Here is a 72,089-nt window from a genome sequence, read left to right as displayed (position 1 = left end):
ATAAAGTTGGGAAAACTTTTATTTATTTATTGTTGTTCTACTCATCTAATCTGTCAATTATAGAGCTTTTTATAAATAGTTACCCTACGAGGGCTGTTCAAAAAATACGCGGACTGTTTGAATTGAGCGGCTCCAGTTGGTTCCAGGGGAATCCGCTTGGTGTCGCTAGGTTCGCACAGATCAGCTGATTACGACGCCATTTCCCGATTGCAGATATCTTCATTTGGGTATTAGCTACGCGGTTTTAAGTGAAGTGCGATTTTTTTTCGTTTGGCGGATTTCAGAATGAATGACCTGAAGGAGCAACGACTTGCTGTGAAATTATGTGTTAAACTTGGAAAATCTGCCACTGAAACTTTTGCTATGCTTAACACGGCTTACGGTGATGTTGCTATGAAGCGTACGGCATGTTTCAAGTGGCATGAACGTTTTAAGGATGGTCGACAGTCCATTGAAGATGATAAGCGTCCTGGACGTCCTTCCACGTCAACTGACGACCCACACGTCGACAAAATCAACACCCTGGTGCGGGCAACTCGACGTCTGACTGTCAGGGAGCTTGCTGAAGAGTGTGGGATATCAGTTGGATCTTGTTACGAGATTTTGACCGAAACATTGAAGATGCACCGCGTTGCTGCGAAATTCAGCCCTCAGAACTCGTGAGTTTTTAGCCAAACACTCGATCACTGTTCTTCCCCACCCCCCTACTCACCTGATCTTGCTCCTTGCGACTTTTTCTTGTTCCCCAAACTCAAAAGACCATTGAAAGGAAGAAGATTTGAGACGATTCCCGAGATTAAGGCAAATGCGACGAAGGAGCTGGAGGACATTACAAAAGAACGTACCAGGACTGTTTCAACAAGTGGAAACACCGTGGAGGAGAGTACTTTGAAGGGGTCCCAGACCTGTAACTTCTAAATAAAGTACATTTTGTTTTATGACGTCAGTCCGCGTATTTTTTTAACAGACCTCGTATATGTAATTACCACCCATTCTTTTTTGACTAATGGACATTATATTTAAACCAGTGTTGGTGTGGGGAATGCATGGTAAATTTTAACCAGGTGCTTTTAGAAACAATGATCGAGTGAGGTAATCACTTTGGTACTGGTTGGTCATGTTATTGGTACTTCGATCTGTTCGAGTTTGGACTATCGAAATTATACTATAATGGTGCTCAAAGTTTGTTGAGCAGTAGTTAAATAAAGGTTATTTAAACAGAGTTCAATGAAAGAACTGACGCTATAAGGTAAACAATCTAAACAAAAAACATTAATTAAAAATTAAAAGATGCAAGCTCAATTAGTGGAATTTTGTATAGTTGAAGACGAAGAAAAATGGATCAACTGGAAAAAACACAAATACAAAATAAACATGTGTAAACCAAAGAGATGGTAATAATATAATTGTCTTGCTAAATTTGTGTTCTAAAATGAACCATCAAACAAAATTAAACTGAGGTAGGATTTATTTCAAATCAAAACCAAAGAACCCAAATCCTTGTAGAATATGTATTATACAAACTTAAGTTTGTAACCAAGATATTCTTTAATTAACATTTTTATAAACCTATCAGTAAAATTGACATATGATGAATCACAGTGCTAATATGGAACACGATATACAAAAGTAAGGTATATAAATTCTATATTGGCTTCGTGGTATTAATATACCTATCGTTCTTGAAATTAAAAGCCCTGCAGTATTTTCAGCCACAACTTCTGTAGTTTGTAACTCCCGTTATATGCGTTGTAATCAATTGTTACGCTAATTAGGGTATAGTTTCACAATGATCTATAATCTTGTCGTGTATATCGTCTGAGCTGGCAAAAGATGTTTTTTTAGTCGTTAGTTTTATTTTTATTTCATTCAATCTATTGAAAATATTTTCATTGAAGGACACACATATTTAACGTTTTGAAGATTTGTTTTACGTGTTATGTCCGTGTAAAACTTTTGTACATTCAATACTCAGAGAAAGATACGCCTTAACTTTCAATGTCTTTTGATTTGTATATACCCTAATCATAAAGTTCGTGAATTACCAGGTTGAGTCGACTTAACCAACTTCTAGCCAAGATTAGTTAATGGGTTAGCTATTTCCTGTTTCAATTCATCTTTATCCTGTTTCCTGCCCTCTTCAATTTCAAAACACCCAGAACACGTAGAGATACTGTCACAATGTATGTTAGAGTTAAGTCGTTGGAAACTGACCTGTCGAGTACTTGCTTTATTTGGCAAGAGCGGCGCCAGAAGGTAGACGATAAACCCATGTGGCTTAAATCTGAGCCTTCTATATTGATATACAGAAATATAGGTCAGCTTCATGCTTCAACGAAGAGTAGCTAAAAACAGAAAAATATACTAAACAGGTTTCCTTATTTCAAATTGTATTTATACCAAACAGGATTCAGGATACCCAAATCCCATCTTAATTATATGACAATCTTTCCTTCTAAGCTAACTCGAGGTTTAACTTAAACAATGCGTTTAATTATGGGCATCAGACTATCAGCAACTCTTGCCGAAATGAAGTTACCTGAATTTCTTTTTTTGTTAAATTGTTTTGTGGTTTTAGAATATGTACAAACATAATTGTTATTGTTTGTTTTGTTTTACGAATTTTAGAAAAAGCGATAAAAGATTTCTATCTTAACTTCAATTCAATGACTGGTTAATTTTTTAATATAAACTTTATTTACATTGTTTTTCGCATGATCAGAAAAAGGGTTGCGCACATCAATACAAGTCATTTACGTTATTTAGTTTTCACCCTTTCTACTTCTATAACTGGTGATTCTTATAAGGTAGTAATTTTTAAAAGTCAAACTTACAAGTTTAACTTTTGAAAATTTTTTTATATGAATGTTCTGTAAAGGAATAGGTTCACACAAATGAATATTAAGTAGTAGCATCTGGGTTATGAAAACATAGATATCTGACTGTTAACTACAACATACATGTTATGAAACACGTGCCTATTAATGATAACTGTAATATCTAGGTTAATCATTAAAATATTTAAATATCTGAGTAATGGATAGGACAGACACCTTATGACAAGCTGATATACATATGTGTGTGTGTGTGTGTGTGTGAGCCTGATTACTTCCTAAAATATGTTGAAATACATTCAGTTTTCTCGTGTTATTTATATATTACAATCCAATACAGCATACTAAGCCCGATACTTTGATTTCTTAAATGTGCCTCTTTTTCTTGAATAAGTAAAAATTTATAAAATTAACTTTTCTCTTTCTCAATTTATCTTGAAGGTTCGTTGAATTAATTCGAAAAAAAGCTTGTAATTTTGAAAACAGTTATTCAAATGTGACACTATACATACATTTTGTCAAGTATTCAACGTTATTTCCCTCCAGTAGCTCAGCGGTAAATCTGAAGAATTATAACTCTAAAAAATCGGTGGACACAGCATAAATAACCCATTATATAGCTTTATGCCTACCAAGAAACAAATCATCATTTCTATGTTCATGTTTGTCTGCAGTTTGTTTGGAGCACTATCCGGTGTACATTACAGGGCTGTAAGACAGTCATGAGTCATAATACGGAGGTCAGCGAATTTTTACAATACAACATTACTGTACAAGTAGAAAAACGCGGAAGTGGAGACGTTGTGCATCCTGAAAGATCAAATATTCAGGTAATTTATATGCAACACTCTACTGAACTTTCACCTTGTTATTTATTATTCTGCCTTGCAGAAACGTTCTTTTCAGATTCATGTGGCAAACCAAAATATTTTTGGAATTGCCGTTCTAATCTAGTAAGTCATATTCTTATTGTTCCATGCAATTACTGAATTTTATGTGCTTATATCTACATCTAACAATTATATCTGTGTTACCCAAATAGTATGTTTAAACGTTTAAATGCACACAGTCCAAGATCGCCAAATAGTTATGTATAAATAAAATACGGAAGTGGTGGTGGTGTTACACTAAAAGTTCTTAAATTTAAAGTATTTTTCCATCATTTGCGAAAGAAAATTAGTTCCACATATTTCATTACTAATGTATGTGCTATGTAAGCTGTGAAATACGCATTCCAAGCTAAATGATTGATATCATAAGCGTAGAAAACAAAATATGGCAAGGATCCAATATTCCAAAGTTGAAAATGAATCAAGCTTGTCAGAAGTACACCTCTCGGAGACATTCAGAAATTAAGAGGACATGCTCCCCCCTTTTTGTTTTTACAGTAAGATTGGCATTTCGATTCTACTTTGGGCCAGGATATAATAGAAATGAAGGAAAAGAAACACACAAAATTAATGTGAAAATAAATAAGTGGTTTAATGACCAACGTACAGGACCTTCTATTCTTTATATTTTACTTTCTTTGACTCTTTATCTTCAGCTGCTAAAGTCATTTGTAAATCTTCATCTGTTTATGATAAGTCGTTTTATTTTTGAGTTAAAAATCTCAATTGTAAAATTATCGAAATTATGAAGTAAAAGGTTGAAGTGGGTGCTGGTCCTCCTGCACTGACAGTGGGAGAGTTGGATCAAAGATACATAAATTACCATACTACTAGTCAGTTTTCCCATTCAGACTTTTCGAATTACCTCATCTTAATGAGGTACAAACATCTATAAGTTTAATTAATGGCTGTGAACTTTTGCATCATAAACCTAAAACTATTAGAGTACATACAACTCGCACCTACTTATTTGTTTTTTGTTGAATTTTGCACAAAGCTATTCGAGGAGTAACTGCGCTAGCCTTCCATAATTTTGGAATTATAGATTAGTCGGAAGGTAGATAACTAACACCACAAACTAGTGAGTTACTCTAACAGAACAGTAGAATTTGACTGTCATTATTGTAACACACTCGGAAGCACCTGTTTTTCTTGCGATAGCGGGAGGAGGGGACCAAACCATAGACCCACGGTTCGACACACTGATCACTAGGACACTCTCAACCCCTTATACATATATACTCAGGTTATACACGATTGCATTGTTTCACCCGTAAGCACAGTAATACTTTCAGTTCTGCTCAAGAACATTTTACGCATTGACTACCCAACCAGTTAGCTTGAAGACTGCCAGATAACAGTATATCTTTTCAAAGTTTAAAGTATATAGTATTTTTGTGGACGAAGTTATAAGAAACTTCATAAAATGTCTTGTTGTGTAGCTGAATATTTTTTATATTGTTTTGTAGCATTTAGCTTCAGTTATAGCTAAAAAACAATCATAGTTAATAAAATTAATGCAATTTTTTTTACTTTATACCTACAGTTGAGTAAAATAAATGTATTATTAAATATTATCTAACTGTCAGAGCAGCAGCTCTTCAAAAGTAAATTTCTTTCTTTTTGCTGCCGACAATATAAATGTGGCGCGCATTTTTGTAAGTGTGTTCAAGAAGCAGTGTAACAGGTAGATGAGCCATTATATTTACAATGGCTAGAAAAGTGGACATTTGAGCGTTTGTCGGAATGGACCAAGTGTAATGTGGTTGCAACACATGTACCATTGATGATCCTACGTGCTGACAAAGTTCTTGCTTTTTGGTGCCAAGGCTGATCAAAACTAGTCACTTCAGGTAATTTGTCACAGTTGACACAGAAAGGTGAAAATTATAGTCTTGAGTAGCGTCTCTTAACTGTGGCAATATTCAAAGCTCTGTTTCGTTACTGACAAACATATAAACGAAAAAGAATTATGTAAATCAAGGTACTTACATACATATATACAGTAACGTCTGGCTAAAGTCCCATTTTAAACCTTGTAAATTCCGTGATTTCCACTTCAATGACGTCATTAGCACTGTTTCAGACTTGTAACCTACCTAATGTATTTCTTAGCACCGTCTAAAACCGGCCAGTGTACAGAGCCAGAATTTAAAATAAAAGATTTTTATGGTGTCCACTGAGTAAAATAAACTATAGATTTGAATATTACTAACTAAATATTATTAAATAAAAACTACAAAAAATTACTTATCAATCAACAGATTTCGTCAAAAGCCAGATTGAAATCTTTCTTTTTGTAAATTGGTAAATGTGAAAGTTACACCTCATCTGGTATGGTATCTATCATCCATACATCACTTTTTTATGTTACTTTTTAATAATTGAATCTCCAGGAGACATTGGGCCCCGCATGGCCAAGTGTGTTAAGGCATGCGACTCGTAATCTGAGGGTCGCGGGTTTGCATCCCCTTCGCGCCAAACATGCTCGCCCTTTCAGCCGTGGGGGCGTTATAATGTGACGGTCAATCCCACTATTCGTTGGTAAAAGAGTAGTCCAAGAGTTGGCGGTGGGTGGTGATGACTAGCTGCCTTCTCTCTAGTCTTACACTGCTAAATTAGGGACGGCTAGCACAGATAGCTCTCGAGCTCGAGTAGCTTAGTGCGAAATTCAAAACAAACAAACCAGATGACATTATGGCATCATGGTTAAAGTAATAAGTTTTTTTGTTGTTTTTTTCAAATAACTTTTAATTAAGAATAAAATAAACATGTTTGAGTTTGAAACGAGTCTTGGATTTTGAAATTTTCATTACATGAAATGCCTACTTATAAAATGGGATTGATGTGTATTCTAGTATTGTTTCTCAACATATGTGTTATTTCTTTGTAAAGACTTTGGTTCTATTTACATGTGTTTTGGGACTCGTTTACGTGAGGTGTCATTCCATGCATACTTATCCTTGTATGGAGTTTTGTTTAGACCTTTATATGAACTTTGGTTTTGCTTACATGTGTTTTGAGATTCACCTACATGAGATGTGTTATCCCATACATACTTATCGTTGTACGGATTTTGGTGTTTTATTGTATATGCGTCTTGGAATTCGTTTACGGTTTTTGATTCTGTCAAGTATTTCTTTATATTTATTTTGGCAAGAATATGACACTGCATTTGTTCCGATACAGTGCTTTGGAAAACTTTCACAATAGCCGCGGGAAAATTTTAGTGTTCACAAATACAACTGATGCCAGTAGAAACACGCCCACCTTTGTGTAACTACTGTCGATAACAGCCCTTTTTTCTTTACTTTCTTTCACATTACGCATACGATTTAGTTGCTTCATAAGATTATACTTATGTTTTTATATGTTGAGAAAATATCAGTAGTGATACAGAAAAAAAAGTCTGAAGAAATAAATGACCAGAAAGAAAAATTATTTATATAAAAGTTCGAAAACATGTTTTAAACCATATGATAGGTTTCAAAATTATGTTTCAGTTAATGTGCACCTGCCGTTGATAAACATTTGTTTAATACTATATGACGAATTTTTGGTGAGCTCGTCTGTGAAAAATTAATTATAGTCTTTAATTAGATAAAGATATATACTTATATGGGCAGGGTCCTGTAAAATTGCAGATGCTACTGCTTTTTATCTTGTGGTTGAAAATTTTCATAAAATAAAGTAAAAATTTAATTGTGTAAGATGATTTGATTCGCTGAGCTCGTTTTAAGAGTCTGATAATACATTTATGTTCTGCTAAGTTACCACTCCCTAATAATTCATTTACTGGTGTTTAGTTAATTTCTCCATCTCATCTGTCTAATAATATGACATTTATTAGGTGTTCGGTTATGTTCCCTTTGATTAGTAATACGTTTACAGGGTGTTTGTTTAAATCCCGTTGGCTGATAATACGACATTTACGTATATGCTTGTTTAAGTCCCCACTATTTCAGTTAAAAGCTTTTCATTAACTATAATTTGTTAACGTTTCGAATTAAACGTTTTACCGTTTTTAATAACAACAAACACGAGACGCGTTGCCCTTTATGGGTTCGTCACATACTTTTGGACACAAGAAAGTTGCTTGAAAAGAACTATCACAATTTTCATGAAAACCGCACAGTTTGCATCATTTCACTCTGAAGCTTAATTAGATACAACTATTATCACACAAAATTCAGAAGGGGTCCAAATTATAAAATGGCAGTTTTTGCAAAACATTTCTAGTCAGGCCGGATTAATACATATTCGCAAATTACGTCATAGCGTAGGGACCTAGGTAAATAAGGGTTCCATTCGAGGTTAGTTTTATTTATCCTCCCTCTCCAAGCCTTTTATAAAATGACACTCCCAGTTGAAATTTGCCAAGAAAATACCGATAACTTTTTTTAAAGGTTTAAATAATTTCCGCAAGATAGCAATCTACCAACGTATATTAGAAATCTTGATGTGAAACAAGGGTTTAGGTTTCGGCATTGCTTTAAGAGATAAAAAGATGATTATAACTTACGTGACTGATAATAATTATGTTGTTAAAAACTTCCCACAGATGTCAGTAAAAGGCTCTGCGTATGGTACGTACACGTGCAAGCTAATCAGGATAGCATAATAATACTCTAGTGTTGCAAAGGTGAATAAATAGAAAAAATAAGATTGATAGATTTAAACAAACATATGGATAAACGAATAGAGAGATAAATAGATAGGTTATTTTTAATTGTATGTTACTGGTTTATCTCATTATATCTTTTTGCTGCTTGCATTAGTTGAATTATAAATGCATAGGGGTGACATGTTTTATAATTTTCAACTACAAGTCGATAACTGAAAATATTCTGTGTTTGGAAAGCAAATACAATTATAATTTCTATGGATGTATTTTGTCCACTAACATTTTTATCATATACTTTCAACTACAAACTATAGTTTGCATATAGACTTTTATAAAACTTGATCGACCATTTTTTATACTAAATTTTATTATGAGACACATTTGATTCGTCAAACAAAGATAATGGCTAAAAATACAAACTTAAATATTTCTACGTATCTTTTGAGAAAAAGTTAAAATTATTGTGTTATAATATCGATTAAGGCCCTCAGTGGTACAACAGCATATCCGCAGACACTAAAATCCAGGCTTCTACACCCCTGGTGAGCAAATCGCAGCAAGACGGTTGTGCAGCTTTGCCTTTGAACTGCAAACAAGACAGCGACTAAATTTTATTTATAAGAGCGCTATCTATTGTCAAGATAAAATAGCACGTATATACATATATATATTTAATATCTACTAGGGAAGGAACAGACAAGTTATTTAATAATGCCTGGCGAAGAATACTTTTTGCTTTACCAACATATTAATTTTAAGTTAAAAAAAACATAGATTGCTTATTTCTAAAACACATACGGATTGGAAAACTTTTAGCCTATATATATATTTTTTAAATTATCTATCTTTATTTATATCCTATTATTTTCATATAATTTTATTTTTAATTTCTTGGGGATCCGGCCAGCTTTCCTGACTTTAATTAAGCTCTAAGTAACTTAGTGAAAATCGTTCAATTTCCATGTATTATTTTAGTCAATTAATGAAAAATGCTCAGGTAACTCGTTTGATGTTTTCTAAGACTTATAGAAATCATAAGCCTCCAGATGAAAAAAAAGCAAAATACATGGATGTTATCAGATTTGGAGATGTTCCTTGCTTGTGAGGAAGGAGTGTGGTGATGTATTCTTTAAATGGTTAATGCTTTCAACTCTTCTCGTTGAACAAAGTTCTTAATGTAGACTGTTGCTATTGAAGGCGTTTTATAATTTACCAACACTCCAATACCAAAGCGTATTTCATATACTCTTAACAGTTTTTAGTTAAACGAAGTGCTACAAAGTGGGATATTTTATGGTATGCCCACCGTGAGAATCGAAACCTGAATTTTCGCGTTATAGGCTCCCAGATTCATCAGGGACATTATTGATGAAATCGTCTCTCAGTTGCTCAGGTGTGTTTGTGGACTTGCAGCACTAAAAACCGGATTTCGTATTCCGTGATGGGCACAACAGAGATAATCCATCTTATAGCTTTGTTCTCAACTACAAACAATCGACAAAATCAAATATTAAAATGTATTATTATTTAAGAAACGTGTAACTTTATCTTACTAAAGCAAATGTTTTGGCTCACAAAATTTGATCTAACTGACAGGAAATCAATTAATATTCGTAATTTCATTCATGATCTTCGTTAAAATTATTATTTGTATTAAAAATTATTTCGGCTAACCAAAGTTATACACGTTCGATTAAACTGCAAGTATTTTTGCTCCGATGAAGCGGAAACGTATGGTCATCTGAAATTCCAAATTTTAACCCACATTTTCTAGAAAAAGCCCATTTTATATTTTTAGTGCAGTTACTACTACTTCCTCAAAGAGAAATATGTTTTAGAACTTTTACATAAAAATTGCCATATATTTCAGTTTTCCTAACATTTCTGCGAAATGAAAAAAATAGTATCTTTGTACTGTTTCGTGTAATAACGTTTTATTTGTTTCGTATCAAGTATTGATTTTGCACGTTTTATGTTCTTGCAGTTCCGTACTGTATTATTGGAAATTACACAGTCTTCGAATACAAAGAACACGAGAGCTAATTTCTCACCAAAGTAAAGAACATAACTATCAACTAACCATAATAAATATTGCCAATCTAATAAATCGTTATTATTTAAAGAAATTTCTAGTTTATTCATGCGTAGTTCAAAAATGTAATGAAAGTGTTTCGTTATTTTCTAAACTATTATGCACACGCACTGAAATAAAACAAAGCTAACACGTTTATAATTCCTCTTGCGATCGTTCCTCTAAAGCAGTGGTTCTTAACCTTTTTCAGTGTTTGCACCCCTTTCAAATCAGTAATCATTTCTCGCACCCCCTGGAAACTTAAGTATAAAAAAAGCTAAAAATATAAAGCATACTCTTATGTAAAAATATAGATTTTCTTTAATTATTCATGGGCATCCTCGCACCCCTGGTTAAGAACCCCTGCTCTAAATTAAATCGGTCCAAATATGTAAATTAAACGCTGTTTCGTGTAAGCCGGGGTTATTTTACAACGAGCTAGTCATAAAACCCTTTATTAATGTTCACAACAGTAGCGTTCATCAAATGACTCGTACAAAAGTGGTGTTGCGTTTTTCCACTTGAAAATTATTTCTGAGGAGAAAACAAAAAAACCTCGAAATACGTTTTCCCACACTCTTACTTACAAGTTAATTAGTTCTGGAGAAGACAGTAGAACGTTTCTTATACAGTTCTTTAGAAGTCATGGCTAATTCATTCGTAAGAAATGGGTGGCATTTGTTAACAATAATTACACATCGCTTTCTGTTAAAACTAAACTGTCATTGCAATGCCGTATCTTATACATCTATTAGCGTTCAGTGCTTGGAAATCTTTCAAATAACTCCCAGTTGTTAACAGTTAACCAGTTGATGAATCTCAATTACTTGAATTAAAGAACCCTATTAAAAATGAAAAATATTTTAGTTGACTTTATATACTAGTAACAAACATACTTTTGGTGTAAACGTGCTTATCTCTGTTTAATGTATTCAGGATTACTGACGAAAAGTGTAATTCTTCGAAACAAGTATAACCCAATAACTCACGTTAATAAAAATTTAGACTGAACTGGACTTCCCTTGAACTTAGAAAAGAGAAGTTAAATAAATTTTAGGACACTAAGTTTATTTATTACATATTCATATTTGCTAAAAAAGCATATCTTTGTACAATATTTTATCATAAGCATACAAAAAGTACAGAGCGGTCTAAAATCACCTTTTCTCTTTTAGAATTTAATAATAAACTAAGAAAATAGAACTACGGTTTTCAACATATCGTAGTCCAACTCAATTTTTACTGGCATATTAGTAGACGTCTACGTATACAACATTAATGACTCTCAGCAAATTTTTGATTTCAATCCACGTTCGCACCATACCCACAGTTACAGTACGATAGTAGTTACGCTTGTCTTTCGCTCCCTATAGGTGTGTTACACCTTATCACTAACGTATCCCCATACTGTTTTCCTGTATTTTCGTCAGTAATTACGCTATACCACAAGTCACTGACTTGGTCTTTGTGTGACAAACATTAAGTCTTTTTTGCCCGGTTGCTGTTTTACAAGATAACATTACTACTGTGAAAAAAACAAAACATTACAATAAAAAAGTTTGAATTGGTCTAAAAGATATAGAAAACTACTTCGTAGTATTTATTCAGTTATTTAATTATAAATTTTTAAAACAGGAAAGATAATTTTGGGTCAACACGCTTATGAAACAAAAGTAATGGTCAAATCACTTAATACAGCTTGGATTTTCACTGCATTTAAAATATTTATTTCCGTTTGTTTGTTTTTCCGGTAATATATTATAGGTGCAAACAAGTTAAATGATCTAGCTTCGTAATATTACAAATAAATATAAGCATTGTCTATTAGCAATAAATAGATTTGTCTACTGTCATGTCGGGCTGAATACAATCTTCTGGTCTGTAGCCTATAGGCCTATTCAAAGAAATTCTCAACGAACTTTTCCCTAATATTTAGATCAGCTACTGTGCATGTCTACAGTTGTTAGATTTAATACCATTAGTTTTTCTTTATCTTATTCCACGCTTGATTTCCAATTTTACTTTTTCAATCTGTTTTGTCGAATTTCCATCGCATAATTATTTGATGTTCATTCATGCTTGCGTTATGGTCGACCACACGCGCTCTGAACACTGTACGGAAAATTTTCGTTATTTTCGCATCTGACCAGTTCTTAAATTTATTTTAGAATGGTACATCGTCGAAAAATGCATGCATTATATGTTCGAAGTTTCTCTTTAATTGAAATATCTGAAAACAAAACTTTCTCTGTTGTTGTTGTTATGCATTATCTTTGTCTTGTAGAAAACAATTTAGATTAATCCTGTTTTCAGTGATATTAGACTGTAAGTTATGATACTTCTTTTTCCTGTCAATTTCTTTATGAGGATGACAGATCAAGGAAAGTTAATCTGTTGCATTTCTCGTCAAACAACAAAACATTAATAGTTTCGTCTCGGGTTTACTTACCGAAAACTTGTGTACTGGAGAATGAACGCTCCCAGTAATCGAAATTTAGAATCTTACTTACTGTAAAAGCTGCAACTTGTAATAAAACATACAATTGATTTTTCAGTTTCAGTACTTGAGAAAATTCGAGATTTCTAGATCACTTTAAGAGTAACATCCTCAACTCCAGTCCACAGATTACACTAATTTATTACAGATGTTTATACAATTTTTCTTCCATCGTTCTTCAACCAAACAAAACTAGAAGTCAATACCATATTACGTTATGAATAAGGTTTGTTATCAGTTGGTATCTGTTTTATAGAAAAACTTCCTTCACTTATTTTGAAACATGCATGCAACTAAATATGTTTTTTTGTAAAACAAAGATGCCATCTAGACAAATGCAAATTTTCACTGGTTATGGTATTTTAATAGTTCAAAATTTGCACAAATATATAAATTTTAAATTTGAACCACACAGAAAAATGGTTTTTCACTACTTACAATTAAATAAGTTATAGATTTTGAAATTTTATATGTGTGTGTCTGTGTTTTGTTATACCAATGCCACATCTGGCTATTTGCTGTGTCCACAGAAGATATTCTAACCCCTAATTGAGTGGTGTGAATTACATCCAAACACTTACTATTGTTTCATTGAGGGATTTTTATATATACATATAATTTTTGAGCCACTTCAGTTTGGAAGAAATTTTTACTACTTTAAATTTTATGCAAATAATAATGTTTCTTTTGTACTGTATCTTGTACACAAAACAAATTTCAATACTTAGGCCAAAAAGTTTTATCTAGCATGCACCCTTAGAGCCTGCCAAGCAGTGACATAGGGGTCTCATCACCCTCCACAGATGTCTTCTCTGGAAGTTCAATAAGTGCATCACCTAGTATTAGTTTATTCATAAAAGTTTAACATTTTGCACTTTCTGCATGAAACTTTTCATTTTTCACCTCAACTCACAAGCCACCATTTAAAAGTACATAAATGATTATATATGAATATGTAAAAACCTGCCTTCATGAAAAAGAATGAATTTTGAAAACCAGCCTTTATTATTTTTTTAGGGAATTTACTTCAGCAAGTCGTATCACAATAGATAATACATAAAAAAAAAGGAACTCTAGTCTTTAACTTCCTTGGAATTTTTAGGTACATTTTGTCATGTCTGTAAACAAATGTTTCAGGTTTTATCTGCTGTTAGCAAATCAGAAATGTCAGAAGTTTATGATAAAAACCCAGGTTCAGATTTTCCATCCAAATCTTTCCATGACAGAACTCAAACTCTTAAGTGAGACAGGAGGGAGGTAGTTTCCAATATATCGTCTTTTCCACCAGTGCCCACGCTGACTGTTTCGACTGCCTAACTTAGTGTAGCTGTATCTGTAATGTTCTGCTTTCACAAACCTGAAATATAGGAGAATTGTAGAAAAACTAGTAATAATTTATAACAAAATTTAACATATGTATAATACAGTCATATTATAACATACTCTTCAAAAACTATTATAACTTTAACCTTAATTAAAATGCCTGCATTAAATGTTCAATCATTAACATCAACTGATATTGAGTTAAAGTAACTCTATGCTGGTGTTCAAGAGCTAATTTCATACTGCCTGCATTTCACCACAAACCTATTTATTTATACCTCAATGTTCTGGGCTCTTTGTACATCCATCCCCCCTATATTAAGTTACTAATAAAAGTTCAATAGTTTAAAGTGGCTGTGGTTCATCAGAAATATTATTATTTATGCTTTAATAGTCTGAACCTTTTTTATAATTATATCCTATCAAAAAGTATTACTTGACAAAAAACAAACAAAAAAAACGTATATGTGTGCGTGTCCATTTATAACTGTCAAACTGTTGGACCAATTTTCATCAAATTTAGTAGTACGTCCCAGTAAGGCCTGCCAAGCAATAACCCCCCTCCACCCATTAGAGTTAAAGATAGTATCGGCGTATTCATAAAAGTTCAGCATTTTGTACATCAATAAACATCCATAATTTATTTTGTTTTTATTTTAACAACTTAGCTATATCTCTTCAGTATTCCATTTCTACAGTTGACTCATAAAACACTTTAAGTCTAGACTGTATTTGTCACTAGCACTTACTGTCACATTTGTATAATCAGAAGTCTACAAACCTCCTCATCTCATTTCATTTTTTTTCCAAAAAATCCAAGTTCACAGAAAATTATATCATCCTTAAATTTTTTTTATATTAAAACACTTAAAACTGAACTTTTATAAAAAAATAACAACAAATAAGTTCCGCTCCTTATAAACTAATTGTCGTTAACACTCTACGAGCTCAAGGTTGAAACTTGCGTATTTGAAACGTAACAGCTTTGCAGAGTCTGGGAAAGAGACGCAAGTTTAACTGCTATCAATTTATATTTTTACTTCTCTGGAAAACACGTTAATCGTGACCCAATTTCTTCATCTTGCTACTACACATAGAACATAACTTTTCAATTTTGAGTTCTAAAAATATTTAAAATGCTGAAACAGCTCCCATAATTAACATCAAAGTTAACCACAAACCACAATATCTAAAGCTAAATTTTGCCACTCGTACGTGAAATGGTAGTTCCATTTTCTGAATGTAAATTGTACTAAAATTGATTATTGGTTTTTGCACATAAAAATAGTTCTTATAGTTAGAATATATAACATATTGCACAATCATATAAAAATTAAGATTTTCGTTACCTATGGTTTTACAAAGTTGTTTAAAATAACATAAATGCTGTTTTTTTTTTGTTTTTTTTTTATCTAGTGTCCATTCCTTTGTAGCCTTGAATCTGAACCAAAAGCCGACAATAAACTTAAAACATGTACGAAAACCTAAGTTTCTCTCCAATGTTTTGGTGACAGTCAAATCTTGTATTTAACCATTTGTTTCCTAACCTCTTCGAGGTAGTCCAAGATCTTATTGGTAAATTTTAATTCTTATACACAGGCTAACCTTACTGTATAACTTTGTTGTAAAGTACCGTGTTTCTCCGATAATAAGCCCTACCCTTAAAATAAGCCCTAGTTAAGAGTGGCAGGAAGAGGAAAGAAATAAAAAAAATTAATTTATTAATTAGTTTAATAGTTAGTTAATTAGTTTGTTTAAGTATTAATCAGTTAGTTTAATAGTTTTACTTTGTAACTTCATTTTTTTAATATATCAAAATAAGACATCCCCCGAAAATAAGCCCTAGTGTCATATTTTGGAGTGAAAATTAATATAAGCCCTGTCTTATTTTCGGAGAAACACGGTAGTTCTTTGTGAGATATCATCAATATAAGAGAAATTTCTCAGGAAAATTAACTTCAATGCATTCTCGAAGTAAAACTAGTAGAAGGAAACTGAAGTTAAATAAAATAAACAATATCTTAAAGCTTTACTACCCATGTGAAACCAAATGGACTGAAGGTGTATGTCTAAAGCCACTAAAAACATTAAATCTAAAAGGCAACTGTTAACTTTATTAAAGCTGTCCCTACTTCTTTGTGAAGTTTCTTAAATAAAAGGAATTTCAACTCAGAAAGATATCAATAATGAATTTCCAAAAACACACCAACGATCTAATTCTACTATAAGACAACTTCAGAAATGATCTTTTTCTTCTAGTTATGTAATTTTAAACTGACATAACTGATGAAAACAACTATACTGTACCTTGGTGGCATTTTCCTTTCAAATGGATTATGAGCCAAAAGTGACATTATTTCTTCACTATTGACAAGCAACTTAGCCGCTAGGTGCACAAGCCAGGGATTGTACTGGTAATTCTAATAAAGTGTTCAAAAAGTAAAACAGTACATTAAATACATCTATGTAAGGCCCATTATATTATGTTTATTACAAAAATAAGCCAATTTCAAAATTAAATTATGTTCAGGTACTTTTTATGTAAGACACCAGTTCTATATGGAGAATTCACTGCTTATCAGAATATTTGGAAAATATTAAACCTTAAACCTGTTTCAAAGGTGACGGCAAACAAGATAAACAGAGCAGTGCATAAACTAATGACAAACATCTGTATTTCATCAATTGTATGTTGTTCCTTTTTCTTTTTTTTTCAAAATCGGTATTATGATTATATCTTACTGAAAAAGTGAGTCATAGTATTTACAATAAATTATAAACACTGAATTCATTGTTCAACTTATTTTACTGTTCTCTACATTTTAAAACCCTTGGGTTTCAGTTGGTTTACATACCATGGATTACAGCAACACACTCTTTAAAAGTATTTTTTCTGAAGTGTAAAATCAGTAAATTTATATCAAAATGGATAATCAATACTTCTGAATAAAGCAAAAACTGATGTGAAAAACTTAGCATTCAATACTAAATTAAACAATTAAACAAGGATTGCACCAAGAAATTCTAAATTAAGTAGATATGCAGTTTGACTAGTTGTTTGAGTGGCAATTTGTATATCCAGCTCAGATTCAGTGAAAGTCTACATGTGAAATCAAATTAAACTCTTAGCCCATAATTAGTTTGTTGTTGTTTTTAAAGCTTTTGTTGTTCACTTTAAATGCCTTATCTTTAGTTTTGCAGATTATTTTATGGAAACTACAATCCTCCATCTTTTGTCTCTTGAAAATGCCAAACACAAAGACAAAGTTACTAAAAATTAGTAAAATCTCAAAAAAGTATTTTCATTTGTATTAGTTTCCCAAAAAAACTGTTCTTAGAGAAGTGAAGTGGATCTGAAGTAAGGAGGTGTAGCAATGAAGTCAAGAAACTTGGCAAAAGTTACAAAGGAGTTGTGTCACTTCTTGTTCAAAGCAATCCATTTCACAGTAGAAATTTCTACTGTCTGAATTTGGTACATTTAATGCATAAGTAATAATCTTGAATTTTGCTTCTGTGGAAAATTATATTCCAAAATCAATAACTAAAATATATCCTATGAGTATTTTAATTATGAAATATTTCTATTATTCAGGCTTAAGCACTTATCTTTAACTCTGGTATAAACTGCAAGTTAAATGGTGTGAAACAGAAAAATAGTCAGAAACTTAAAAAGCAGCAATATCTTTATTCCTCTCAATTTAGCTGGATATCACACTACTGTATATTTTGGTTATTATGGCAAACAAGCCAAAATGTTAAAAATCTATTTATGATCTGTGACTTACATAATTTACAACATCTACTGCAGTAATGACATAGGGGACATTCTATAAAAACATTTTTATTTTTCAATATATGAGAAAGTTTAATATGAATTTACTTTGCCTTTTGCTTACTAAGTTAGCATGATAATACTGTCAAGTATCTCGATCCATCAACTAACTTAGTACATACAGATAAAATGTTTCCCTTGATATTAAATAATTGCTACATCAGTAGGGTTTCACATGTCTCAGTTCTACCTCACATTGCTTGGCAAAGCTGGATAATAGAGATAATGATTTATAACTTACATAATAAATAAGAGATTAGCTCTTTTGCAATGGGCTCAGTATAATATAAAAGTTTGTATACACATTAAGTATTTGCATTTACTTTTGATACAAAATTTGGTAAACGTTTAGCAAATATTACAAGTTTTTCATACACAAAAGATTTTTTTATGAAATATTTTTACTAAAAAAATTTGTTTGTTGAAATATCAAGTCCATTTCATTATTAGTCTGAATGCAAACCGATTTCATGTTATGATTAAAAAACTATTCTTTAAATCTCAAATATTATTTGCATAATCTCTAAAACCTCCTAAATACATTTCAAGTGTTTGTTTTCAGTAAGACTATATTTTATGTTATTTTCTGTATCTTATCTACAGAGGGTCTGTAACGTGACTGATCTTGTAGCTATCACAAAAAAAATTAGAAAATAAATATAATTTATGCTGTTTTTCGTAACAGAATGTCTACATACCATAACATGAAGATACAAATGTTTAGTCTAAGTAGCTTAAGTCTCATAACATTAAATATTTTTTTTATTATATTGATGTTTCTCTCATGCCTAGCTAATATTATGTAACTTGCATTGACACAGTGCACGTGCACTCATGTTACCCTATCCAATAATGGTAAACTGACCTATGGTCTTTACAAAGTGACTCTGTCTTGGGTGTGTTTTAATGGCCTAGTATTTTGTAATATGCAGTTACATTTCAATTATTATACATTATATACGTGCATAGATTATTACTATTTAGAAGCACGTTATGAATTTTATTTTTCTTAAAATATAGAACAATAAATCAAGGAGTAAAGCAAACAATTCTCTTCTTGCTACAACATTTGAACTTGGTTGCTTCTAGACATAGGTTGCTAAGCATCTTAACATTTCAAATGGTGAGGATATCAATTTTTTTTTTTAATTTTATACATACAGTTGAATGATCAAAAAATCATAAGTATACTGGTACCATAGAATTACACTAATTTATTGAGCTTAACAACTAAGTTGTATTTAGGTCTAAAAAAACAAAACTTTGAGCATACTAAAGCCACAATCTATTCCTTGAAAACTTTTTTGAAAGAACAGGGTAGCCTTTTCACAGATTAAAATGGCTGGAAAAACCAAAAGGGAGCATTCTAAGCTGTCAATTGGTTATTCACGTCATATGTTGAAAAAATTGTATAAAAAGGACCATTTTGAAAAATGGAACAAAATTAATGGGGGTCACTGTGTTTGATTCAGTACATAAGCAATATCTAAGCAAAATAAAAAAATATGAGGTTCTTATTTTATATTCTAGCTTATTAATATTTGAGTTCCTAATTTGTACAAAACTTGTAGACTTAGTATTTTGACATCACAAAAATCTAATTTGAACCAGTGCTGCATTCAACATACCATGTGACTCACTAAAATCTATTTTGTGTTCTTTTAATATTTACTTTTAAATTAAGAAATTAATTCATATGCAATATTAATGTTTGAAATATATAATCTACAATTTGATTCCAAACTTATTGATATAAATTCATAAAATAGTAATTTATTAAAATTTTGAAAGCAAATCAACAAACGTGATGGCATGGCCTTTGACCTGTGACCAATTGAGAAAGTGTTAATGCAGTTTTAAAAATAAGCCTCATTCATAAAAGTATTTGCATTTGGTATGTATGGTAAAGCTACTAAGCCTAACTGCTACCATGTCGAATTCTAATCTACTGAACTGGGAAAAGACAGCCAGTCAACAACATCCTTTAACTTTTGCCAAAAGATTGACTATCACTCTTATAATACACCAAGGCTTAAAGTGAAGGCAATATATTGCAATATTGCACAAGTTCAACCACATCTCACCAACTCCACAATCCTACTGCAAAACCAAACCACATCCTAATTCACAAGACATGCTGAAAATACTGAGAAATAAATAGAGGGTCAATGATTATTTGAGGTTTTAACTTGATACAATCACTACAAACAAAATACAAGTATTACAAAACTAGCCCAAAATATTCTAGCAAAGGGTTTAAATCAATAGTCCCTTTTTCTGTTTTGAAATTCTCCATTTCAGCTATTCTTTCTCAACCTCAAGCAATGTTCAGTACCTGTGTCTGGTTGTTAAACTATATTGTTACTACCATTAGTGTTCTAGATGTCTAAAAATGGACTAAAATTAACAAATGAAAAAGTAAACGAGTAAGAAATAAAATAAGATACCTGATGAATAAAATTAGATTAATATATTTTCCCACCATTTTACGAGTTCATCCGACTATTAGACCAGTTTATGGCATTACAACCACTGGTTTGATCTAATAACAGAAAAGTTAAAATAGTGAACAACATCAAAAAGATTAAAATGGTGAATTACACAGCTGTACAAGTTTGAAGTAAACCAAACATTTTTTTCCTCAGTTTCTTAGTGCCTGTTTCTAGATGATCTCTCAGGCAAATGTTGAAAAGCAAAGCTCTCAGAATGAGAACCACCAGACTTCATTTAAAACTTTGTTTTTTGAATCAGTTTGTACACTTAAAACTACAATACTTTTAAGTACTTCTGTACCTGAAAAGCTGCAAACCACATCAACCAGTCAAGTCTGTAGTGATAAGGGGTTATCAAACATGGACGCCTAGTGATATTTCCTGGTTTACATTTGAACTCATATTCTTCCCACGATGCATCAGGATCATTGGGGTCTTCACTGTATGTTCCTTGAAAGATAACTTCAGTCCGCTTCTCTGTTACACTGAAAAGATACGAGATTTGGCAGAACCAATTAGAGAGAGATACAGATCAGCTCCCAAAGAATAGGTTTTATAGTTTGGAATGTAACACATTTGAAGTGGATGAAAACATAAACACATACTAACCAGAGAGAATCATAAAGTACATTCTCAACACAGACCTTGATTCAGTGGCTATCTTCAAAATCATAAGTGATAAATACTTTAAACATCAACCTTTTCTTAATTTGTAAACCCCTTTCCCATATGTTCCAGAAAAGTATCTTACTTCATTTAGCTTGTTACAAAACAAACCTGTTTTAGCATATAAATTTCCTAATAAGCATCAAACACAAAAATATTCACTATATCATCTATATGTTGACAGTGTGTGATGAATGACAGACCATTTGAATTAAATTTGCACAACAAATGAAAATTCCATACAACAATATTTAATAAACCAGGAAGAAAAAGTTTTACTCCAACATTACTAAACTGGAAGCAACACTTCTATACACATTATTAAACCACATTTCTGGACATTTTCTTATTACTTTATCTCCCCATTTTGTACTGGCCATTTACCTAATTTCCAGTCTTGAAACACTCATATTTTAATGTTCTTAGCTAATGAACATTCAAACTGGTACATTTTTGCATAAACTTTTCTACCACACAAAAAATGAGTTCTACATTGTTTTGTATTGCTTACAGTAGAGCAGTGTGTATTTACACACATACACATCATATGACTAAGAACTCTGAGCTTAAATTTCAAAAAAGTTTAAAAAGCATGAACAAAAACAAACAAGCTAAAAACAAATTTTTAAAATATATTTTCAACCTAAAGTATCCTTTATTCCCTATTAAAACCAGTTTCTTTTAAATATCTATTTAAGAAACAGTCACATGTGCTACGGTTATATTCTTGTTATACAAATAGTGTACATTCATTCCAGATAATTTTCCAAACTGTTCTAAAATTCTACACATAAAACTGGTTATTTTTATTTTGAAGATAAAAATGCATAAAAGTATTCAATCTCCTTCACTTTCTTTCCTATCAACATTCATAGAAATTGTTAAAACCTTTAAAATAAAACTTGTATTAGTGCATTTTTTTATTTATTTTTTCATTAACTTAGAGCTATTTCTAGTCAGCAATTCTCAGAAAAGCTACTCTAAATGGTTATCAACAATGTTTTAGAAAGCACAAGCTCATTAATGGAATCAGATTGGCATCCTTGCCAAATGCTGTGCATTTTCATCCTCTTTTGTATTTACTCATGATCGAAACAGGTCTTTTACTGGTTACTGCTGGAACCAGTCCAAAACTGAAGCAACCTGTTTAACACTAAATGCATACCTACTACAATTTTCCATCTAATATTATTTTGTTATCTTCATAAATCTTTCTAAACTATATATAAATATGTGTGTGTTATATTATACACACAAACACATGCCACTTTCATACAAACATTATATATTATGAACAAAGAATAAAATCTAATTAAAAAAATTACACTAGGCATTTCAATAATAAAACTAGCCACTTGGCTCACAACTCATACACAAGAATACCCCATTAAGTTACTTGAATATGCATGACTGTATATAAAACTTTTTTAATTTCCAATGCACCAATTAAACAGCCCAACAAGAAAAAACTGATATCTTGCAGATAGTTAAAAATCATGAAAAAGTTTTTCAATAAAACAAAACATAAAAATGGCTAAAAACAAAGTAAGTAGCATACTATCTGTATGATTCTCTATTTTCTTACATTTTCTGTAGTATTTACTTCACACATACATTAAAGTTCATGTGTTTCTATTACTGCCTAGTCTATTCTGATTTTAGTTTGTTGTATTAGGTTGAGGAATAATTCCGTGAGCGTTTTTAAATAATTTCATTCAAGCATTACATGCAAGACTATACAATACTTCAATGCATGAACACATTACACCCAAAACATTTATTATGATACTTTATTCATGTAATACCTAGGTATATAGTATGCATTGTTGTAAACGAAATTGCAAGAAATTAAATGCGAAAAGCAGATGGTGTCGAAAATGCTCGATTTTGTCCACTTGACATTCCATTTAATGAGCTGAAAATGAAAGCAAAAATTAAAGACATATGAAAATCAAACACACCATCTATTAGAGCAAAAACTTATCTACCAAATGACATGAAATAATTTGCGAAAGCATTTCATTTATGAATATATTTTTTTAACTTGAAAAAAACGCTCACGAATTATTCCTCAACCCAATACAATCAATATTTGGTATTCTGCTTCTTTGTTTATTGTTACACCTTACTGCACATATTTTGTTGGGAACAAATTAAAATAAAAAGAGCTGAAGTTCTGTTTAGTAAAACTTATTTTATCATGATTTAAGTTAGATGTTTTTGACAGGGAGAAAAAGTTTAATATTATAGTTTGTTGATAGTCCTACTTACTTATCAAAGATTTTAATAGCGAAACTTATAACAACACCTAGATTTTTTACATAAATTTATAATCTAGAAAAGGTTCAATATAATAAATAAAAATACTAAAATGTCATTTCCTCTTGAGCTTTAATAGATTGCACTATGGAGCACATGTCAACTTAAAAGTTCTGATTTATCAGTAAGCAATTGGTTATGACATTACAAAATGCTTTATCATTTTAAATATATTGGTGTGGACATACTTAAATGTTCAACAAAAAATGTCAAATCAATCCAAGTTTTAATTGAAGTATGGATGACGTTTGATTGATTTGACATTTCTTTATTGAACACTTAAGTATGTCCACACCAATATATTTAAAATGATAAAGATTTTGTAATGCCACAACTAACTGCCTGCTTATAAATCAGAACTTTTAAGTCAAACTGTAAAAATCCCAACAGAAACAATAAAAGAACAAAGCATGTATTATATATATATACACACACACACACACACACACACACACACACAAATTTAATATATCAAATATACTATACCTTCAAACATTAAAAATAAAGATTATTGGCACAAGTTTCCAATATTTATCTTTTGTTACATTATATTTATAATTGGATACACACACATGAAAAAAACAACAACAACAACAAAGAACACCATACCAATTACTGCTGTTAGAATTAAGCAGTTAACATGTTAACTATTTTTTCTTATATGTAACACCTAATAATAAACAAGAAACAAATAACAGAGAAAGAAATGCAATTAATATACTTGTTACTACTAATGGTATTAAGAAATTAACATATTAAAGATATTACTGATCAGCTTGGTTCTATAAGATTTACTTGCCAATAACTATATTGCAGATTTTGGGTAGTGACACAATACTAACCTGTCTCAATTGTAAAAGCTAGAAAGAAATAGTTTGTGATTTTAATCTCACCTTCCAAAAGCACCATACGTGTTCACAATCCTCAATGGTTCAAACGATGTATTCATGTGCTGACGAGGAGACATCAAGTTAACCACTACAGGTACACTAAGATATGCAACAGTCAGAGCAAGGGTTAGGTTCGTTATTCTCCGTACTTTTCCTGTACATATTAAAAATATTAACTCATTAAGCCATGATATAACAAAAACCTAAATTTATTCACATTTCATTATTTATAGTCTGTTAGAAGTAATTACAGTATATAATGTGTATATATTACTTTTGTACACACACAAACTAAGACAGTATCATAAATTATTCAAATATTTTAATTCTAGTAAATTCTCTGATTCAAATAAGTGTTCTTAAACTACATTACAAAAAGACTAGATTACTGGTTTGCCAATTCTTCTAATGTATGTGTAAAACTTAATTCATGTAAAATAAGCGAGTAAATAACAACAATATATAATTTAGCATTAACAAAATGCAGTTTTATGTCAGTAGAAATCATAAATTCAATACAAATGCATAAAGACTTAAGTAACTTGAAAAAATATTACAGTTCACCAATTTAATTTAGTTCATAAAGAAATAGTTGTCTAAGCAACTAAAGATGTAAATAGCATATTGACCACTACATCTGTTGTATCCAAGCTGGCCTGACAAACTCTGTATTGGTATGGGATATAACAGATATAGTATGGTTTTTATACAAATAATTTTTAAGAAGAATTTTGTATAATTTCATGTAAAATTCTCTCCAGAAGTATAAATAACTATCTACAAAGTTATTTTATGCTCAGTGTAAAGCTTATATTTCTGTTATTAACATTCAAAGAAAAATGTACATGCTATTCATTTTAAAAAACTAGTATGTTTATAAACATTTGCAAAAAGATATTTGTTTTGTGATGCTGTTTTCATGGATTAGGATGAAGAAGTTCTGACTTAAAGTAACTTGGTATCAAACTTGTAATAACAATTCAAGAAGTAAATTGTTTGTAATATTTTATGCTTAGATAATATTTTCTATCCTAAAGAATAATACCACAAATCTCTATCAGGTTCAACTTTGATATACCTGTTTTCAATTGTCCTTGTTTGGCTTTGTTTTACAACTTACTAATTTGCCACTTGATGGAGTTAGGTTTGCTAGAGTACAAAAAACTCAGTGTACAATCATCAAAGAAAGCAAGAGAAGGAAGAATCGTTAACCAGTTGAGGAAACTAAGATTGCCACTAATGATAAGTGCTACCTGGAAGTATTTTAGATTTTAGAATATGCTGATAAACATTTATGTTCAAAACATGCTCTCATTTGGTTGGGTAGAAACGTTTTTACAGTATAATCTTTCTCAAAAATACTGCCCTATGACTTCTGAAAATATCATGATAAAACTCTATATAGTTTTTAAATTGAACAATATTGTATTCAAAAAAGGGGTAAAATGTCATAGAAGGTAAATTAAAAATAAAATGATAAAATTATGTAAGCATAACATACAACATTAGGTTAGAAGTTTTATAAAACTTGTGCATTAAAATGAAATAATTTTATTAACTACAAGTTCATTAGTAAAATATTGTACAGAAATATTTCCAAAATATAATTACCAAGGGTGATTTTACAACTTCTTCAAATTGTTCATTATATAACTTAAAAACCAACTCATTTTATGTGTAATTGAAATACAAACATCAACCATAAAGAAAAATTAAACTGTACATTCAGCTCTCCATGGCCATTCTTATTGATGAAAGATAAAGAATCCATTTAATTTCTTAATTTTTTCTCCCCACATGCTGTTCAGAATAGTTTAATTTCCATCTGTTGCACATGTTTTATGACAAGCCCAAACACATCTTGGTGCTGCACATGTGGTATATGTTTTGTTTTTGTTTTTTTATTTACGTAGTCTTCAAGTAGAGTGGCAAATGATAATTGTTAAAGTTTAATTAAAGATTTTTTCTTACTTACTGCTATTGCACTTAACGTATGCTCTGCCAATATTACTTGTATCTGGTAATGGAACATCGTGACACTTAAATTGATGTCTTTAAAAAACTTGTGTATGCAACAGCTACAGTATTAAAATGTTGTAAAAATATTCCTCTTAAAATAGTGACAAGAGATGATAAACCTAAAATATTAATCATATTATAATTTTTCATACAAATTTTGATCTGAAACACAATATAATCAATTCAACACTTCACCTGAAACACTATTTGTAAAACACCACAGGTAATTCTGAAACCTCTAGGCAGGAGCGTGAACCAAGGAACAATAAGCTCAACAAAATGGTTACACAATGTCTCAAACTTATGGTACACCTCTGGAGCTTGATGAAGATAGTAACTGAATGGACTAGGAACTGGTTGTGTCTGAGAACAGGCAATAATATTGTCAGTTAACATTCCTCAAAACTAAAAAATATCTGATCTAGTAAATCATGAATATTTGACACTTTCATTTTATTACTAAAGATAACTAGCTGTATTAACCCTAGAATATTAAATAACCATACAAGTTTTTTTTTCAACAAATATGTTCAGAAACACTTATGGACCAAGTTACTTTTGGGTTTCAAACATTGTTGGTTATGGGATTCGTTATACCATACATGAGTTATAGGTAAAATGTAAAGAGAAATACCATCAATAACATAATTAATTCACGTAATTGACACTGAGGTTCCTCTACGTGTATATTATGGAGAAAATTATTTGGAAACTAAAATCTTTCAACAAAAACACTGTTAATATTGTAATAAATACATCTAATTAGTGCTGGAGTTTCTATATGTACATAACAGAGAAAATACGTAATTTCAGTAAAGTTTTGGTTTAGTCAGTTCTGTATGTAAAGTGTTGTAATAGAAAAAACATAGTTCTCAGACGATACTATATGTGGAACCTGACAGCACTAAATAGTGTCACAGTTCTTTACTGTTGGTTGCCATTTCAATTTAATCTTACTTCTTTTATAGAAACGGTACTTGGAAACTAAATAAATTTTATTTACTTAAATAATGCACCTAAGAACAGATAAAAATAAAAAAGCACAAAAAATTTCCTATAACTATTGTACTTCAATTAGCTTTCTAACTAAAACAAGGGCTTAAAATATTTTTTTGTTTCTTTATGTGACACACTTAAAATCTGATTTCTTTTCAGACATCTCTGACTTAAAATCCACAATGTGAAGTAAGCTGCCCACAACCTAATGTGAATTTTACAACAAATATCAAGCTTTTATGGAAAACGTGCTGGCTAATTATACTTAAACTATATACTAACAGAGAGATTCTTTTTTTCTATTCTCTAATGGTATTAACATTCCATGTCACCATTTGTTCATTTTTGGATGAGAATTTTGTTAAATAATCATGAATATTATCTTAAAAATGTTTAATTTTAAAATGTGATGAGGTATATACACATATGCTTGAGAAAACATTTGCTACACACAATGAAATCCCTTTCTTATTTTCAAATCCATTAAAAATCTACAAACAATTAATACTCCACAAAATCAAAAAGTTAAGAAATCTATTTAAAAGACATTTTTAAATAGCATTTTGTCTCTGCCAGCTGTCTGCATACATAAACATCAATTTTTATCTGAGTATCTATCTATAAACTATTCAGACTTTTAACTGAAGCTTGCCTACCTCATAATGATAATTCATACAAGTGAGATTCATCCAACATTTGTCACCTTGAATTTTAATTAAACCCTAAATAAAGATTTAGAAAAAAACAACTTCTAAATATATGATAAAAACAGCACTGGAAGTTTATTATGTACTTTAAATCCAGATTTGAATTTAATACAACATTATTAAAAAACATTGTAGAGAGGGAATATTAAAGTTCATGAGTTTTAACATATAATTATGAATAATGATAAGAGGATAAAAATAACCTGATCACTTACTCTAGCTTGACTGTATAATTATTATTGTAGGCTGTTTAAACTTAGATGTTTGTACATTTCTTTGGCAAGAAGTTTGATGTCACATGATGAATGCAGAGCTTAACACCTGGAATTGTCTCCACATGTTTGAAACAGTTTAAGTTAGATATAAAAAGAGAGTTAGGCTAAAGTTACTGTTGTTGTCAGCCAGCTCACTCTTCTAGGTTTGGTTGGTTGTGTAGCATTTACTGGTGCAAAGTAACTGGAATATCTGTGCCAAACAACCAGTAAAAATTGTAAAAGTAAAATCATTTTAAAATGTAATAATTAATCAAGATAATACTAAAGAAACTTCGAAAAGCAGGTACAAATTTAAATAGAATTAACAAGGCCAATGGCCCTTAAAAATATGAAAACACAAATAAGGTGGACAGTGTCACCATCACCAATAACACTGTCCAGCATCAGGAGTAAACCCAAAGAAAAAAATATATAAAATTTTGCCACCATTACAACTCTGAATGATGGCAAGGCAGTAAAATGTGGGATAGTGTGACATGGCTGTCACAAAGGTCTCACATAGGTGCATTAGCCCCAGATAAAAGAAAACAATAAGTTAAAAAACTGTGATTAATGCATAGCCCTGTCAGGACAAATTCTCCTTTTGATTCTTCCTGAAACAACCTGATTAGAGAGCAACAGAAGGTTTGATCTGGAAAAGCTTGTTATCATGTTGCTCAATCCAAGTTGATTGCCATCTGGCAAGGATACAAGCCTTGAATACACAACTGTAGTCCATACATATAACATATATGGCAGTGATAGCATCACAGCAGGCAGAGTCAGATACAGTATCATTGGGCTAGTTCCTGCAAATACCAATGTGGTGTAGTACCCAAAACAACTGGATAGAAATAGAAATTAAATAAAATCATGCCAGTAAGTTTTGAATATCAAAGAGAACAAGGTGAGAATAAAAGTGAAGAGATTCCAGGTCCAGTAGAGATCCAAGAGATCAGGTATAAATAGTACAATCAATGTACTGCATAGCTTCTACATGATCCAGGGCAAGAAAAATGACATACAATTCGGTAATGAAGATAGAAACTGTAGAGGGGATCCTGTGTGCAACCATTGAACTATAACAAACCATGGCAAAGTTGATAGATTCACTTGATTTTGAACAATCCATATAAATGGGAATAGAAGGATGGTTTGAAAGATGTTTGGAAAATAAAAGATGGCACTTCCAATCAGGAGTATTCTCCTTCCTCAAATGATTCAAAGAAAGGTCACAAGTGGGAATGATAATAATCCATGATGGGATAGACTGACCAGTAGAGACAGCAACATCATCCAAGGACAGATCCAATTCAGTCAGCTTCTCCTGGACACAAAGGCCAAAAGAAAGAATGATGAGTCATCTATTCTGAAAAAACACAGCCCACTGAGAAAAGAAGACAACCCTAGGGTGGAATGCTATGGTAGGAATCGAAGTTTTGAAGCACAAAACAAAGAAAGTTGCAAGTAACAAAGGTGAAGAGGAGGTTCATGAGATTGCGTGCATAAACTCTGGACTGGAAAAGTGCAGAAAGCCTGCATGAAGAGCCAAAGCCCCAAATGGTGAGCAGGGTCCAACATCTTCAAGGCCAAAGTCCTGGCAGAACCACAGTCCAGTTTGGATCAAATATATATCTTTAGCACAGAATATCAATCTGTTGCCCATGAGGTGGAAGAGAGGACACAGTGCTCTTGTACGTTTGATGCTTAGCTGCGTGGAATGAAAGTAAGCTTATCATCAAAGACATTGCCTCAGGGACCACAGGAAGAACAACATCACCAAGACAGAGGTCAGGATTGGGGTGAATACCCTGTTGGCAGCAAAAGTGTATGCAAATAGTTTTAGAAAAAGAAAAGGTAAAAGTGTAGTTAACTGTACTGTACTAAGCAAAGTAAGAGGATGTTTATCTTTCCATTGAAGTGCTAAAATATTCCCTTGCTTCTTGGTCTTAACATTTCCCTTCTTCAGAGGTGCAAATTTAGGCATGTTCTTCCAATTAGTTCTAACTGTTCCACAAAAAGCAGTCTTATTTTTAAAGAGAAAGTAGTATAATTCCAGACTTGTATAATAATTATAAGTATATAATATATGATGTTTACCAAGGTAGTTTTTCATTAATTGCTTGATAACTGATCTTGAAAATCCTAATCTGGGATCTTTGGGGACATCTACATCACTTGCAGAATAGATAATTACATCTATTACAATTTCTGTCTCACAAGCACATAATACAAAGATCTTTATTCCAAATCTATGGTACTTGCTTGGAATGTATTTCTTGAAAACAATGCAACCCTTGAAAAGAATCAAAAATTCATCAATAATTACTTTTTGAAATGGAATAAAAGATTCCTTAGCTTTATTCTTCACCACTGTAAACATTTCTCAAACTTTCCATAATTGATCATTTGCATTTTGTTCTTTGTTATTTGCAAAGTGCAACTATCTAAGAATCTCCCTAAGTCTCAAGTAATTTATATGAATAAACTGGAGTTCCTATAAGGGGATCATTCTTTCAATAATCAGCCAACACATGCTTTTTTACATGTGACATATGCATCACCAGAGCAGAAAAAGTGTACACTTCTTCAATAGTCGTATTTTCCCATTTCCAGCTTCATGAAGTAGAGGGAGTATTACTTTCACTTTCTTCAGAATTCAAGGATTTACAAAACTTATAATATTTGTTTGTTTCTCACACAATATGACTAGCTATACTTTGATCAAATACAATGGTAAAAAATTCATATTCTTTAGATTCATCTGTAGGCCTAAATTTATCTGTAAGTCCAGCATTTCTACTATTAAAAGAATAAATAAGTGGATCAAAATCATGACACCTTATCCATCTGGAATCTGATTTACTATCTAAATAATCACGTTCAGAGCATGAAACAATTGAATTTGAAAAAGATGAAAAATCTGAAAAGTTTTTTTCTTCATTGGGATAATTATCACATGCTAATACTTCAATTTTGTCTTTTGATGAAAAATGTTTTCGGTCCATTGGTACTCATTTTGGAAGCAAAAGATTAAGTTAATTTGTGAATTCATACTAAAAGTCTAAAAACACAATCTAAAGTAACAGAAGTAAAATACTTTAAGTCTAAGGAAAAGTAAGTCTGTTTCTGTACAACTGTGCAAAGGGGAAAAATATGAAGAATTCTGTGCACAAATGTAGAGGGATGTAGATTTGCATAAGGTGTATTAAACTTCTACCACAGTAGCACAACATCACTTGGTTCATGTTAATTTTAGGTGGGAATTTTCACAAAACTGGTCACATGCAAGTTTCTCAGGTAGAAAGTGCGACTTCAAAAGGGAAATAGCTATTCTGTATACAGTAGTAAAACGATCATACTAGAAGAGAATATGCAGAGAAACATCAGTATCATTACAACATGATGTAGTTTTATATAATAAGGCAAATACACACAAGCATTAATAAAATCGGTAGGCTTTTCAGTGCAGAAAGTCAATTATGTCTGATGTTCCTTAGAGCAAAGTGAGTAAATAGTCATAAGATTCAAGATGCATATCCACCCTTACTAGTTTGCAACCTTACATTTATTAACTGATAACTCATATTATTAATAGTGTTTATTGTGTTCAAATTGACTGATTCAAACATCCAGATAAATTATTTCATTACAAATGCAATCAGATTAACAAGGTTTTGCTACACAATTCTAAGCTAAAGAAAAATTGTTAAAATCAATGGCCTTACACCTACTAGGAAAAAAACAACAAAAAAATGAATAGGCCCTTATATTTAAGATGCCACAAGTCAGTAGCACTGACAACTCCCTTAGGAAATGAATACAATGTACAGATTTCAGTATTTCAAGAAAAAAAAAGCATGCAACCATGAAAAGTACAGCTTAAGACTTGTTATATAAGAAAGTCTTATTAAAGATCATATAATAATTTACTTACAGCACCAAGCATGATTCGAAAAAGTAGCCACCTGTAGCCCCAGATCACTGACCATGAAGTTGGAGTCTCTTGAGGAAGGGATTTCCAGGCCAGTACTGGACAAAGGAAAATTGCCAGAAAACCAGTTTCTAGAAATTGTGATTCCCAACCTTTGAAAGAAAAAAAAATGAAATTAAGAGATTAAACTCAGTTCTCTTAAGAATCTCATTTGTTAGAGAAAAGTTGTAACATAATTAACAGCATACTTCTCACATGACTCTAATAGGTAAGGCTTAGTGTTAGATATTACATATTCTTTCTCTGTAATACAAAATTACCAGAAGCATGTACCTCACAATAGTTTTGATTAGAATCTAAACAACTAATATAACAAAACTTGCCTTAATTTATTTTTTCTTAAAAATAATCAAACACTTCCACTTCATTATTCTACTCTACTGAAGCAAATGTTTACTTCACATGTGATTAAATGATTCAAAAGCAGAATATTTCTCTTACTTCATCTAGTACTTAATTTTATATTATTCCACTCTAAAATGTTTTCTACTTTACTACAAGTTTTTAACAAGCTAAAAAATTTATCTTTAAAAGATAAATGACAACTATGAACTTGTATAAAAACATTTAAATCAAAAATTAAGTTTCTAATAATTATGATCTGCATTTTTCTTTGCTACTTTTGTAAGTACAGCTAAGAACATTTCAAAGAACCTTTTGCTTTCTTTTTACTAGATTATTTTCTCTTCTGGTAATGAGACTTAAAGAAAATTATTGTGATAGAAATTAAAAATGTAAAATGTTTTAATACTGAACAAAGATGAAAATTACTCACCAAATGAATACCTGGACCAGTATTTATGAAAAGAAGATAATTTAACATTAGTAAATCTTACAAACAAAAACTTTATTTTAATAATAAGTATATCAAAATATCATACAGTTATCAAAATAACCAAAACTAAGTTACTTCTTTTAATTACAGAAAAAAAAGAAGAGAATAGAGAGCTTATATTGCAGCATGCCAACAATGTATTAGTATACAATTTGTCTGCTTTATTTAAAAAACAAAACATTTAATATAATAAATTATATATATATATTCCATTTTGTTTTAGACAAGAGAGATGTGTATTTTATACACTTTGTTGCATCAGGTAAAAATCAAACATTTTTTAAAACTATTCTGGAATAAAATGAATTTTTTCTGACATTCTTCTTGCACTTTGTTTTACTAGATGTGTTCCAAGTAAAGATGTTTAGGAAATACATGATAATATTACCATTCAACAATTAGACAGAGGCTAAACAATGTTCACACCATCATTTTAATAGTCCTTTTTAATCTTCTAGTACACAAATTTTAAAATAGTAACATTAGTAATTATGTATCATTCTAACTTTTTTCTTTAACAAAACTGATAAACCCTCGAGTTTTGAATTAAAGAAAATTTCCAGACTTGTGACCTCTAGATATGAAAGCTATAAAAGCATATTATTCTCACCACTTCACTAGATACACATTGACAAACAAGATATAGAATCAAGACCACATGTTTCCCTTAAGCTTTCTCAATGCTTTTTAAAGGAATTCTAAATTTTGATCTTCAAGTTCATTTGAACAAGTCTGTTATTCCTTGAATGTATTCCTAAACTGCTATTCTCTTTGGAACAAATAACCATAATTTTTATGATTTAGTTAGGCATGAATATGTGTTGCAGAAAGTTATTACATCAACATGGATCCCTAGCTACTTAAACTATTACACAACTGGCAAATTGTATTTTATATTGCGATAAAAATTCCTCCACAACCAGAAATATATTCTAAGTTTTACAGTAAACAGGGGCAATGACATTCTGCAGCTTGAACTTACCTGAAGCAGCCTCTCTTTATTACTCATCTTATATTTAACGGAAAACCTTCTAGATTGCAACTAGAGGTGAAACCCTTAAAGGACTGATTGAGAGGTATGTGATTCAAAGCATTTGCAGTAAAACATTATACTAACTATCTAACCAAAGTAAGTACATATGCACCTAAAATTTTATAATAGATATCTTCAGAACAGCAATAAGCAATAAAATAACATGTTGATTATCTCCACCTGCACATGAAAGAGCAGTAAGATCACATGTTTATGATCTGCTTAACACTAGTGATATATTTAGTTGAAACTGAGATAACAATATATCAAATGGTCTTTTGATAACAGGAGACTTGGTCAACCTTCTTTGTTTTCAAAGTCATGTACTAGAAAATCAAAACAACTTGCCATACCCACCTGTCACATCTTCTCTTTCACAAACTGCTAGTAATTTCTTCTGATAATTATACTATATTACTTATAACAGAATGATATATAATGCTATGTTGTTCTTAATACAGAAAACTGTAGTTTCCTATACATTTTGAAAGTTTATTTCGTGATGTTCAGATCAAGCAATAAGAGAATTAATCTAATTAATTTAAGCCCCACTAACTATAGGTAGAAAACTAGTTAAAATATAATAGTCATAGATCAACATTTGTTTCGTACATGTTATTTTTCTTTATTCTTACATGAATTATTAAAGTAAATACAAATTATTTAGTGTACTAGTACCATCATTATAAAAAATAAGCCTAAATTTGGCCAGTATTTGACAGAAAAATCACGAGATCAAATTAAAAGTACTATAATTATTGTTTTTCACATAGTTCTCATGACTTTTTATAAAAGTAATTAAATGTAAAAATTAGAAAAAGTATTAACTTAGATTAGATAGTAAAATGAAAATAATAGTTTTACATGAGGTTTGCTCATAAGCAGCTCTGACATTACTTCATTCAAAAGAATAACATGAGTTGCATGTTTGTTGAGTGCTTTACATTTTTGCAAGATTAGTTACACAGTTCAAAGAGCAACAAAACAATAAAATTAAGTGTAAACAGAAACATATTATGAGCTTTAAGCTATTTAGGGTAAACAACTGTAGTTTTCTGTTACAAACTATAGTCACTCTAGAAAGAAAAAAGGGTAATTTAAATTTATTTTGTATTTTGTTTTATGGTGGTTATAAGGTTGATCAGATCCACTAAGTCTGTACAGAGTTAGGGTACAGAAAATAACAGATAATATATACAATTTTACTGAAAAAAAATTTATATTTATTTAAGAGGTTTTAGAAGTTATGCAATTTGTTGCATATTTTTTGTATTTCAAAATTTTTAGATGTAGAAAAATATTTTTTTATTCTAACATGTGATAAATAAATTATAGAAGAGTGAATACTTAGAGAAAGCAATGTCACAATTCTCATTCTAGGGGAAAAATGAGGACTTTTGTAATATTGCCTTATAAAATTAAGAACTTAAAACTTGTATGCTATTAAAATTTGGATAATTAGTCAGTATTTTGATGGCAAGTTTATTCATATACAATGATAATAAAGTACTTTAATTAACTTTTGAATGTAACCCAGTAAAACTTCAGGACAAGTGCAGAAAAAGATGCCTCTACAGAAAGAGTGAATACATAAATCAGAGATGCATTGAAATTTTGTAAATGTTTTAAAATTAAACACATATTCTTACATGAGAAGACACAAGGACTTTTAGGGTTAGTGAGTATAAAACTAGAAGTACCACAATACCAAGCTATTTAAATAACACAAAAGTACCATAAAGTCAAGTATGTCAAGTTTAAGCTATTCCAAAAATGTAGGTGGAAAAGTACCACCTAAGCCAGAGTAGACCAAGGATATGAGTAGAAACTGTGTTTTCACTAGTCAACAATTTTATGGTTTGCAGTGTTTTATGCTGTTTTTATAGCTATATAACTGCTTCAACAATTAAAAAAAGTAAAAAATACTGTTACAAGAATAGCTGCCTATTGATTTTAGGTGTTTTACCAGTTCTTGGCATTTCAACTGCAACTTTTAAGTAGCAAATAAAACAACTGATGAAAATAAAACCATTCTAGATCTAATTAGATATAGAAAGTTTTTTTATTATCAATAACATAAAAAAATTTAATTTACTTCTTTCATATTTTTCAACAGATAAAGAGATTACAAAGTTATTTAACTAGCTAGTCTCTGATAACCCTAGTAATATTTTATTTAACAGTTAGTTCATGTAGTTTATAAATACAAGTAACATAAAAGAAACAGGAAAGTTTAGTCAAATTTTGAATGGATGCAGTGACTTGTAATATATTCATGTATAAACAATTGATTCAGACAGGGAGTACAAACAATATCACAACTAACAGCAATTTACCTGAAACTATGTTACTTTTCTCAAAGAAACTTACCACGTCTGACCAACATTGACGATAGTGATAAAAAATCCACAAGACTGCCATAGTTACCACATTGGCTGCCCCAGTAATCATAACAATAGTGGAAAGCCCCAAACCAATATAAGCAATGAGATCTAAGCAGAAGTCAATGTCTTCTGACTTGGCTAGCCATAACAGAGATGGAACATAAGTGACTGCCTTAATGTTTACTCCTCTAGCTTGCTCTTTTACCTATCACAGAAAATGTAGAATGCAATACATTTAAAACCACATAATTTTTGTAGCTGAAGATACTGATTTTTTATTGTGCTACTAATGTTGCAGCTGGAATACTTAGATTCCAATAAATGACAATGTAAAAGTGCAAGATACACTACACTGTAAGTATATTTTACAATCAACATTACTTCATAGAGTTTATGTGTAAATATAAATACCAAAAGAATTTAACAGAACTACAACCCCTAAAAGTATTAGCCCTTTCAACATAATATAACACAGTTCCCATCGGCTCAAATGGGGAAGGATAATTTTTGTAAAAAACCTAACGTAACTATGAGTGTTCTTCACAAAACCATGCAAGATTTTATTAAAACGTATTTCGTACACAAAGAATGACATCATTATAATTGTCTTTCTAATAAAATGTTATTTATCTATAGTAGTCACTTGCTATCAAACTGTCAAATCCCAGAACAGTAAATAAAGATTTGAAGCAAACATTTATCTCTCCTAGTTATAAGCTTTGTACTCAGCTGTTACTTGTAGCTTACTAAGCGTTAATAAATTTCAAATGAAGAGGATGCCAAATTTATTTTATTTTTTAGGTTTTATTTATAATTTTGAGTAACCAAAAACATCATAAATTACTGTATAGATGCCATAAATTCAATTTTGATTTATCAAGTTTAATAACTAAACTGTACTTGTCTTTTTAAAAAAATGAAATTTCAAACAGGATTAAAGACTCAACCTACTAGTACAAAGGTTTGTCTCAAAAGACAGAAATGATGCTATTATATTTGAAAACCTCTAAAGGGAAAGAAAATTGAGCTTTTGATTGGTTATTCACATCTCATATATAGAAGTAAATGTATACAACAGACACCCTTCCAATAATGGAAAGAAGTGAATATGGCCACTGTGATTCAGTATATGAGCAATATCTCAGCAAAACAAAAAGAAAGAAGGTTCTTATTTTATATTCTAGCTTGTTGATATTGATAATTGGAGTTACTGTTTCATACACAGTTATAGGGTTTGTATTCTGTCATCACAAAAATATATCTTAAACTAGTGCAGCATTCAACATACATGACACACAAAATTGATGTTTTGGCCTTTTTTTTAATATCTACTTTTCAATTAAGAACTTAAATAATATATAATATGAAAACTTGAATTATAATCTACCATTTAATACCAAACTTAATACATAAATTCATAAAATATTAGTTAAATAAAGTTTGGAATGAGAGTCAATGAATGCAATGACATGGTCTTTCACCAGTGACCCTTCTGGAAAGAGTTAAAGAACCTTTTAGTATGGCATTAAAATATTAGGTAGGTGGGGTGGAATGTAAAAATTGTTTGACCAATCACTATCCCTCAGGCAGTGAACTGAGAAGGAATGTGTATTGCAGCTAAGACAATAAGTCAGGCCATTCTGCATTGTAGAAATACATGAAATACCTACCAGAATATCAACTGCAGGTATAAAATATTCCAGATGCACATTGTGAAAATAATATAAGACTCATCAGCTGACCTAACTATTAGAAAAGGCTTAGTTCATAGTGTAGTGGGATGGTATGTACTAAATTAAAGTATGGAGAAAGCATCTAATGTAAAGACATTAGAGTGACATCACCTACAAACAAGAAAAATAAATTACATCTTGAAAGAAAGATGACACAGACAACAGGTGGACAAAAGTTTGAATATGGAAAATGTGAATGTCTGGAGAATGAAACAAGGTCCAGTCTTGAAGAAGGACTGGACGAGAGAGACTGCTAAAAGAAAAGCTCAAAAGAGGTCCACAAGAAAAGGAAGAATGACCATGAAAGATACAAATCATTGACATAACTTGTAACAGGTAATTAAATAAATAGATAAACCACTATCAAAAAGCTAGCTGAAACGAGAAAATGTTCCTATCCTAGCTCAAAACATCTACTGTCAAAGCTGGAGAAGTTAGAATTAGTGACCAGAAAAGGGGAAGCTTGATGTCAATGAGAGTTGCAAAGGCATCAAAGAGAGAACTCCCAAAGTGAAAATAAATATACTGAAACTTTATAGAATGTAGAAATGACTTTATGGAAGGGATATACTTCAAGCAAGACAGTAAATCAATCACTATGCTCAAAGCTCCTAGGACATGACAAGCCAAACTCTAAATGCTGTAGTCATCAGTCTAAATAATAAAATCTATAACCAGAAAGCACAGATTTTTAGAAAAAGGAGCTCCCTGTCAGATGATGTACAACCTGAAAATGAAATTGTCCAAATGGATCCTATCAAACTGAGCAAATAAATGAAAGATAACAAATTTAATGAGCAGCCATGTTGTTATCAGGGTAATGCTCCCCTCAAGAACATACACCTTTGAAATGGTGTATGTGTCCAGACCTGCCCCTCTTACCCACCTAGAAAGAGAGGCAAACAGTAAACAGATTAGATGCAGGTCCAAGTAAGGTGACAAAAGATGGAATCCCAGTCACATGGAACCAACCAAGTCTACCACAACAGCAAGAGGTGAAAAGAAGTATATATAAATATATATATATATAAACTAAATTAATATATCTAACATTATAAAATGCATTACCTGTCCATAGACAATTAAAATCAGCACTATAAAACAATAATAAAGTTGTTAAAAAACAAAACAACTCTATAATGAGACCAAAATGTTAAAAAATCATTATTCAATTGTCTGCCATCATTGTCAACCTTAAGTCATAATGAATAACGTCTGTGGTAATAAAACCCAAAAACACATTAGGATATTCCACCTATCAGACAAGATCTCAACATCAATGTAAAACTTGCCAGTAACTAAAGAGAATCACTTAAGGATTCAGTGCTTGAACTTACAATGTCTCAAATCCCACTACCTTTCTCTTTCTGCAACCAGTTGTGGAAAGGCAATCTAAAATGTAAAAAGTTCAATCTTCATCCTTCTATTTTATAAGATATAAACAATATATGTTATTAGGTAGAAATAAATCACCCTATGTTTCTACAAAACTTCCCACTGCCACCATTTTATTCAATAACTAACAATATTAAACAGCATCAGAAACCCTTACCTTAATGGTATTTAAGTCTTCCTTCTCCTCCCTTTGTTTTGAAAAATTTATTCAAGTATAAACTGGGTTGAGACAATTACAGCTACCTGAATTTGGTCTTCTCAACCCAATATACTACCCAATAAAGTCTCTACAGTGTAGTTTTCAAGAAAAAGGATTAATTTTTAATATAATTTCATATCTATTATGAAAAAAGTACCCTTCTTTTTAAATTCATTTCTTATAACCATTATTTTTCAATTTATTTACAAATAATTTAACAACAGCCATAAAAGAAACTTTTAAAAATCTTGCTCATTACAAAATAATAATTTCTTTTAATAATGTTGATGAAACAACACTGTTAGGGGTGGGTAAACCAAGGATGGGAAAATCAAATTTCCTCTTTTGTCATAAATAGTCATTTATACTCCACCTTGTACAAAATTAATATCTACATCTAAGTAACATGCATGAATATTAACAACTGCTGCTTCCTTCTATTATAAGTTCTGTTTAGTATATTAAGTTTGGATCAACATTCATGGTATTGATTGAAATCATTATTGTAACAAAAAGTATAAATATATAGAATATGGTTTAAAATATGTTTCAAAAATAAATCTTCATAGAAAAATAGATACAAGTTGATCATGTTTCAAGAGAAATTGGCACCCATTTTAATATGCACCATACATTTGTGCATTTTTTCATTCAAAATTATTACTATAGATACACAATTATGTATATTTTTACATTGATGTTTGGTGAGTTAACATCTTAGAATAATTATTTCTGTATCTATAAATCTGTCAAATAGGTCATTAACAACTACTCCTTTCAGATCTATTTTAATATACAATGTAGTAAAATCACAAGCAATAACAGAGTTGGCTGTTTGTAAAAAGTTTAAATTAATTGAAAAATACTCCCAAACAAATCAACTACAGAGTAGAGGATCAAGACAGACTTAGAGAATCTAGTCAACCAACCAAACAAAATTCCTTCTGAGGGAAAAGAGAGGTTTCAGCTGCAACTGCTATTCTGTACTGAGCTAGAAGAATCTAGTGGATGAACCTGAGAAAGTAGTAAGTAGATGAAGAACTTAGGATGGAGAGAAAAGCATTCAAAAATAAAGTTTGGTCATCTGCAGCCCAAGAGTGAACACCCACCTCAGACTGAGAAAACCAAACCTCCTAAACCAAGGAATGCAAAACATTGATTCAAGGATAAAAAATCTGCAGCATGTCAATTTCCTACACTTCTCCAGAACAACAAAAAGACAGAAGGAAAACCCCAAGATGGGCTGAAAACTTGTTCTTGTTGTTGCTGAAGGCTGATGAGATCTGAAGGGGTGGAATGATAACAAGCTAAGAGCAAAGAGGAGATTAAAGCATGGAAGTTCTATGTAAAAGTACTCAAGCACATTCTGCACAAAAGAGCCCCTACGTGTAAAAAAGAGGGAAATCTTAGCTCTCACCAAACCAGAGCCAAAAAATGACTTCAAAATCTATTCATATTTTTGACCTGTGATGATCAGCCTTCTAGAACAAAAGAACAATGAACAGTAAAGGGCAATCAAACAGATTCTTAAGCATGGAAAGTATGTTAGGATCACTGGAACAAAAAAACTTGCAACCCAAAGTAATCAGTGAAGAGTGCTGGTAAACACCCTCATCTCTGCTTTCAAAAGTGTAAGAAATGCCTCCTTTTTAAAACCTTCTTTCAAAGGAAAGGCACTAGATTGAAATCCCTATGATAAAAATGAGGGAGGCAAACACCTGTAAGTAAGGCATCCCAAATAAGAAACTCCAGAAAATAAGAAACCAAGTAAATTAAGCCATAGTAGGAGAATAAAAATCAAGAACAAAGTGGAGAGTGGACAAAGCTGACAGTTATAAAGCTGACAACTCATAAAAAGAGGATAAAACATGGACAGCAACAAAGAAATTGAGTAAGTAAGGAATGAAGTCAAGTTAATAGAGAATGAGAGAGGTAAAAAAAATAAAAGTGGATATTTCCAAGCTGAAAGTAAAGACCTAAGTGATGAAAACTCATGCAACAAAGTAGCCCAAAATTCAACAAAAACAATGCTAGAAAGTAAAAACAAAAGAAGCATTCCTGTATAACTCGAGCATTGCAGGACAAAGGTGGGATTGCCTGATCCTTGTCAATAAGAAGCAACCTGATGAAAGATGAGAAGCTCAGCTGAAGTAACAGAAGCAAGTAGTTGAGAATCCTGCATCCGAGATCAAAATGTAATGATTCACCTTGTAAAAAAAATGGTGGTAATATCACTCACTGTCAGTTCTTCTAGACACAATTGGAGTTTTGGATAACTTCTGTTTGACAAGTGGGAAAAGTCGGATCTTCCAGTGAAAAACAAGAAAGCATGAATACATGACCTAGGCAATTTACGAAACCAACTCCTATATTAACAAATAGAGAAATTGGTCTGCTACATCTGCTAGATTAATGGCCTAAAGGTGACCCTGTACGCAAGTAATGGCATTTATACACTGGGCTAAAACAACTAAAAATAGAAACTGAATCACAAACAATAGAGTATGTGTCCAAAAATTACAAATTTGATTAACTATCACCATGAACGTGGTCAAATTGGTCAAGTTCATGACCCCAAATTGTCCTTTATACTTTCCATGTCACAACTTTCAATTAATTTTGTGTATCTTCCAAAAATATTGCAAGCTTTCAGTAAGCAGGAAGTCTATTATAGGCAAGAAAAAACAAAACAGAATTTTCACTGAAATATCTTTTTTTTTGTCCAAATATTTCTCCATAAATATATGGAGTCCAAGTGTTGACTGCTCAATGAATCTTTTAACCATTTTGTAGTTATTTTAGTTTCCAAACTAACTTTTAATACAATATGTGCACTTTCACAAAAGTTAGCATAAATGTAGTATACAAGTTTCTTGTACATATAAACTCATAATTTTTAATGAAATATTTTTACTAAAGATTTGCCCATAAATATAGATATACTTTTTACTAGTCCAAGTCCAAAGTTATTTTCATGTTAAAACTAAAAATACTAAAGATTTGCCCATAAATATATATAGTATATTTTTATTAGTTCAAGTTCAAAGTTATTTTCATGTTAAAACTGAAAATACTAAAGAATTGCTCATAAATATATATAGTATTTTTTTACTAGTCCAAAGTTATTTTCATGTTAAAACTGAAAATACTTTTTTCCATCTGAAAACTGTTCAAACTTAATTTGTGTAATTTCTAAAACCTCAAATTTCTAATGTTTCCTTTTAAGTAAAATTTAACATTTTATCTGCTATTTTCTCTAACCAAACTCTAAACAAGAATCATCAATTTTGATCACTCTCATAACCACCATTAAAAACAGGAAATAAATCTAAATTACCCTCTTTCTTCTTTCTAACATGAATTTACAGCTGTTTATCCTACATTACTTAAATATTGTATCAGTATACATTTGTTTCTGTTGGAATTTTACTATTTATTGCTTTTTGTACCACGTCTAATCAAAATTCCCACCACACAAATAGTAAATCATTTGAACATTTAGTTCATGTTACCATATCATATTAAGTTACACACAGGCAACTCCCAATTTCTATTACTTTCTTTAGTTTGCTTCATTTTATTTAACCTAAAAAGTTTATAATTTTTACGTTTGTTACTTTTATAATAATAAATAAAGAGTGCACATGAAAAACAAGTTATATAGTTCCAACCTGAGCCTTCTTTACCCTCCTTTTGTTTTTTTAATACTTATGGTAATACTGCACTAAATAATTTTTATTTAATTCAATAATACACCAAAGAACAAAGAATAATAATACATAAACTACAATGTTCTATGACTATCATAAATTTTCCTAGCTTCCTGTCTATGTAACAAAAGATATTAAAAATTAATATAAGCATGGGAATAAAGTTTGAATCAGAAGCAAAATAGAAAATTCTTTTTACATAAAATCAAACTTGATAGATTAAAACTTTGGCATTCTATTGATTATAAATAAAATAGTATAAAACAAAAAAACTATTAGCAATTTGTGAAAGACAGGATATGACAGGTGGGCATATCAAGGGAGACTAATTTCCAAATTTATTGCTCTGTAACTAAATAAGACTGAAGGCTATAAAAATTATAATTTGTCTAAGTGATATCAATATTACAGTAATTAATTTTTGTTCTGTTCTGAACTTCTTGGAGGAATGGTAAATAAATTAGGGAAGAGCAAAGACCAAGAGAACAAACATTACAATTCTCATGCTAAGAAAAACTGAGGACTTTTTGTGTTTTTTCCTTTCAAAATAAAGAACTTAAAACTTACATAATACAAAAATTTCAATTACTATCAATATTTTGATGCAAAGTTTATTTGTATACCTTCAAAACTGAGTATTTTAAGTACATTTTAAATGTATCACATTAAAACCTTGTGGCATTCATATGAAAGGATACTGATATGGAAGGAGTTAAAAGAAACATCAAACTAAAGACAATTTGAATCAAAGTTCTAACTCAGAAATTAAAAATTCAATATCTGTCCTCTTGTAATCTAGAAAATTAAAGTAAGGTTCACTGTAAGTTATAACAAAGGTTTAAAATCAAAAGTGCAAAAATGTCATTAAATTCTAAGAAAAAACAAGTATCAACAAAGCAGTGCCAAGGAACAAATGAGTCTTTGTTCAAATGCCAGTGCTCAAGAGGATTACTACACATGTAATATATATATCACTCTCCTATTAGTGGAAAGCAATAGTCTGATGATGACTATACCACAAGTTGACATAGCACACGTTAGTACATGTAGAGGTGAACATTTATTTTTAATGCTTGTGGTGTGCACAGTAGTAATACCAAATAATAGATCTTTGTTATTCAAAGAGGTAATTAAACATTTTTGAACTTAAGTTTTTACTGTTCACACTCAAGCCTTCAAGACATCAAGTATTCTTGTAAATTCTAGTTAACAAAACTTGAGTACAAAAATGTGTTAATAAAAATACCTGTTTCAGAAAAGCACTAACAGGTAGTAATCCATTATTTCCTAGAAGTGCTTTATTCTGATTGGCTGCAATTAAAAAAGCAACACCTAAAAATACAAAAACATACTAAACATTTTAAATACCATTATGTTTTCCACTTGCTGCTGCTGCAATATTTTAAATCTAAATCACAAAAAAATTGTACACTACCAGTTTTCAAAATAGTAACCAAAGTGATTAAAAAACTAAATATTTTGGCCAAAATAATAAACATAATATTAGCATCCAGTACACAAGTTTAGAAAATACTTGAGAACTGGCTTACCCACAATTTTCAGATATGTATCATACTATGCTGAATGCACCAAACAACTGTGTACTATCTTCAATAATTTAAAAACACATCAACACTTCCTTAGTCACAGTAAAGGAGGAGTTATGAATAGAGAATCCAGAACCCCCCACTCTCAACATCATTTACAAAAGCTAGCTACTTTTCCACAATAGTGCCAGAACATGAAGGTCTTACAAATTCTTAGAATTAAACTTATATTACAAGATATTTTTAATTAAAAATTACAAAGATTTGTCTGATTCCCGTAATTAAAGACACAGAATCATGCTTAATGAAGTGAAGGAACAACTTACAAAACTAAACAGTACTTCCATTCACTAACACCAATGCTTATCCCTGTAATGGTTAGTGATCTCAGAAAGATGCACAAAATAACAAGGTATTTCCCAAACATGACAAACAATCAACAAAAAACTAATAGTTTTGCTATTTTGTTTTTTTAATTTAGTATCCTAAACAAACTTAGACATTATATAGCACTTCATTTACCCTATATGAAACTATCAACTTAAATCCACCAAATTCTTACAAAAACAAGTTATTGCTTTATAATTTTTGAATGTATATAATTTTCTTATACTGAAAACGTATTTCCAATAGGTACTTACCCACTATCACATAAATAGCTATTCTCATTCAGTGCTACCTTCTATATGCAAAACAAATTTTTATACATTATTAATGACAAGAAACCCACTTGAAATAAAAATGTATGTCAGAACAGCTGGTATGGGTATTAACACTTTTACTAATAAAGCAGAGAACAATGTTTCAACCTTCCTCAGCTATCTTCAGATAAAAGGAAGGTCAGAACATTGTTCTCTGCTTTATTAGTAAAATGGTTAATACCCATACCAGTCATTCTAAGATACAAATTTTTATACATGCCACAAGCTTTTTATCTCCCCTTAGTTGGAATTGACTGATTACAATTCATTTCTTATGGAAATCATCATCCAATGACTTGACCAATAAGAGTGCTACATATTCTCATGATAAAATGTGACTCCCTCGATTCAACTCTATGAAACTATCACTCTGAGTTTTGGCAGAAAATGGAAGCACTGGTTCTCAGTGGCAAGGAAGGGTGAAAAGTCCAAGTGGAGGTGAGCACCTACTGGAAATACATTTTCAGTATAGGAATATTATAGCTTCCAAAATGGTAATTTACCTTCTCTCACATAAACAGCTACAATATCACACTGGGTGGAGGGACCAGTGCAAGGGAAAGAAAGAAGCACACACTAAAAGCATCTGAAGGACTCTTCCCCAAGATGAGACAGTCAGATTCTAGGATTTGGTGTAGGGGATCACACCTCTCCTGAATCAGGTATACTCTTTGTATACAGGTGTCTCACATACAGAAAAAAAAAACAGAGAAGCACATACAAGTGGGTAAGAATTTAAGTTAGATAGTTATCTGAACCACATAGTATTTATGAAACGCTCTCCCAGAAAATATAAAAGTGGTTAAAATGAAGAGGATATGTTCTAGGTGTGAAGTGGCTAGGGTGCAATGGACCATACATGACAATCAGAAACCCAGCCACCAGATCCAACTTCCATGTAAAGGTATGAAAAAAGAATCATACCGGTAGCAAGTCAGCTATAATCCAAAGTCAGACATTTGGTGGGTGTAGAAAAATGTATGATACTATTTTCACCTCAAATTCATGACACAAGAGGGAATCAAGGAACCCTTCCCCTCCAACTCAAGAATGGGCCACCTGTTGATATAAGAAACTGATAGATCAATCTGCATGAGTAGCAGTTGAGTGTGATGAGTGGACTCCTGTTTGAAATGATCTAATAGCAGCCAGTCATTTACACCCATTTTAAAATTCTTGTAAAGTACCAAACTCCACATCTGCCACAGTTAATTATCCTGTCAAAAATAAACATCTTATTCTAATGAGTCTTTTCAAAGTCTTAAATTTGTGTTCTTTTATCTTACTTACCTTATAATATAGCACAAAGAAATCAGAAGTCTTTATACCCTTGATCCTTCAGATAAACACTAAACTTCATCAAGATCACCTATTACTTTTACCTGTCTTTCCCAAGAAAAAATAAATTATCTTTAACTTGCTCTAATCCTTCAATGAGTGGAGTCATTCCAGTACTATTGAAAAGAGTTCTGAGGAAAGTTACTACTAGTAATAAGTGAATATTCCTTCTTGGATAAAGAGACCTGAAGCTGTATACATCATCAATTAAAGATAGCAAGTGAATTATATCTTTTTTTACTCATAATCAATATATTTATACACAAATCTTCAAGTTGTGCTTAATCAAGTTAATTCCAGAGTTAGCATAATAAGTGATAAATGAAGCAACCATGGGCAGTACAGACTTGATTCTTGAAAGCTACTGTCCAGATACACTACTAACAAAACCAGAGTTAACTAACCAAATGTAGCATACCATACACCATTAGGAGTCAGCAAAGTACTAATTTGCAAACCATTTATGTTAAAAATTAAAAATAATTTTTAAGTTATAACATTCAATGAACAACAAAGAATCTGTTGGTTTGGTTCATTAAGGCTATCCCATCTACTTAAATATATATACATACTTAAATCTAGCTACAATTATTTAATATTTATTAAATTTCCCCTTAAATTCACTACATCCACCACATCTGAAGGCCAACCATCCCGTTAGAAATGTAAAGTCTCAATCAGTAATAGTCAATAATGTATTTATAAGAATTGGCAATAAATGTAAGTGGCATTTATTCATTTACCAACATAAAAACTGCTGCACAAATAGTTTAAGTAGAATATTTTGTATATGCATGCTTAACCACACAGTGGTACAATCCAAATATACTTGCAGAACAGTACAATATTAAGTCTTACCAATTATATCTCAAAAGTTTGAGGCTACTTTCAAAATTTCAGTATCATACTGTTTAGTGCACAATAGCAGATCCTTACCTACCAAGACTATCATCATTTATCTATACAAATTTATCAAGTATAGTGTTTGGTTGATAAAGCCTTTAATTTGCAGGTTACAATGCATGAATTTGAATGTTAAATGTTCATCCTCTACTATATTAATTCCCTCACTTTTTTTTTTCATTCCTTGCATTAGCCACAAAAGGTAAAAAACAAGTTTTGGCCAAAATGAGCAATTTATCATAAACTGTGAATGATCAATGAAATGTGCCTGAGCCTGTAGTTTTATCATTAACTTACTAAATTATATTTCTATTATTAATAATTATACAAGTTTATAGTAATACTAACTGTCATACTAAGCCACAATTAATTTAATAGCTTTATATAACTATAAAATATTCTCTTTGAAGTTATATTAAGTATTATTTTTGTTTTGACTGTACAAACTTCAGAAGAAAAACGTTTCCCGACAACTCTATTGCTAGAATTAAATATTTGCGACTAACACAATATTCTAAACCACACATTTACGAGTTATAACTATAACACCACAAGTCATTATTAATTATAAAACCGAAATGACGACTTACTATAAATAAATCCCAAGTACCGGAGAATTATGATTCTTGTCAACCAGTATGACCCATGATCAATATTGTAAAAAGAAGCTTCATTACTTATTTTTGGAAACTCTTTGTTACTATCCTTATACTGAGTTAGTTCTGATGTATAGCATTTCTGATTTCTCAGCCTTAAATTTGTTCCATTTCCACCATTGAATGTAGCCATTTTCTTAACCACAGTAAAGTCAATATGGCCGATGAGGTTGCTTGACAACAAATTCCGCGGGGAAAGTATCTGTTTTGTTATGTTGTGCAAATTAAAATGAAAGGCAGCGGGAAATGTGAAGAATGAGAGCAACATAAGTTTCACCGTCAGTAAACTGCTACGAACGAACAGTTAAATTAACTGAAAATAAAACTTGCAAGAATTCTTCGATAATAAATAAAAATCGAATCATAAGCATGTCACAGATGTTATATCTTTCTAGGAAATTTTTTATATCTGGCAAACTTTGTTGGTTAAACTCGATGAAGCCTTCCATGCAAGCATCCGCTCATATAACTTTGTTCTTTGTTTGGTTTTTGAATTTCGCGCAAAGCTACACGAGGGCTATCTGCGCTAGCCGTCCCAAATTTAGCAGTTTAAGACCAGAGGAAAGGCAGCTAGTCATCACCACCCACCGCCAACACCTTGGGTTACTCGTTTACCAATGAATAGTGTGATTGACCGTTACATTATAACGCCCTCACGGCTGAAAGGGCAAGCATATTTGGTGCGACGGGGATGACTTTATTAAAAATTTGGTGTACAAACATAAGAAAAAATTAACGAGTGAAAGAAAATAGTTTTTGTTCAAAAATATTCAAAATGAAATGATACTCGCTCCTTCTCCTCACCGTACATTTTAGATGTAACAAGACCATAGACATTTATACCTCCAACAAGCATCAAGAGAAATCACATCATATATATCTGTACGAAATCAAAAGTATGCAACTATTGTTTTTGGTTTGTTTTAAATTTCGCGTAAAGCTACACAAGGGCTATCTGCGCTAGCCGTCCCAAGTTTAAGACCAGAGGGAAGGCAGCTAGTCATCACCACCCACTGCCAACTCTTGAGCTACTTCCTTACCAACGAATAGTTGGATTGATCTTGAAATTTAACCCTCCCACGGCTGAAAGGGCGAGCATGTTTGATGTGACGGGAATTCGAACCTGCGCCCCTTAGATTACGAGTCGAGAGCCTTAACCATCTGGTCTTGTTAAGCTTGTATGGCATTGGTAGACATTTTCCAAACGTTATTCCATGCTATATATCTAATTTGAAGGTAAAAGCATGCAGTGGCGGCGCTAGGATATTTTCGTTGTGGGAGGGGGCTGAGGTAAACTGTGGAGGGGCTTCCCAAAATGCTATCAATATGAAGTATAGATGGTAAATTATAATAATGTAAATACCAAGGTACATTTCACAAAAGTGTGCTATTTTGAACTGCGTTTTCAATGCAGTTTTCATTGGAAACTCATACTCTGATTAATAATTCATTATTACAAATTTGAAATAATCTGTTTATGAAAATATGCGTATATGTAAAAGAGGAAGCTCACCCAAATTCCACCTAAGGTAATACACAATAATAACGAAAATCAAGATTAGTTTAGATTGAACATTTAATATACCATTAAGAGTAAAGCTACAAATCAAAAGAAATATAACATAAAGACATAGCAGAAACGAATTACCTCATGTGAAGGAAAAGTAAGGTCACTATCAGGCTAACTATCTTCCATCATGTGTTTATAGTCAATGCACTTCAAAACAATGCGCCCGTTCTGGTGATTGGCAGCAAATGTGTCTATAACAGTATCAGTATCGAGTTGTTCTGCCCACCCAGAGTTTACTGATACGACAGCAAGGTTGCCGGTGCAGTTGTTACCACTGCTGTTGCGCAAGTATGTCTTGAGAAGCTTCAGACATGAGAAACTTTTCTCACAGGCAGCTGAAGTGGCAGGCAGGGTCACAGTGATGCATACAAGTATGTGGAGATCCATGAAGGCATCCTTGTATGACTCCAGCATGGTTGCAAGTTCCAATGGTGTGGATACTTCTAGTTCAACTGGTGGACCTCCACTGCGAGGTCATCCTCTGCCACACCATAGTTTGCTGCCATTCCTAAGAATGCTTGCTTGTCCAGAAATGTGGAGTGTTTGGGGTTCAATGCAGTTGCACCCATCAGAACACTGCAGGCATCAGAGGAGAATCTTCTATTCAGCTCGTTGAGCATCCTGTCTATGATGGCATAGAAGGTGTGTCTCCTGGCATCTGGTGTTGGTTCATCTCTTTGGCCAGTACTAGATGTGATTATGAATTCGTCCAGGTGTCTGGGAGCAGATCGCTGTCTACCTTGATGCACCGTCTCAGTGCATATTCCCACTTTCTTACATATATCCTCAGCAGACTCTTCCAAGTCTTTCCATGCTGCTTCAGTTCTCATTTTTGAGAGACAAGAGATAACAGATTGTACTAGGTCCTCTGCAGAGGCCAGCTGCAGGTCAGATGGCTGGAGGTGGTCTGATAGCTGTTTTATCATCAGCATCTAGGAGGACGCACAGACCCTTTGATTCAGTGGTTCTATGGACATTGTCCCCCTCCACAAGACGCTTTAGGGTTGTCACAATGGCAAGGAGGGTTCTTTTCACAGCCAGACAAGCAGCATGTTGGCAGGCCCATCTTGTGTCTGACAGTCGCTTCAACTCTATGTGCTGGTCACGGGTTCAAGCTCCTTCTGTACCTTCAGATATTCTTCATGCACAACCGATGTAGAGAAGAATTTGTACAGCTTCTGAATTATCACAAAGAACTCTGCTGCATCCTGGACGTTGTGCACACAATCAACTAGCACAAGGTTGAGCCTGTGTGCATAGCAGTGGACATACACAGCCTGAGACACTTCTCTCCTGAACTTCTCCTCTACGCCACTGATGTGCCCTGACATGACTGCAGCTCCATCATAGCACTGGCCAATGCAGACATTATAGTCAATACCACATTTAGCCAGAGTCTCCATGATTTTCTTAAGCAATGAATCTGCATCCAGACCCTCAGCAGCTGTGAAGTCTAGTAACTCCTCGTGAAGGCTCTGTTGATGGAGGTACCTTACCCCAATGGACAGCTGTTCTTGTTTGCTCACATCCTTTGTTTTATCCACCATTAGAGCAAAATGCTCAGCTTTCATGACCTCTTTGCTGATATCCTTCCTGATCATTCCAGCTATGATGTCAAGCAGTTCATTTTGGATATCATGGTGCGTGTACTTGGCATTGCCAGGACCACTCAGCTTCTTCTTCACGATATCGTCATACCTGGAAATCATGTCAAGAAGTTCCAGGAAATTGCCCCTGTTATCTAACTGACTACCTTCCCTGTGACCTCTCTGGGCTTCATTCTGGTAGGCTGTGTAGAGCAGTGCATCTATCACGGCTCTTATGTAATGTCGCTTTTCCTCCACAATTTTAGCATGGCTTGCATCAAGAGCATGTTGGATCCTTGCATCCTTTGTTTTCTGCAATTTAAACTCTGCCCAAGTTTGCATGACAAACTTGTGTTCTGCAGAGTTATCATGGGACTTCAGTAATGTGGTCGCCTTCTTCCAGTTCCGGAAGCCTTCATGGGTGAAGGACTTTTCAATTTTACTGAAGTGTGTGTGACTGAAAAAACGATATGCGAAGCAGAATGCAGCATCTTGGGTCACAGAGTACTCCAACCACGAGTGCTGATCATGCCAATTATTGTTGAATGACCTTGACTGGCCACTGTATTCTGTGGCCAGGTATCTCTTTAAGTCTGGACAGGTAGGACCACTATCTGGAAGCTGGCTTAGGTCCTTGGGTCCTGGTGGTAGTTTTTCACCCTGGGTATTAGTGGTGCCCTCTTGCGGCTAGGGTCCCGCACTAGTCGTGTCCGCATTCTCACCATCACGATCACCCCTGTCCTCCTCACTTGCTCCACATGTGTTTGTAAAACCATCTACTCGATGCCTCTTCTTAGGTAGCAGGTAGTGTTGCATAATCAACCCTACGTGTAGTATCACCAGTTTTGTTTTGGTGGATGATGTCTGACTCTTGTCTTGTATGTTGGTGTCCTTGTTTGAAAACGAGTCGCTGATTTTGATTTCCTTTTATTAATCCAAACTGAGTGTGTGTTCAAGCGTAAGGCCGAGTACCAGAGAGAGCGAGAGCCACGTAAACTAAACTAAACTAAACTAACGTGGCAGGGGTTCAGTTTAGAGAGAGAGAAATCAGAAGAGTTCTCTCTCCAACTGGGGTGTTCAGGAACCTTGTAGTTCCTCTTCGTCCCCTTACGTGAGAAATGTTTTAAAATATCCGTGGAATTTTTGTGAAATATCTTGTTGTAATTTTCCTCTGTTCGCAATACCCGCAATTGCCCAACTGTCATTGCAGATGCTTCAATCATGCCAGATACTGTCGCTGATTTTGCTTGGAATGCACGGTTTAGTTCCTCTAATGCAGCTAATGGGTGCTGAGCCATCAACAATTCTAAAACTGTCTTTCCTTTGTCAAATCTGTCCAGCAGACCTCGTGCTTTGACTGCTACATCTGATTTTTCATTTGCTAATTCAGACAAAGAATAAAAAATGTCACTGTAGTGATCATTAGCACATGTAATTGCAGATAGGTGGCACAACCAGCGTGTTGGACACAGTGGGTGGATGTATTTAATTGGACCTTTGTGGCCGTCTGACGATACAAGATTTTCAAAGATTGTCTTGTATTTATCTGACCTCTGAAGCAAGACACCAAGTTCATGTATTCCCTGGATAGAATTTCGAACACATTCACAAGCATGTTGCATTATTAAATTAGCCTTGTGTGCTCTGCAGTGAAAAAACAAAGCTGACGGTTGCTTCTCTTTTATTTTTGCCTGGCATCCACTGTTCGCACCATTCATGTTAGCGGCTCCATCATAGGTTTGTGCTCTTAATCCTGACAGTGGCAAATTGAGTCTAGTCAGTACATCAAGTATGGTCGAGGATATTGTTTCATCAGTTGTATTGGAAACACTGTACAAACCAAGAAATGTCTCATGGACGTCCAGGTTCTCATCTATGTATCGTACACATATTGCTTCCTGTTCAGCACCTGTAACATCTTTTACTTTGCTGCGCTTTGTGTGCTATGTTCCCCAGTATTTGATGGCTGAACATCTCCATTATTTCATTATTTCTACTTCTAGACGTCACGCATTATCTCCCCCACAAGAAACTCTGTTGATTAGCAATTCGTGAAGAAGGTGTCTCGGACAAAACTAGCAAGAATTAAAGTTAAGATGTGTTTACTTGAATACATTTTCACATCCACTCCTAATTGAAATAAAATACAGGAAATTTAGAAAATATTTACGTATTAACTAAGGGAGTAAAAAACACAGCAAAATAATATTCTTACTAGCGTTTGCTAGTAAGTAATTTTTTTGAACAACAGAGAATACCAGCCCTTGGACCTATTTTCAGAGTCGCGGAACAGCAACTATTGTGTAGGTATGTGAATGAGAAAATTTGCTCTTATTGAGATCTTATTCGGTGATTATTTCTGGTATGAGGGAAGACTACAATTGTTTAGACTTTAAGATGTCATATTACCTATTTAAAATTATTAACTTACGCCTAAATAAGGGTCAAATCTATGCACTAATATTAAATAATAATACTTTTTAAGGTAAGCATGCATGACTTCAATACATTATTCATGATTTATGTGGCAAGTCCAGATGGGTTAACACATTCGACTCGTAATCTGAGGGTCGCGGGTTCGAATCCCCGTCGCATCAAACATTCTCACACTTTTAACCGAGGGGGCGTTATAATGTTACGGTCAATCCTACTATTCGTTGGTAAAAGAGTAGCCCAAGAGTTGGCGGTGGGTGGTGATGACTAACTGCCTTCCTCTGATAGCCCTCGTGTAGCTTTGCGCGAAATTAAAAAAAATTGTGGCAAACATATTGATATTTGATTTAGATATCTGCAATAAAATAAAAGCAGCACAAGTCCGTGATTAATCTTTCTATTTCAATCATGAATATAAAGATTTTTGCACCATTGAAAATGTTCTGAAGCCTCAATTACCCGATTTTCGAGTTAATGAATTAATGTAGTTTTATATCAGACTTAACAACAACTTTGGAATGTGAAAACTCTCTTCTGTGAACTATACTGAATTGAAATTTTAGTTTTTAGTTTTACATCCTCATCTTGTTATAGTACTTACAAGCTGAAGTGGACTTTAAAATATATTTTAAATTATCCTCTTATTCGTTTCTCTCTATCTTCTGGCATGGCCTAGCGCGTTAAGGCGTGTGCTTCGTAATCTGAGGGTCGCGGGTTCGCGCCCGAGTCGCGTCAAACATGCTCGCCCTACCAGCCGTGGGGGCGTTATAATGTGACGGTCAATCCCACTTTTCGTTGGTAAAAGAGTAGCCCAAGAATTGGCGGTGGGTGGTGATGACTAGCTGCCTTCCCTCTAGTCTTACACTGTTAAATTAGGGACGGCTAGCACAGATAGCCCTCGAGTAGCTTAGTGCGAAATTTCAAAACAAACAAACAAAACTCTCTATCTTTAAATATATATTGTAATTTGATCTTTTTATTTTTATTACATTCATTTTGTTTAAAGAGACATTCTAGTTAGATGGCATGAATGGATAACGTGGCAGAGAGTTACCCATGTGATATGACATACCGGGAGCTGTTTAGTGTTAGAAATATTTGTTGGTGTTTTCGCTTTTAATTGATTATACGATATACGTTGATAATTTAAAATGAAGAGTAACATTTTACCGAATTTATATACCCTTGTTTTTCTTGTGTCAGTGTCATGCCTTTTATATATCGTAGATGGACTATATTTTCATATTACAGAAACAGAAAGAAAGTGTTTTATTGAAGAAATACCTGACGAAACTATGGTTGTTGGTAAGGCAACAAAATGTTAAATATTACTAAAGTATAAGGTTTACTAGTTTTGATTAATGCATCTTAGTTTCAGTTATTACTATCGTTAACTCGCAAGGTAACTGTATCAGATGACCATAATTTGAAATTTATTAAGGAATACTACAATCTAAATAAAATGTATTAATATTATGTACTCGTCGCAAGTAATCCAATGTTTAGACTGTGTAAGTAGAAGTTTGGGCTGCTTTTGAACTGTTTACTTGCCATCAGTATCACCACAACTATTAGAAAATAGTAGCTGAGATAAATTAGTAATTACAAAAAAGTTTATATCGGAAAAAAAGACTTGGCGTAAGTTTTGGGCTATATTATACAGCACTTACTATCAACAGAGATTGAGAGAAATGGATTTTTTTTAAATTTTCATTTTAATATGTAACGAAAATAATGAAATTATCGTCTTGCACATGTTTTAATTTGAGTCACAAATTTTATAAGTTTACACTAGTAGTTAGGCTAAAACAGATAAAGTTACAACTAACAATAGATTTACATTTCAAATTTAATGATCAGTAATTTGTTAACTGTGTGGCATACCATTTTGGTGTTACAGGTATCATGTAATCTAATAAATTTAATTGAAAGATATCAAATTTATTGTAGTAGAGTAAATAATTGTGACTGAGAGTGAGATATATCTACTTAGTTTATGAATGGTGAAATTACTATAGGGTGTAATAAGTATTTAATGTTACACATTTGTAAACATTGTGAGAGAGCATGGTACGTATTTTGATGCAAAGTTACATTTTTAAATCTAAATTTCAAACTGTATGATATTGATGTAGGTACATCAAGGTCTGACTGTTATTAATGGCTAACTTAAAGCAAAATTATGAATTATATATTCTGTGACCTTTTTCTTCATTAAAAATACTCCTTACCACATTGGTTGCCATGTGACCCACAAGAGGGTTATAGGGTATTGTTAGTAATGCGCTCTGTGACTGTCTGGTGGTTCACAGACTATAATCTTGCAAATATAGTTTCTTTATGGCATTTGCTCTACAATGTTGTGATTGCTTCTTGGCATTTTAGAAATTTAGCACCAGAATGTGGATTAGTAAATTATAATGCAGCAGCTAACATGTTAATGGAGTGCCTTAGGGGCCAGTACTTGGACCTTTGATATTGGCAGAGGGATAGTAAATTGGTAAACTTCTGTGATGATATCAAATTCATAGGTGTTTCTAGTTGTGTTGAGATACTACAGAATGTCATGGGTAAATTAATAACTGGAGAAGTACTATGTGATTACTTTTAATTATAATAAATACAGTAGTATGTTTGGGTTATCATAATTTGGATCACATATTTAATATAAATAGGAAGCCACTTGATAATGTTACTAAAGAAATAGATCTTGGTTTAATGATAGATAATTTTCTCAAGTCAATGAGGTAGTAGTGCTATTAACAAAATTATAGGATGTATTTATAAACACGTTAATTACAAGTGAAAAGATGTAATTATCTCTTCATTATTTATTTATGTTTCTCTGATCCAGTTTCTCCACAAATCCAGTTAACTGCTCTTTTCCTAATTCTAACGTGATTTTCTTAGCTAATATTTTGTGTGGCACCTTAAACGTTTTGAAAATCTAAGTGAACTATTTCCATCATGTAGATAACAAGTAACATCATTAAAAGAGTATGAAGGTAAGATTTTATTTTGCTGAATCTACTTTGGCTTTCTTTTATGATATCATATTTCATTAAATAACTTTGGAAGACTCTTTTTATCAAATTCAGCAACTCTAGAATTTTCTACATTCACATACAATATTAACTGACTTATAATTTCCAGAGCAACTTGGATCTCTACATTTTAAAATAGGAGTGACATTAACAACACTCCAGTTCCATTGTCTGATGACCTTTCAAAGGCTTGCATATTAGATTTTTGATCTTCTTATAACCTTGTCTAGTCCTAGTGCTTTGTTTGTTTTTCAACTAATTCTTATATTGACCAACAAAGGATCGGTATATGCATTATTCTAGTCAATTACAATATTTACTACAGAATGCCAAGGATGAGAAATATTGCTAATATTTTATAAAATAAAAATAAAAGATAAACTTTTTAGAAATTTTATATTTTTCAGCAAAAGCCTTGCCATCATCATCTTTAAAGGCTTAATCCTAAGTTAAACACTTTGATAACCTATGAAATGAATCTTTTCTATTAGTTTTATCATTATCAGATTAATGTGTTACAGAAGCCCATTTTAATTTTCTAATCTCTTTTTCAGCAGAATTTCTATACAATTCTTTACATTTTGTGACTTAACTCTTAAACTTCTTGTGCTTTTCACATTTATCCCTTATTTTATGTTTTTAGTAACCAATTAGATTTGATATTTCTTCTTCTTATTATTAATTTTATTTACTATTGTTTTTAAAGAACCTACTTATCTATAATTAAGAGGAATTTAATTTTTTTTTTTCCAAAATCTATCCAACATCAACTTTTAGTTTGTTATACCAATCCACTAATTATTAATCTTGTCTCATTGCCTTAAAAGTGCATTTTGGCATCTTGAAACTTTATGAAGTAAAAATTACAGGTTTATTGTTTTGTTTTGTTTTTCTCTTGGCATGCAGCAAAACTTCAAATCTTATTATGTATTGATCACTCTATAAGCATAACATAATATTTATTATACAAAAAGAATCCTGCTGAATATTGAAGCTGTCCCATTCACTTAAAAAAGGACAACTAGAATATATCTTGCTCATTTAAATATTATTGAATCTTCCCATAAACTCCCATAGATCTGTTATGTTAATTACATTTGAAGGCAACTAATTGCAAAGATCAGTCACTGTTAGAAAAGTAATATTGTTTGAGCTGAAGATGACTCCTATCCTACCAAATTTTATAACTGTTGAAGTAGTATTGAGTGATAAACATAAGTTGACTTTTGTTATTAGGAAATTACAAGTGTCAGCTCTATGATCCCAAAACTGGTGGGTTTATGCCTTCAAGCCCAGGAATTGGAATGCATGTTGAGGTACGAGACCCAGATGATAAAGTAATGCTTTCTAAGGTGTATAGCTCTGAAGGCCATTTTGCATTTACATCCCACGTACCTGGAGAGCATGTCATTTGTCTGTACTCCAACACCACAAAATGGTTCAGTGGGAGCCAACTGGTAAGAATGACTATTTGCCTTTTATTTTAATGTTTCATGAGAAAATGCTAGTAATTTTCACTTGTTGAGTAGTTAAAACTTTATATTGAAGTAATCCATTCATTTATTCACAAAACAAGGTGTAAATAAAATTTTTGTATGTTTAGAAGAAAACAAAACTGGCTAATATACAGATAATTGAATTTTTAACCTCTTATCATCCATGGAAGGGTTATTTTCAATACTGTAACAATGTTTTGACCACAAAAAACCAGACATGAGGCACTTTAAATGGCACACAAGACATTTTGTTTATGTATGTATGTGTGTGTGTGTGTGTATATGCATATAGGTGGAGATTATGTTTAGCATCTATAAAAATATGAATGGAAATTATAACATCAGTAAGGTATCTGTCACTTCCTCATAAATATTCATTGTTCATTTGCCCTGTAAAGCTGTCAAGAACAGAACCACCTACATTATTTTGTAAGAAATCAATTGAAAAGTGATATCAGGGAAAAAACCAGTGTCTAATGTATGAAGTAGCAAGCATAAGAATGTGTGAGCCATCACTCAGGTTTCTTCATTTTAAACAGAGAAAACCAAATTAAATGACAGAAAATAAGGGAACCGAGTGGCCATTGACAGTTTATTTCTAGAAATATCTTCATTGCCAAGTTTTTAAAACTCTTGTTCCATAGCAGAGTTTTACACCGACTTTATCTCTGAGGAAGTTAAAGAAAACTTTGTATATTTTGACTGGTTTCTCCATTAAACATTTAAAAGATTACCCCTGTGCATATTAGAGTGGTATTTTCATGTAAGACACAAACTTTACAGTGCTCCATTTAAAGTGTAATTAAACAACTGTGTTATCAATTTCTTTCAGTAAATTTGGCATGGAAATGTAGTTTGTAAGTCAAATTTTCATGTTATCTAATTTCACATCTTAATTAAAAATTCTGAGTATTTATTTTTCTGTACTAAGTGATGCATCTGAGCACCAGTTTCTCCAATTCAGGATTTTCTGATGCCAAAAATTAGCTGCTGTAGGTTCCACTTAATTAGAAATATAAATTGTATATAGTTACAAGTAAGAATATAAAATATGTGTTTCCTGTCTTTTTGATTTGCTGAGATAATAATAAGCATGTTAAGTCCACCAAAGGACCTCCCCTCTTTCTGACTTTTGACATTGTTTGCTGATCAGCTTTCCATGGCTGCTGGACATGTTTGTAATCAATGGAAGTAAAATATTCTCCTTAGCATGACACTAAGATTTGTTCAGTTCTGGCATGGAAAGTGTTCAGTCATTAGGAGTTTCTTGGTTTGTTGTGATTGTACTGCTGCACTGAAAAGCTAACATAGTTTTTTTTTTATCTGTTTATAGCTTACTTAGAAGGTTTGGTGAATTATAGTAATTTTAGAGCATTCTAGTCTAGTGACTGATGTATTTTCAATTTTATAAAGTGTATATTTTAAACAACACGTTCATTTTGGACTTCCTTATTTGTGAGGCTTAGGGAAGTGGCTCAAGTTTTTACTAAGTGCAAAAGAGCTCAAGTACTACATAGGGAGTACTACAAATCCATGTTTTTTATATGTTGTTATATATCTTTTAATAAAAGTAACTAAATGTAAACATTAGAAACTTCTCAACTAAGCCTAGCATAACTTCAGAAAAACACAATGTATAAAAGTTTACAAGGTTAAGGGAGGTGTAAGACATTAGATCTACTACAACTAGTTAATGGCTCCCATTGTAATTTATTATTTTTGACACAAATACTTTTGCATGATGTATTCAGACAAAATTGAGTTACAATGTACACTTACACAATATTTATTTACAAGTGCAGTGTGTGTGTGTGTGTGTGTGTGTATGCTATCACTGGATTGGGTACTTTCAACTGGTCAGGTCACATCTACCATAATGTATAATTTCAAAGATCCTTATTTTAGATGTAAAATTGGATTTATCCAGAGTAACTAGCACTATACCCATGACTGATCATTCTTATTTAAGCAGAAGGAAAGTAGTAACCTCAAGGTTATATCTGATCTACCATTGGAGGACACAGCTATCCACATTTTTGCACAATGTGCAACATTATAGCCATTCCACCTATGGGCAAAATATGTGGTATTTTCACAGAATGACAAGGAACAAGAGCAGCTAGAATAATCTTAAAATCTTTCATGGCCATGTGTTATGTGAAAACTGTTCATACTCTGAATAAATTATAGGCTCAAAATAATGCAATATCAAAATGGGAAGGGTGAAATTGAAATGCATGTTATGTTTATTTACCACAACTACACCACAATAAAACTAATGTTAAAAGAAAACAGGAGAGAAAAGGTTAACAACTGAAACTGAAAGATAAGTAATTTGAAACTTTCTGATTGTCAGTACAGAGTTAAAACTGATTACTTATTTCATGTTTCAACTTTTCATTTTACTCTGTGTTGATGATTGTTGTATAGTGAGTGTTATGATGAAGAAAATAAGAGAAGTTATAAAGTTTTACTGAAAAAATTGAAATTCATTTATGAGATTCTGGAGGTTATGAAAATTAGATATGAAGAAATTTTAAGGTGGAGAAATATTTTTACTCTTAGCATGAAACACCTCTTATTCAGACTATTGAGTAAAAGCTTTGGAAATTCAGACAAATCTTTAGTATAACTACTTCATTAAAATTAATTTGAATATGATAACTCAATGTATATTAAAATCTTAACAAATTTGGTGAAGATCATTTATAAACAAAAGGAAGAATTTTATTATGGTGAAATATACTGTATGTTTTGACAGAATGTTGGTTTTCTTCTATTGAAAGATCTGATTTGTTCTACTATCAATAAAACTCTTCTTTATGCTTATAAATTGTTGTATGCCTACCTATTATTATGTCCTTCATGGGTACAGTGGTAAGTTTATGGATTTACAATGCTAAAATCAGGGGTTCAATTCCTCTTGGTGGACAGCAGATAGCCTGATGTGGCTTTGCTATAAGAAAACACACACTCCTATTATTATATTAGTATAATATTCTACCTTACTCAAGAAGATACACCTATTTATTCAGAATTCTCTTATGTATAGTTTTAAAGGTTGTTCCAATAGATCAATCAAAGAGTAACAGGTTTTTTAAATTGATCTATCAAGTACTGGTTAATGCTTAGCAAGCTGTGTTGTAAGTCAGGGTTATTGAATTATTACCCCAAACAAGTTTTGTACCATTTTATTTTGCACTTTGGATGAGCAGTTTTATTTCACATCCTTCATTATATTGCTAGAAATACATTGTGGGTAAATTTATAGAAAGCTACAGACTTGTTCCTCTTAACCTCAAGCCAAAACTCTAAACACCAATATACAATTCCCTCTAATTTACAAATCCTTATTCACACACACTAACAAACATGCAGGGTGTTCATAGATTATCTGACCCATTTTAAAAATGAAGAACTTCAAAAATATTATAGATAGAACACTAGTTATGTTTAACTAGATGAACGACTCAGAGTTTAATTTTTTCTTGTCTTTGTATATGTATATTTCCACATGTTACATCAGATACACTTCATTCAGCTTCATTTTGTTGCAGCATTCTTCCATTTGCTAGGAATTTTTCAAACCAAACATTTTTTCTGTTCATGATTGGTGTTTTTTTTTGTTTTGTTTTTTACAAATACACTGTTAATTTCATTGCATTGACATGATAGATTTGGATACAGCAAACCAAACCACACACTGTGCCTTTTCCTGTGATGGTGTCATTTCTTTTTTTCATCTTTTCTAGCAATTCTTCTAAATATGGATCTGCAACATAAGGGAGTAAAAACGTTTGAATTGTGTTTCAAGTTCAATGAAACTGGAGTATTCTGTATGTGATGTTTTTAATGTTAATAAATCTTAAAATAGGTCAGATAATTTCTGGACATCTTATACTTAAATCAGTATAACAATATCATTACATTACTTTTGTTTGTAGTAGGAGCCCTGTAAAGTTTAAGTGTCAGCTTCAGAAAGTATGTATAATATATAAAAAAAATTACAAAACTGTTATCTGTTTATACACTGCTCGCCAAAATCTTAAGCCCAATGAACATAAAGAAAAAATATGCATTTTATGTTGTTAGACTCAACTACTTATTTGAGTAGAGCTTCGAAAGATGAAAATAAGAAAAGGGAACATAAAAATAAAAACTATTTTAGCAATTAATAGGGTAAATGTGAACAATATGAAATTAGCCTAAATACTAGCTGGTTAAAAGTTTGAGACCATACCAAAAAGAAGTCCTAAACAGGGAAGGAAATGCCCAACAAGAGGTCTCGGTAGTGAGTTGCATGACTATCATTGCAATTAACTGCAAACATTCGCTTTGGCATGGTCGATATAAGCGTTTGCAGAAGGCTAGCTGGAATGTTATTCCAAGTGGTGAAGATGGCTTCACGAAGATCATGCACTGTTTGGAATTGATGTCTATTTCTATAGACTTCCCTCGCCATCCACTCCAAACATTTTCAATGGGGTTCAGTTCAGGCGATCACACTGGATAGTCCAAAAGAATCACGTTATTCACTATGAAAGAAGTCCTTTGTCCTACGGGCATCATGGATTGCAGCATTGTCCTGCTGAAAAATCCAGTCATTTCCACAAAAGCAAGCACCTTTAGTCAATAAGGATGCTCTCTCCAACATGCCAGTGTAGCCAGCTACTGTTTGATGCCCTTGTATAACCTGAAGCTCCATTGTTCCATGGAAAGAGAAAGCACCCCAGATCATAATGGAACCTCCTCCACTGTGTTGTGTAGGAAATATCTCTGGTGAGATCTCCATATAGTACCAGTAACACTGGAAGCCATCTGAAACATCCAGGTTAAATTGTTTCTCATCAGAGAACAAAACCATCGTCAACTTTTCTACGTACCATGTTTGGTGCTTCTCAGCAAAGTTTAACTGAGTTGTTTTGTGGTTTGGAAGGAGGCATGGCCTTTGAAGACGTTTACGGTTTTTAAAGCCTTTCTCTCGTAGATGCCGTCTTTTTGTTCTTGAGCTGTGTTCTGCGTCCGTAAGGGCCTTAATCTGGTTCTACGATTGGCTGGTGTTTTCCTGGACCACCGTTTGAATCATCCTGCTCAATGCTGGCGACATTTTCCTGGACCAACCACTTGAAATTCTTATTCCGTTTCCCTCAGGGTCTTTTAAGAAATTTGTAACAGCAGTTTTACTCTGCCTAATCTCGCCAGCGATGGCACATTGAGAGAGACTTTGCCTTTGCAGCTCGAAAATTCTGCCACTTTCGAACTCTGTCACTTTTTTTTAGCCTTTGCCATGTTTTTGCCCAATGTAACATGGGAGATGTCAGTGGGAGATGTTGACAATGCTAATGCTTGAACACAAATGACTAAATTTCGTTACGTGTTTACTGATTAATGCTTCGTTTCAGTATGGTTTTAAACTTTTGACAAGCTAGTATTTAGGCTGATTTCATAGTGTTCACATTTTCCGTATTAAATGCTAAAAAGTTTATTTTTATTTTCCCTTTTCTTATTTTCACCTTTCAAAACTCTACTCAAATAAGTGGTTGAGTCTAACAATGCAAAATGCATATTTTTTCTTTATGTTCATTGGCCTTAAGATTTTGCCCAGTAGTGTATGTATATACAAGCTGATATACCTGTAAAATGATGAAGAATGTTTAAACTTAATCAAAACATTGTAAGTTTAACAGTAATCATATATTTCAAAGCAATAACTTGAACATAAACTTTATCTTAAAATTTCAAAAATATAGCGAAATGCTTTTCACAGACAACATTTGCAGTTTGCTTTCTGCCTACCAGCAAAAGAATTTTGAGGTAATACCACCTGTGGACACCCTATACCTTACTAACCATGAGAAAAGCACGGTTGTTTGAGAAAAGTCCAAAAGGATTCAATATTGTCTAAAGCATCAGCCTGCCAAGACTGTTTGAGATTGACTTAATAGGCTTGGAGCAATTAACTAACAGGTTTTAGAAAATAGAGATGAGTTCAATTTTGACCCCCTTAAAACATTCCCCATAGTTTATAGTGTTTAATTACAAATTTTGTTTGAGACTGGACCTCTAGGCTCATAGGTGTTAGTGTGTAAACAAATATTTCGTTTATATATATATATGTAAACATAAAAACACATTTTGTATATATATATATATATATATATATATAATATTATAAATGTAAATTTTTAAGCCACAAACAAAACATTAAAATTAAACAAAATATGCTGCATATTTTTTTATAAAGATCCAAGGGTACAAGCTGCAACGTGTGATTATAAAATGTATCCTTGGTTTTGGAGGTGACTGAAGCAGTAGAACCTACATTGCAATGGGGATACACCATCTATCAGTCTTAACCTATAATTTACTAGTCTCACATAAGAAAAGAAATTAGGAGAGCAAGATGTGGGTGCTCAAGCCTAAAGCATCCCACATCTATATACCCTTGTGGAAAGGTGACTGCTCTCCCAAGTTAAAATAAGAATAAGACAAAGATAAACATAAACAGATAAAAAAACAGATGAAAGATAAATAAAACATCATTCTAGTTCATTACAGCATTAGCATAAATCATGATTCCTTAATCACTTTGCTGCACTGCAAAATCTTAATGAATAAATATGAAGGAAAAAAAAACAACCCCAAATGAAAATATGAGAAAAGGTTAGATTCAAAATGTGGTACATATTGTTTTCAACAAAATTGAGCTAGTCATTGTAGTTCACTGGTAAATAAAAATGCATCTTAAAAGTTATTCTACATTTTTGTGTACATCTTGTAAGATAGGGAGGGAACAGATATGTTTTTTTTCTAGTATTTTTGTTTATCAGAGAAGGAGTTTTAAAAAGTTATATGCTTCTGTAGTGTTAATCATGACTTACTTTCATCTTAAATTCTGTAAATGGCTTTGTGAAATCTTTTGATATAAAAATGCTTTCTATTAGAACAGTTGTCCAACCAGCCAGACAGAAACAAATAAACATAAGATACCAATCCACTTGGGCCTGTCACTCAACTTATAATCTGAAAGTCACGGGTTTGAATACTCGTCACACAAAACAGCCATGGGAGTGTTATAATGTTACAGTCAATCCCACTATCCATCGGTAAAAGAGTAGCCATAGAATTGGCAGTAGGTGGTGATGACCAGCTGCCTTCCCTCTCGTCTTGCACTGCAAAATTAGGGATGGCTAATACAGATAGCCCTCTTGTAGCTTTGTGTGAAATTCATACCAAAACCAAGTGACTGGTCCCATCTAATAAGCCATCTTATTCATTTGTCCATGTTAGATTAAAAGCTGGAGCCATCTTTTTCCCTTATTTTCAAATAATTTTGTCTTTCATAAATTATACTTATTTAAATCTTTTATTAGCATTTCTGCCAAGAGAAACAACATCCCCTATTAATCCTTTCGATGCAGGTCAAAGGCCATGCCATCACCTTTGTTGACTCTCATTCAAAATTTAATTAAGCTACTATTTCATGAATATATCAGTAAGTTTGGTATCAAACTGTTGATTGTATAGCACTAAAATTCTGAATATATTCTTCAATCTCTTAAAAGTAAATTTTTAAAAACTACAAACATTGATTTGTTGAATGCATTACTGGTTCAAATTAAATTTTGTTGTGTCAAAATACTAAGTCTATAGTTTATACAAATTAGAAACTTAAATTACTAATATTGACAAGTTAGAATATAAAATAAGAACTCCATATCTTTTCATTTTGCTGAAAAATGGCTTAATTACTGAGTCAAACATAGTGATCCCATTCACCTCTTTCCATTTTTAGAAATAGGCCCTTATATATATACTTACTTCAATGTATGAAAATATATCGACAGCTTAGAATGCCCTGTAGAGGTTTTCTCAGCCATTGTAGTCTGTGAAAAGGATATCACATTTTTTCAAATCAAGATTTCAAGGAGGTAGAATGTTTCTTTAGTCTGCTTGAAATTTCATATTTGTTTTAGACCTTAATACAGTTTAGTTACTAAGCTTGATAAATTATGGTGGAATTTTATGATATCATTATAGTAACTCATGGTTTTTTTTGCTATTCAACTGTATATATAAATTCTAAACAAATATTTTTAAAAAGCCTAGCAACCTACGTCAAGTAGCAACCAAGAACAAAGGTCATAGTTAGAATAAATAATTGTTTGCTTTACTTTATGTACTGTTCTATATTAAAAAAAACATGTTTAATAACTTATTTCTAAAGAGTATATGTATAATAACTGAAATGTGATTATATGTTACAAAATACTAGTCCACTGAAATACAGCCAAGAGAGGGGCATTTTGTGAAGATTGAAGGTCATTTTTATATTATTAGATACAGTAACATGAGTGCATATGTGCCACATCATTCTAACTACTGTATTGTTAGGCAGGCTTGAATGAAAAGTCAGTATAATAAAAGTAATAAATACATACAAATATATAATGTTATGAGATTTCGGCTATTTAGGTAAACATTTATATTTTGGGGTTATAATATGTTGCCATTTTAGAACAAAAAGCAGCATAATTAATATCTATTTATCTTATGGTGGTTGCAAGATCAGTAAATTCTATTAAACATGTAAATAGATTCATAAGTGAAAATAACAAAGAATATAAAAAAAATTTTAAAGAAATATTTGATAACTATCTGGACATTATAAAGATTTTGCAAGTAAAATTTGAAAATTTTCTGATGCATAAAATATTTTTTAATCTTAAAGTAAAAATTACTTTGCATGTTGGATGCTGAAGGAATGAAAAAGAACAGATATCACTTAATTTCAGTGATTAGTTGTGGTTAATAATAATTAATTGTAAACTAAATGATTTGCTGAACAGTTAGAATTGTTGTTATACATAATTAATGTAGTAGTAACAGTTTAAGTTGTAACTTTAAACAGTTTTAAGAGGAACCCAAGTAAGAAATTTTATTAAGGAAAACCTGCAAGATACTCTTATGAAAGATATACTGGAAAGATTGCTGGAAGATCATAGTTTGGTATGTTATGAAAATGTTAGCTCATGACTTGTATTGTCAGTAGTTATTATTCACTTGAACATTTTATCAATGTGCAGGTTATTGCAGAGGTAAAGTCTAGTTGAAATAGGTTTCTTCTTGTATAATATATGAATGTGATTTTTTTTTACTTAAGTTTTTCCAATCAATTCAAGTAAAAAATATTAATAGAGTGGTAGAATGTTGCACTGGTATTATCATCTGAGTATGAGAGTTTTCCAGAGAGTTCACCTCGATATTCAAGTTGGAGAGCATGCTGTGGATTATGGTAATGTTGCACAAAAAGAGAAGCTCACTGAACTACAACTGAGAGTTCGACAATTATTGGATCAGGCAGAGCAAATAACAAAAGAACAGAACTATCAAAGAGTTAGTACTGTTTTATTTCCTTGTTGGTTTCATTTATAAGAGCTCATAATAATTAGTTATCTTATTAATTCAAATTTACCTAATATTTTAGAAAATAATTATTTTATTTAACAAGGTGTTTAGAGTAAAAACTTTTTACCAGTAATAAAGAGAACAATGGAAAATGAGTATCATCTTCTCAAATATTTTCTCTGGTTTGCAAAACTGCTTTCAGTTTCAAGAGTATTTTACTCCTAGTACAATCTGTGTGAAAACTAATGGAGAGATTGAATACAAATATTAAAAAGGAATGTATAATAAATGTGTATATAAGTAATTACTGTTTCTTATTGATAAATGAGATTAGTATTGAAAACAAATTTGCTCAGTGTGAGTTATTCTGGAATAAGTATTATTTTTATTTATTGTAATATATTTGAAATTTTTCCATGGTATAGAATACGATTAACATTTTAATGGTTAAAAAAAAAGCACATAGGTTCAAAAAGTCTTGATAGAAATGAATTTAAAAACCCTATAACCTGAGCACTTTCAAAAGGTGGACATTTCTTTATGAGCAAACATTTTAATGTGTTCGTAACATGCTAATGAGTTGAAAGTCAACTTCTTTTCCATCAACTACTAATCCAAAATGTCACTACTAGTCAAACTTAATGGTACATCGAGATTATGTTTTTTAAAATTGTGAAAATGAACAGGTTATAAAAGCTGTGAAATACAAAAATTTTGTTTCATTCAAAGAAACATTCATTGGAACCTAAAAAGGATGCTTATAAAAGCTAGAAAGAAAATGATAAAAAGAATAGGTCAGTGTTTAAATGGGTTTTATGTACATAGTACTTCCAGTAAGTTGAAAAATGTTGAATACTTGGTCCTCATCTTGTCATGAGAATGTGCCTTTTAAATATTTAGCAGTAAGAACATATAAAGTTGGTCATAAACATAATAGCTTTTATGTTATTTAATTACTTAAAATTCATTAAATTAAATTGAAGTCACTAGAACAATGTTTTAATTCATTACATTGATTTTCACATACAATATTAAATTCAACATAACCATAAAGTGTGATCAAGGTACAACAGTGATCTTTTTTGTTTTTCAGTGATTGTTTATTTATAACATATGTATACAATTGTTAAAAGTGTTGCTGTTTAATAGCATCGTGAGGAACGTTTCCGGGGAACCAGTGAGAGCACCAATCAGCGAGTATTGTGGTGGTCAATTGTTCAAACCTTTGTTCTTCTTGTTATGGGGTTTTGGCAGATGAAGCACTTGAAAAGTTTCTTTGAGGCTAAAAAATTAGTCTAGCAAGTCTGCATGTACCACCAAGTTCTTTAGTATATTTAAAAAAGCTCAGTTTCAATTAATTGTCTTTAATGAAAATTGCATTGTATGATATGAATATCCAAATGTTATTTTATTATTGTTGCATAAGTTTTAAATGTTAATATTTCTGTAATGTCATGAAATCTTTTGTGAACATATTATTAGACACATTTTTAATGACAACATTGCAGTAATATATACTGTCTTTCAGTATTGTAAATTCAAATGTTTCTATGTGGTATTGCCTTGAGTAAGATATAAAGTTGAATTACCCATATAATGTTTTTATAATGTTATACTGTAATACTTTTTCATTAATCATTACTTTGTTTTTAATATTCCTAGCTTTAATGTTAGTGAATATCTGTTAAAACCAATTGAAGGTAATCAAAAATCTGAAAGAATGTGAACAATTTTTACAAACTTTAAACATATTAAGTTACACTTTCATACCTACAATAACAAAATAATCCACAAAATGAATATGACTCCCATAATAGATGTAAAAACACCAGCCAGATATCAGTCTTTTGACAAAGTTTAAATGGTCCTTTAAGTCCTGAAAATGCTATAAAATATCAGTAAATAGATAATAAATCAATGGACATGTTAAGTTTATGTTAACCCATTAGCATAGGCATTGTATATCAGTGTACTCATGTTTGGCAGTGTCTTGTAGTGGAAGTAAAATAAACACAAAGTATTTTTGTATGGATAATATACATCCAAGATTTCCTTTTGTAAATATGACATTTATGCACGCCATAAATTTTTTATCTTTTTTTTCACAAAAATACCAATGAGACTTGTAGGCAGAAATAAATATGTACCCAAAATTTTTTGTAAACTAAAGCAAAAATTCATTATTTTTGCAAACCAATGAGTAAATATAGGAGAATGTAATATGATAGATTCACTTTGTGCGACTGAAATGTTTGAGTAGATTCAGTAATGATCACACAACAATCAATAATCTTCCTTTTAGATTTTATAGCACAAACCTTTTCTAAGGCTCTTTTTTTAGTAAGTACAAATGACACGTAATAGTGTGCGAGGCTATCTTAAGCAAGCATTGGAAACAAAGGCTGCTTCTAACACACATATCCAGTACAATACTTTGAAAACACAAAAGTTGCAAACCAAGCCTTATTGACAAGCAAATTATCCACAGTCAAGGGTGTGACATTATTGTGGGTAATTTGTACCAGTAGCACATGCTCCAATGAACAAACAAAGTCTGAGAAATTACACCTGAAATTTACAGATCACATAGGCAATGATAAATACGATGTCAGCTATTATCCTAAGCCAAGTGAACTCATTATATACTAAAGGATTGTTCTGTATTTATCTCACCATCCTTAGTGGTGGATATTCAGCAAGTTAAATTTTATCTGCTACACAGCATTTATTCTAAAGCATTTGCTATGTTGAGTACTTAAAGTTGCATAATCATTAATAACATTACAAAACTTATCTAATTACTACTCAGTTTGGTGACATTTAAGTTTAAAAAATGTAATTTGGACAAATGGACTATTCCTTTAAAGATGTACATATCCATATTCTTTTATTTTGATAATACTAATTGACAATACTTGTTCTGTAAATGGCCTAACCAGTTAGTTCTGATGCATATGAAGTGTAGCTACTTTACACTCCAGTAGGTCTTAAAAGACATTTCAATATGTTTGTACTAAGCAACTTGTAAAATATAAACTCATGTTATTGTGTTTTTTGTTTAGGAATTCTGATTTTGAAGTTGTAATTACATTGTCCTTATATAATAAATAAAAGCATATCTGAAAAACATTGAACCATTAATAAGTTTATTATTCAGTTATATAAAGGTTTTGGTTTCAAACCTACTTTTGTGATGTGTTTGAATATCAAGTTAAGACATGAAGATGAACAAAACCATAAAAGAAAGATCTCTTCAAGATTCTACACTTACTGTTTTCACTACTGGCCTCTTGAGCTGCTGAGCTAGTATTTTTGATGGCCACTTTTAGTTTTGAGATACATATGTTGAAATAAGTACAAAACACAAGGATTGCTTCCTTAGTCCAGCTTCCATGTGCTGTATCAAGTCATCTTGTGGATTAGTTGTTCAAGTCACAGCAGACAGATACCTGCTATGCTGATTCTACCCTGAACATGTTGTAAACAAAATGCTGGATTTTCACTAAAAGGCTGCTGCTAGATTTGCTAGTCAGTCTTGGAAACTAGCAAAAAACATAGTTTTTAATCAAGATAAAACCTGTTTTCCATTCTTCATTTTATCCGTACCCTTTATTTTTATTTGTATATGTATTTTCACATCTTCTCATTAGAATTTACTGCTTGCATTAACAAAATTTAAAGTTAATAAATTTGTCATACTGAAGTGTCAG

At 31.9% G+C, this 72,089-nt stretch overlaps 3 protein-coding genes and 1 long non-coding RNA gene across 4 annotated transcripts; 1 reads left to right on the top strand and 3 right to left on the bottom strand.

Moving 5' to 3' along the window:
* Positions 1 to 13,898: 13,898 nt before the first annotated feature.
* Positions 13,899 to 49,203, bottom strand: LOC143244663 (lipase maturation factor 1-like). The gene is given in 13 exon segments (XM_076489751.1): positions 13,899 to 14,273; positions 16,547 to 16,659; positions 20,865 to 21,048; positions 24,442 to 24,592; positions 25,517 to 25,691; positions 26,653 to 26,820; positions 28,110 to 28,175; positions 32,352 to 32,500; positions 33,184 to 33,194; positions 36,647 to 36,670; positions 36,672 to 36,865; positions 44,944 to 45,029; positions 48,777 to 49,203. Coding segments are annotated over 13 exon segments (1,818 nt in total). The 5' UTR covers positions 49,111 to 49,203; the 3' UTR covers positions 13,899 to 14,110.
* A 2,097-nt stretch (positions 49,204 to 51,300) lies between these two features.
* Positions 51,301 to 52,814, bottom strand: LOC143245569 (zinc finger MYM-type protein 1-like). Its single transcript, XM_076491928.1, has 3 exons — positions 52,721 to 52,814; positions 51,603 to 52,639; positions 51,301 to 51,408 (listed from the first exon to the last, which is right to left on the bottom strand). Exons 1-3 carry the CDS (start codon positions 52,812 to 52,814, stop codon positions 51,301 to 51,303), a joined length of 1,239 nt encoding a protein of 412 aa, XP_076348043.1.
* A 2,627-nt stretch (positions 52,815 to 55,441) lies between these two features.
* Positions 55,442 to 71,506, top strand: LOC143244661 (transmembrane emp24 domain-containing protein eca-like). Its single transcript, XM_076489750.1, has 4 exons — positions 55,442 to 55,736; positions 58,712 to 58,932; positions 68,221 to 68,367; positions 69,529 to 71,506. Exons 1-4 carry the CDS (start codon positions 55,583 to 55,585, stop codon positions 69,676 to 69,678), a joined length of 672 nt encoding a protein of 223 aa, XP_076345865.1. The 5' UTR covers positions 55,442 to 55,582; the 3' UTR covers positions 69,679 to 71,506.
* On the bottom strand, positions 62,151 to 66,902 carry LOC143244662 (uncharacterized). The gene is made up of 2 exons (XR_013025269.1): positions 66,793 to 66,902; positions 62,151 to 62,743 (listed from the first exon to the last, which is right to left on the bottom strand). It is a non-coding gene; the product is annotated as an uncharacterized LOC143244662 (long non-coding RNA).
* Positions 71,507 to 72,089: the final 583 nt, after the last annotated feature.

The sequence above is a fragment of the Tachypleus tridentatus genome, chromosome 2 (genome assembly GCF_004210375.1).
Source record: "Tachypleus tridentatus isolate NWPU-2018 chromosome 2, ASM421037v1, whole genome shotgun sequence".
Classification (NCBI taxonomy): Eukaryota; Metazoa; Arthropoda; class Merostomata; order Xiphosura; family Limulidae; genus Tachypleus; species Tachypleus tridentatus.
This window is presented reverse-complemented; position numbering and strand designations above follow the sequence as displayed.

What these genes read in the sequence shown, in the direction of transcription:
- LOC143245569 (XM_076491928.1), bottom strand. Translation starts at nt 52,814, where the DNA reads ATGCAACACTACCTGCTACCTAAGAAGAGGCATCGAGTAGATGGTTTT. An exon ending in GGACAGGGGTGATCGTGATG is followed by an intron (nt 52,640 to 52,720) that starts GTGAGAATGCGG and finishes AACTACCACCAG; the next exon opens with GACCCAAGGACCTAAGCCAG. An exon ending in AGGATGCAGCAGAGTTCTTT is followed by an intron (nt 51,409 to 51,602) that starts GTGATAATTCAG and finishes ACAACCCTAAAG; the next exon opens with CGTCTTGTGGAGGGGGACAA.
- LOC143244661 (XM_076489750.1), top strand. Translation starts at nt 55,583, where the DNA reads ATGAAGAGTAACATTTTACCGAATTTATATACCCTTGTTTTTCTTGTG. An exon ending in TGACGAAACTATGGTTGTTG is followed by an intron (nt 55,737 to 58,711) that starts GTAAGGCAACAA and finishes TTTTGTTATTAG; the next exon opens with GAAATTACAAGTGTCAGCTC. An exon ending in AAGAACAGAACTATCAAAGA is followed by an intron (nt 68,368 to 69,528) that starts GTTAGTACTGTT and finishes GCTGTTTAATAG; the next exon opens with CATCGTGAGGAACGTTTCCG.